This window comes from Eschscholzia californica, unplaced genomic scaffold (genome assembly GCF_041429995.1).
Source record: "Eschscholzia californica isolate CP2 unplaced genomic scaffold, dmEscCali1.0.p SCAF_4, whole genome shotgun sequence".
Lineage (NCBI taxonomy): Eukaryota > Viridiplantae > Streptophyta > Magnoliopsida > Ranunculales > Papaveraceae > Eschscholzia > Eschscholzia californica.
In genome coordinates, this window is record NW_028238461.1 from 14,120,266 (window position 1) to 14,181,213 (window position 60,948).

The following is a 60,948-nucleotide window of genomic DNA, read 5'->3' on the forward strand; positions in this document are numbered from 1 at the left end:
TAAGCATACTAGAATTTTTAGTCTTAATTAACCTAAATCTTTGTAGAAAATTATAAATTCGACTAGTTGGATAGTTAACTACAAGAACCATTTCAATTAGTTTGTTAAGTTTTATGCAAAAATGGCACTCAGAATAGGTGTATCTATTATAAATGTATCAAAAAAGAGTATATATTGTCTAGGAAAATAGTCCAAAACGAACTGAAATAAAACATGGTGTACCGAAATAAGTATACTCTTAGCGTACCCAATATTCACATGGTAGCGAACCGCGTACCGGTACCCGTACCACGTACAGTACCGAAGAAGTATACTCTTAGGACAAATATTAGTTTGAACTGAAGAACCAATAAAAAAAAAAGTAACAAAATTTTCCATAACCAACAGTAGAGCTTCTACTATAGGAGGACGGGTAGAGATGATATCTTTGGGTCATCCATTACCAAACTGCTCATGGTTTGGTTAGTGGTTAGTGAATTCTCAAACCGTTACCAAACCGCTCATTGTTTGATTAGTGAATTCTCAAACCGTTACCAAACCGCTCATTGTTTGATTCGGTTACCAACTAAATCGTCAAATGAGCGGTTCAGATACTACTGGATAACAAACCATTCATAGAAACAGTTTGTTCTCATGAAAATAGGTGAATCGAATTACTTTCTTCATACATTGACGTATAAAATCAAGACAATTTTCCATAAAAACCCGAAGAAATAATAAACTAACATAATACGTCGTAAAACACTTGAGACATGTGCAGGCCACCGATCGAAATTCTATATAGTAACTAGTAACATAAATGATACATAGGATCGTTTTAATCTAATACTAGCTAGTAACATTATATTGTAGTAGTATTGTTGTTTTGCATTCACAAGTAAGATAGATTTCCACCCAAATCAAAAAACAAAGACAGAGAACGAATACCTCCTAGACTTGTAGATAACTAAAGCAAGAAAAGGGTACAGGTATTCATAAGTTTGATATACACCCAGACCAAAAAAGAAAGACGACAGAGAACGAATACCTCCTAGACTTGTAGATAACTAATACAAAAAAGAATACTCTTGTAGGTACTCCTCCCAAATTTGTTGGACCGTTTTGGGTGTTTTTGAATTACCACTTCCACTTCCATCGCCCTCCTCTGTTGAACTACCACTTCCATCGCCCTCCTCTGTTGAACTACCACTTCCATCGCCCTCCTCTCTTTTTCTCTTCCTGTGACGGGAAGAAGTTATATGACCTTCCTCCAAGGCCTTCGACACACTTTCTCCAAGAGACACCAAATTTTCCAAATAAAACATGGAAGGATACCATTCTCTGTGAGGTGCGATGTCATTTATCAGGCAAATCCAACCCTGTCAAAAAGAGCAAATCATTAATAGTTGATCATTTTAAAAGATGATTTGAAGATAATAATATTCTGAGTTAATCGAAATCAACGAGCCAAAATACCTCGTAGTCCAAGGATACACCATCATTCGGTAATTTCTTTTGTCGTAACAAGTCAAATTCATCCAATCCGTACTTGAGAAAATAAAGACAATCCTTGTCAATCCTTTCTTCATTTCTTAACTTTTGCAGCATATCGGGAGTCTGGTGGTCATAACAAAGTCAGACAGACGGGGGATCAGAAAACAAATAAAGAGAAAGAGTCAATGCAAGAAAGTTAAGTTGAGATGCTAAACCTTTTCTAATTGAATAAGAATCTTCCAAAATAACTGCTGTTTTTCAAATATTAAGTCTGAAATCTCTTTGTATGCAGTGTGGAGGATATCAAATACTTCCTTGGAGATACAAATTACTGTTTGTAACTCTTCCAAGTCATGAGTAACAGCATAACGTGCAGAGTAAAAGTAAGTGTATACAGCTTGCTGTAAAGAGAGAATGGAGTATGCAATTTTCTTCTCTTCAACTGGCAAATTCTTCCAAGCAGTCAATTCATTTTCAACTTTAGCCCTAATTAAAACACCATTTCATTAATCATGCCCATTAAACATCATCCAAATCAAACAAAAACCCCAAATCAAACAAAAACCTAGATCAAATAAGTAAATAAGAAATCCAAACAAATAACATGATGATGATGATGATATCTAACATAACACAATCAAATAGTAAGAGATAATGATGATATGTACTATCAAAGAAACATACATGGATTGTTGATAAGAGAATAAAATTTTGCATAGATTTGAAACCCTAAACAAGCAAATCCACAAAAACAGGAAAACAAATCCTAATTAATAAGATAATCAAATTCCTCCATTCTCGGTAGAGATGATACCTTTGGGTTTTCAGATCGACGTAATGAATATCCTCCATTCTCGCTTTTCTTCTTTTCTTTTGCTTTTAGGGTTTACTGTCAATTTAAGGAGGGTTACAGATACTGTCGAAGTGATTAATCTTGGGTTAGGAACGAGGAAATCAAAATTCGAAATTAATTCGGGACTTTCTAAAATTAGGATTAGGGTTTTATAAATTAGGACAATTTGGAGATCTTTCAAAAGTTAGGGATGGGATCTTTTCAAATTTGGAATTAGGGTTTTCAGATTAGGTGGAGAGAGAGATGATTTTTCTTCCGGTTCTTGAGAGAGACTTGTTACGGATCTTTTGCATGTAATCGCGACTATTAATGGTGATATAAGGTCTGTGGGCCACACCCGAACAATATTATAAGTGGAATATTAAAACAAAATCGACAAAAAATAAAATAAAAAATACTAATTTTAAATTCTTTTATTCATTGTCGAATAGCTTCTGTTTTTTGTTTTTGAATTGTTTGCGTGCCTCGAACCCTTGACCTCTAAGTGGAAGACTGAACCTCTTAGAGCAACTCCAACCTTTGCCTGTCACAGCCGAAAAAATCACTTTTTCACCCAAAATTTTCAGCCTCAGCCTAAAAAAATCAACTCCAGATGACCGGAAATTTATGCATGTGGGAAACGCGTGCGTGATTTTTTTGTGGGTGTGTGAAAAGCATGTGTGGTCTTGTCTATGAGCGGAACATGTTCAAAATTTTCGAAATAATTTTTTTTCTAAAGTCGGAAAATTATACGGAGGCCGGCACGTTGTTAGGATGTATTTTAATTGTTAATGTGTAGAGTTTAAGAAATGTTTAAACTAATTAATATAAAAAATATATATAAAAAGAAAAAAAAATCTAGTCGTTGAATTTGATCTAACGATTAGGATAAATCCTAACATGACTATTGGGGAACTTCAGTCGAGCATAATTATAGAGTCGACTTAAGGGGTCGATTGGGGCTGAGCCCCAACCGAATGTGATTGGAGTGCTCGGTTGAGGACAAAAATTTGAATTTTTGACTTCAGTCGGGCACAGGTTGGACTTGTTCTTACTACTTCAACCTAGAGTTGTTGGCGAATAACATCTGGTTTGTGGAACTATTTCACCACCACCACTCTAAACTCTAAAGACTAGTTAGTTCACCCTCTTGCTCCATAGACACATCGTTGGAGCACTCGCAAAGTCTAAAGAAGCCCAAGATAAAATATAGAATTTTAGAATTTTCGTCTCTAAAGCCATTATTTGGGGCATTTGGAAAGATGGAAATAACAAAATCTTCAAAGAACCGAATAATTTTAGTCAAAGGTATCTTGTTCCACTGGATCGGAAACCTTACCTGCGCCAAAACAAATCAAACCCTGAGTTCGTCCACAATTAGAAGGCCCGGATGTCATAACATTTAACCAAGGTTCCCCTTTCCTCTCTTGTATAGTTTTCTCTTTTTCTTTTGTGGTGAAAATAATTTTCTAGTTTAATTCTATTCATCGGAAGTTTCAGAAAAATAGAAACTTGTTTTGTAAGATTTCCAATATATAAAAATTCCAAAGACAAAAATCCTAACTAAGACTTGGTGACAGCAAATGGAATAAAATTTAAATATCATTAGAACAACTCAAGATTTAGTACACATCTAACCAGGTGTCTGCAAACCTAAAATCAACTTTTTCCTATAGTAGAGATGGCCAAGACATACATGTTGATCGAACTAGGAGTACAAGAAAGTGTTGTTCATGCAAAAGCAAGAGAACTAACCGCCAAGAATGGACGCTGCCCTTGACTCAGCTAAATATCCGTCAATGAACTCAAGCCTTTTACATATCGGGAGTGCTACATGTACAAAATCTTTGACAAAATTCTCGACTTAATGACTCATTTTTATTAAAAGACAAAAGTTGATCTAAGTTTTTCAAAGTTTGACTTTAATCGGGACCGTTTTTAGAATTTTTGTCAAGAATCTTGTCAAAGATTCTTTGTACACTTAGCATTTACCTTTACATATACGTTCAAGCTTTTGTGACACAATATCTTTGTCCATTGCAGCATTTGACTTTTAAGTGGCATCCTCGAGCTTCATCTCTCTCTCTTCATTACCGGATGATTTCATTAAGATTGGCATTTGATGAAACGAACAAAATGGATAAGACTAACCAAAATCATTAGCAAAACAAATGACAACACAGTAATTAACCAAAGCACATCTTTAACTTGAACATAAGCATCATACAACTCGAACTTGAAGTGCGTGAGTGATACATCCTGAATGAGTTCAAACGTTGCTGAAGAAGATCGAGAGAGAAATATAACCATTTTGGCAAGGAAGAATTGAAATATTTACCACAAAGATCAAGAGTTACATGAGAGAAATATAAGAAAATTCAAATTTTGTTAGCCTTGGTACTTGTATCAATTTACTTAGAGGTCGTTTTTCTGGTCTAATAATTAACAAAAAGCAAAACTTTGAATTCAAGTCTAATTTTTTCTGTTTAACTTCCTAGGAATGGGATTTGATGATGAAGAAGTCTAGTAATCTACTATCGGTTAACTTAAACATAAGCAATTTATGCAAGAATGCACACCATAAGAAAGAAAAAAAAATCGGATTTCACATAGTCAACTCACAAACTCAATTGCAATTGAACTGAATAACCAAAAAAGATTCACATACCCATGTTTCTGAGAGATCAAGTATTCATAAACAACATTGATTTCCATCCCTATACAAACAAAAGCAATTGTTCACTCTTTGTCTACCACCATAGTTGTAGACACCTTGCAAACACCTTGCACTGTCTCGCAAAACACCTTGCTTGCAGACACCTTGCACTGCCTTGCAAAACACCTTGCACTGCCTTGCAAAGTCTTGCAAACATCTTGCACTATCTTGCAAACACCTAGTTAAGTTTAATTTATATTAGACAATCTTATAATATCTTTCTAAGGTTTATAACCTCTTGACTAACCATACAATTCTTTTGATGGACAGTATGGGTGAAGTAGAAACACACAAACAACAAAAGGGATAAAATGCTAAAGCGATCGCAGAAATAAAATTATCAATTCGGTCAAGCTTAAATGGATTACGCAACTGCATATCTGAACTGAAGGGTTCGAACTGAGTATCTTTAAATATTTTGTTATTATCTTTGAGTACAATTGATTTATATTCATATTTATTCTCATGTATACTAAGAAGTTATGTATCCATTAGCTTGCAAAGTGCTTGCAGAGCCTTGCAAAGTCTTTGCACTGCCTTGCAGACACTTTGCACTGCCTTGTAAAATCTTTGCAGAGCCTTTGCATCTAAGTGGCAAACAACTTTCACTAGAAACAATTAAATTGTAAAATGTTTTTTGAATTGATTTCATAGAGTTGGAAAAATAATGACAAAATACTTGCATGCTTCTTTTAATCTTTTTTAATAGTTTCCCAAGAGAACCGAAAGACTTCAATCAAAACTATCAAACTTTGATGATTCATCTGAAATGTTGATATTCCCAATCAATCATCCGAAGTCAAAGAATGAACTCGGTGGTTATCATTAGACGTTTTTGGTAGACATTGAATCCTTGGAAATGGTATCACTTGATGACGCGGCGGAAAACTAATAAAAGAGTCTTAGATTTTCGTCTAAAGACTATAGAACCGAAATTGATAACAAGAATACTAAAATACTGAATTTTATTGATTGAATGAATGACTGAAACAACTACTAAGCCATCTTTATATAGACCTAGGGTTTCCTAATCTTGGTCAAACTCTAATAGCAACTCCTAATAAAATAAAATACTAGAATAGTAGTAATCCTAAACTGATAACAATTCCAAAAATAGAAAAAAACTAGTAAAAGTCCGTTTTGAGGCTCTAAACGATGGAATTTGCCCCTCAAAGCGGGCCCGTTGTGGCAGAGCGACAACGAATGACTGGAACGCTATTTCGCACCATCCCTCAAAATTTCATCCAATTCCGACGCCCGTAGCTTCGGTTTGGCCGTTTTAGTCTGTCACCTTTGAATTTGACCGCTTCTATTTCATCCATGTATTTCTCGGCCAATTCCTCTATATCAGTCTCCTCCACTTGAAAAGAACTCGACCTCGAGTTATGGTTAGGATAAACTGGTACATCTGGGTAGAAGGTATAGATATCAGCAACATTGAAGGTATTTGAAATTCCCATGTCTTCAGGAAGATCCACCACATAAGCATTGTCATTGATTTTCTTCAGAATCTTGAATGGACCATACTTCTTAGGTTTCAACTTATTATACATGCCTGGGGGAACACGTTATTTTCGTAGGAAGATCATCACTTCCTCATATACCTTCTTTCGACGATGTTTATCGGCAGCTGCTTTGTTCTTGGCATTAGTCTCCCCGAGACGAAGTCTCACTTCGTCATGCATTGTTAGAATTTGTTCTGCCATGTTTTCTGCTGCTATACTAACTCATATTCCTTTAGGTAACCTCGCTAGATCCACAACGTGATTAGGAGCTTTCACATAAATGACAGAAAATGGAGTTCTTCCAGTAGCACTATGCACTGTGTTGTTGTAGGCAAATTCTGCTTGAGGTAATGCATGATCCCATTGCTTGGGTTTATCTCCACAGATACATCGAATCATGTTACCTAAAGTTCGATTTGTCACCTCCGTCTGTCCATCTGTTTGGGGATGAGCTGTGCTGTTGTAGTACTTCTATTTAAAGAAGTGCCAAACATCTTCCATAAAGTGACCCAAAAATGGCTAAAAAACTTTGAATCCCGATCAGAAGTAATCGATTTAGGTACTCCATGTAGCTTGACTACTTCACGAAAAAATAATTTTGCTATATGGGTAGCATCCGAAGTCTTCCAACACGGAATAAATAAAGTGAACCATCTTCGAAAACCTGTCAACAACCACAAAAACTGAGTCTACTCCCCTTTGTGTTCGAGGAAGTCCTAACACAAAGTCCATGGATAAATCCTCCCAAATAGTTGCTGGAATGGGGAGGGGCATGTAAAGACCCGTATTTTGCGCCTGTCCCTTTGAAACTTGACAGACATAGCACTTTTGAACGTAATTCTCCACATCTCTCTTCAACTTTGGCCAAAAATATCGACTGGATAAAGTAAGAACGGTTTTATCTCTTCCGAGATGTGCATCTAATCCACTAGCGTGTAACTCGCGGATCAAACTTTCCCATAAGGATATTTTGGGAATACATAAGTTGCTGCCCTTAAATAGATAGCCCTCTGAAATAAGGTAATCTGACATTGGTTGACCCTCCTTACACTTTGCCCAGATTTCTTTGAAGTCGTCATCGTCTTCGTACAATTCCTTTAGTACTTCAAAACCCACAACTTCTTGTGTTAACGTTACCAACAGTGTGGCACGCCTACTAAGGGCGTCAGCGACTCTATTCGTTGCTCTAGATTTGTGCCTAATAACAAAGTTGAATTTTTGAATAAAAGTGGCCCACCTGATGTGCATCTTGTCTACTTGCTCCTGACTGTTCATGAACTTTAGGGCCTGATGGTCTGAGTACAAGACAAACTCGTTTTGGAACAAATATACCTCCCAACGTTGTAATGCTCAAACTACTGCATAAAACTTTTGATCATAAGTACTCCACTTTTGTCGGGCTTCATTCAATTTCTCACTAAGGAAGGCTACAGGTCATTTTTCTTGTGATAAAACGGCTCCAATTCCCACCCCACTAGCATCACACTCAACTTCGAATGGTTTATCAAAGTGGGTAAAGCTAAGACCGGTGCATTGCATAATTTCTGCTTAATAATGGAAAAGGCTTTGTCAGCTTCAATCCCCCATTCAAACTTTCCTTTCTTCATGCACTCAGTGATGGGTGCCATGATAATGCTGAAATCCCGAATAAAGCGTCGATAAAAAGTAGCGCCATGAAAACTGCGAACTTCAGTGACTGTTTTAAGAGTCGGCCACTCCTGGATAGCTTGTACCTTCTCGTTGTCTACATGAATTCCTTCTGAACTTATTACAAAGCCCAGAAATATGAGACTAGGTGTGAGGAAGGTACACTTCTTCAGATTCAGGTGTAATTCATTCTCCTGCAGAACTATCAATACCTTTCGGAGGTGGACTAGGTGTTCCTCCTCAGTTTTACTAAAAATAAGGATATCATCGAAATAAACAACAACGAATTTTCCAGTAATACAAGGTTCTAGTACTTGGTTCATTACACGCATAGAGGTGCTGGGAGCATTGCTAAGGCCGAAGAGCATGCCCAACCATTCATATAACCCATCTTTACTTTTGAACGTCGTCTTTCATTCATCTCCTGGTCGGATTCTGATTTGATGATTTCCACTCCTCAAATCAATTTTAGAAAAGATTTAGGTCCTTCTAATTTATCCAACATATCATCTAGTCGCGGGATTGGAAAATGGTACTTGACAGTTATTTTGTTGATAGCTCGACTGTCCGCACCCATTCTCCAACTTCCATCTTTTTTTGGAATCAACAAAGCGGAGACAACACAAGGACTCATTCTTGGACGGATGAACCCTTTGTTGAGTAATTCTTCAATCTTCTCTTTTAAAAGCTCATCTTCCTTCGGACTCATACGGTAATGGCGCATGTTAGGTAAGCTTGCTCCCGGGACGAAATCGATATGATGTTGAACATTTCTAAGAGGTGGTAACTTTTCAGATAAATCTTCAGCAATGATTTCCTGAAACTCTCCTAATATTTTCTTTGTCGATTCTGGAATTTAGATTGGCGGTTTAGGGACTCCTTCTTCTACTGCTGCTTTAACGACTATGGCATAGACTCCTTGCGTCTCCTTTACATCAGCAAAGACATCGTCCTCTGACCTGCTCAAAGTAAGAAAAGTTTCTTTAGGTGGGGGAGGGGGGTAGGTGAAATACTTTTAACCTTACTTCCATGGGCACCATGAGTATTTTGTGTCCCTGCTTGTCGAATGTATAAGTGTTGGCTCGCTCTCTGAATGTACAATCGGTATCCCATTGCCATGGTCGTCCGAGGAGGATATTACTAGCATCCATATCTGTTACATCACATACGACTTCTTGTTTGTAGTACTTTCCGATAGAGATAGGAACTCAACACGATTTGACTATTTTCTTAACATGTCCGGGCTCTATCCAACCAATGTTATATGGTCTTGGGTTGTCCTCTACGGGTAACTGTAGATACTCAACAAGTTTTCTCGAAATAAAGTTCTCGAAACTTGCGGAGTCAATAATTAACGAACACACCTTCCCTTTGATGGTACATTCAGATCGGAAGATCTTTCTCCATTGACTACGATCTTCCTTCATTGGCGTGAGTAAAACAGGATGAATCATGCAAGCTACTCGTTCACCTTCTTCTTCTTCGGCATACTCATAACTCTTCACCACTCTCTCCGTCTTCTTCAACTACCTTTTCTTCCCCATTCTCGTCTATGACATTCACTGTCCTCTTATTCCGTCCTTGAGGGCAATTGCTAGATGTGTGACCAATTTCTTGACAAGAGTAACACTTAGTTCCACGGAATTTTGCATACGGATTTGGGTTGGTTCTTGTGTTCGTCGGGGGTCTCTGATTAGTATTACTGGGATTAGCCTTTGGTGCACTTCTTTGGAGTTCAGTGTTTTCCCCGAGAGTTCCTTTGCCTCGTTTAGTATTTAGTCGGGGTTGTTCTTCTCTACGAAAACCAGAATTCCAACGATCTTTCTCCCAAGCTTCAGCCTTCAGTGCTAGGTTGTATGCATTCTGAATAGTCCAAACAATAACTATTCCATTCTTTTCTCTAAGACTAAATTTTAGTCCGTTCAGAAAACGATCCACTAGCACATTATCTGATTCTGTCACGTTTTCCATGCTATTTCTCTGGGTCAATCTTGAAAACTCTTCGTAGTACTCACCCACCGAACGCAACCCTTGTCTACAATTCTGGTAGGTCCTAAACAAGTGTTCTTGATAATCAGGGGGTAAGAATCTCTCTCTCAGGATTTTTTTCATGGACGGCCAGTTATGGACGGGAACCATTCCTTGTCCCACTCTTTGATGTTGCAACTGATCCCACCAAACAACAGCACTACCCTTGAGTCTACATGCAATAATCTTCACCATCTGCTCGCTAGGAACAGTAAAAGAAATATCGACTTTTCGTTCAACCTCATGTAACCAATCAAGGAACTCTTCGATCAGTAAATAGCCATTAAAGATAATTTCTGCCTTGATTTTATATTCATCATAGTCTCTACGTGGGTATATGTGGTTTTGATAATTGTTGCCTTCGTCTCCTTGGTTATTAGCATATTGATGGATTGGTGGTGCTCTTCCTTCATGTCTATTAACAGCTTGGTTGTGGGCGAATCCCTCAACACGTTCTCTGTTAATAGGTTGCCTAGGGTGTGCATTGACATTAAGGTTGTTAATCATCTACACCAATTGGTCTAGTCGATGATTCAAACCGTCAATGGTTACCCAAATAGCATCAATACCTCGTTCTTCGTCGAGGTTGGTGTTTCTTGCATTGTCTTCTGCCATTAAGTCAGGAGAAACCTCGCTCTGATGCCAACTGACGCAGCAGAAAACTAATAAAAGAGTCTTAGATCTTCGTCTAAAGACTATAGAACCGAAATTGATAACAAGAATACTAAAATACTGAATTTTATTGATTGAATGAATGACTGAAACAACTTCTAAGCCCTCTTTATATAGACCTAGGGTTTCCTAATCTTGGTCAAACTCCAATAGCAACTCCTAATAAAATAAAATACTAGAATAGTAGTAATCCTAAACTGATAACAATTCCAAAAATAGAAAAAACTAGTAAAAGTTCGTTTTGAGGCCCTAAACGATGGAATTTGCCCCTCAAAGTGGGCCCGTTGTGGCGGAGCGACAACGAATGACCGGAATGCTATTTCGCATAATCCCTCAAAATTTCGTCCAATTCCGACACCCGTAACTTCGGTTTTGGCCGTTTTAGTCTGTCACCTTTGAATTTGGCCGCTTCTATTTCATCCATGTATTTCTCGGCCAATTCCTCTACATCAGTTGAACTCCATGATGCCAACAACGAGAATCTTAAGAGAAAGGCCGACAAATTCTTCACGTATGCAAAGGGAGTGGTAAATTTCAACCCTTGGTGGGTGTCTTCCTTTTGTTTTCATGTTTGTCATTACAATAGGTTTTAAATATATTGCACACTCATTGTCTTGCAATGTCCATGCAGAGCCTTGCAGAGTCTTTGCAAAGCCTTGCAAAGTGATTGCATAGACTTAAAACTCCCTGCAAATTAAGTATTTGTTTTATATTGTAGGTGTCTGTTTTATTTATGGTTACAATAGCTACAATTCGCGTCCAAAACCTCCTTCACGAATAACGAGAATTCAAGTAAACTGCCCACAATAATCAGAAACTTCGTAAGTATAAAATCATAATTTTTTTATTATAGCAAGTAACGCTTTTGGTTATTTATCAATTTAATGACTTGTCTTTTCTTTATAGGGTCGACTGTGCTTTATACGCGTGCCAGTTTATTTCAAATATTACGAAGGAGGGTGATATTGAAGGAATGCAGATCAAACCATCTGAGATGACAAAACTTAGAGGAAAGTTAGTCGTTGATATAATTTTTGATGAGATCGTAAAAAAAAAAGGGAAAAAAGTTTGAATTTGTCTCTTGGATATGAATATTTTGATGAATGAATAAATATTTTTGTTAATATTTTGTTGATTGGTTGGATATGATAATTACATTTTGAACAATGTTTGTGTATTCTTATTTTCATATCATATGTACATCTTTTGAATAGATTGCAAACTCCTTGCAGTGCCTTGCACAGTAATCGTAGTGCCTTGCGAACACCTTGTCCATGCAAACACCTTGCATAGCCATGCAAACACCTTGCATAGCCTTGCAAAGTACTTGCAATGTCTTACAAAGTTACATATTTTAAAGTTCCATATATTTTTTTTTGTATGATTTACTTTGAAAATTTCTTCGAAAAAACGGGGGTTCCGGCACCGAACTCCCGTAAAAAGAATGTCAACAACATTTGCAATATAAATGTCAAAATTTTAAAGTTACATTTTTATGCATTTTTTTAAATAAATTCTAAAGTTACGTATTTTTGTATGAATTTCTTTGAAAATTTCTTCAAAAAAACGGCCCGTAAAAAGAAGGTCAACAACAATTACAATATAAAGATACATCTAAATTTCTTTAAAAAAACGAGAGCTCCGTCTCCGAACCCCATAAAAAGAAGACGAACATGATGTGAATAAAGTTCTCAATCATGACAAAAGTTTTCAAAGTTTTGCTAGAACTTAGAAGGCTTTTGCAAACACCTTCCATAGCCTTGCAGACACCTTGCATACTCCTTGCAGAGCCTTGTAAACACCTTGCATATCCTTGCAAACACCTTGCAGAGCCTTGCACAAACCTTGCAAAGCCTTGCGCACACCTTGCTGAGCTCCAACACCATCCATTTATATTTCTTCGAAAAACTTCTAAAGCTTTCGTGAAATTCTCAATTTGAACATAACACCTATCATGATTGTCTAGTAAGAAACATTTCTCACGAGCATTTCATAAAAAAAACACATTTCTCACGGGCATTTCATCAAACAACTTTATAACTATTTCAACCAACTTAAATCTTGTATAACCAACTAACATTGCATTTCAAGCAACAACATCTCTTTCAAGCATTTTATCAAACACTTTCCTTGTATCAACTATACTTCCACAACTTCCATACAAATCCAACAAATAAGTTTGAACAAAACATCAAAACTAACAAAACATTAGAACTAACATACCAAAAAAAATTACTTCAACCCTAAAGATTCAAAAATTAGAAACTACAAATTTCTCTCTTTAAAATTCTTCACTAAGCACTTAACTTAAACCCCTCAAAATCATCTTCTAGCAAGAAATCGACTTCAACCGGCTCGGCGAAATCGACAAATAACCCACGGTCGTTTCTCTGTTTCAGTCGTTCATGTTTATTATAATTTGGGATTAGAGGGGTTTCTGGTATTTTTAGATAAACAAAGGGTATTTTTTTACCTTGAAAATGTGAGTGCCTACAAAATTGTCCTTTAAGAACATTTTAAAAGTTTATTTGGGGCCTAGCTCCTTAAAATGTAAGATGTCTTTTTAACTAGAAAAACATGGACCTGTAATTTAAAAAAGGAAGTCAAACCTTATCTTGGAAATAGGGATACGGACATGCGGTGGCCACCCATGTTGGGTTTTGAAGAGTTAAGTTAGTGGCCCATTTAATTAAACCAACAGGTGCTTTTAAATTTTTTCTGAACAGATTATACATAACTGAGTGTCCCCTAAAATTGGTGGCCCAAAGCAAGAAAGCCTCACTTTGGGCCAGGGCCAGCTCTGCTTACAGGGATGGTAGTGGTTTACGACATTGGGGGACATGAAAATGTCCCTCGACATCCATATTGTTAAGTGTAAATATTTTAAATGTCTTGAAATCTCTGTTCGTTCGGCCGGCCGTTCGGGACATTTCAAATATTCCGAAATGTCTCTATTATTCGTTTGAGACATTTCAAATGTCCTGAAGTATTATGTTATTCGTGTGAGACATTTTACATGTCTCTCAATGTGTGTGTTATTCGTTTGAGACATTTCAAATGTCTTCAATGTATGTGTCATTCTTTGAGACGCAAAACTATAGATATTTCAAGAGAAATTAGTTTCACAGACATTTGAGAATATTTTAGTGTATATTTAGAAAGAGAATGTTTCTGAAAATATGGAAGACACTTAAACTTCAGTAAGAAACATCAGTGGACTTCCACCGACAACGACTCTTAAACATTAGAGGGTTTCTGATGAAACCCTTACAGAGTTTTGTTAGTCGGCCGACCACGAAATGTATACGCGGACATTATATCCACCGCCGACGGCCCACTGGTGCAGTTTAGCAAACTATATCTGTATATAACCTTTTTTTTTTTTTTTTTTTTGTTAAGAGGTATATAACCTTTTCCTATCTGTATATAAAAAATACTACCAAAAGCACCACTTTATCCTTAACAAAAAAAAAAAAAAAAAAACCAAAAGCTTCACTACTTCTGTTGCACGTTCTAATACTAGAATTTTTTGTAAATAGAATGAAGAAGCAACATTATATCCCACCGGCGCAATTTAGCATCCATTGACAAAAATAGAAAACTTCCATTTTTACAGAGCTTCAAATCTACTAAATGGTTCCCCAAAATTTGCAGAGTTTTTAGAGAGAGAGAGAGAAAGTGTTTAGGGAGAGAAAGAGAGAGTTAGAGAGATGGGAGTTGATTACTACAACATTCTAAAGGTAAGTAGAAACGCAAATGATGAAAACCTAAAAAGAGCATATAGAAGGTTAGCAATGATATGGCATCCAGATAAAAATCCAACAAACAAGAAAGAAGCTGAATCAAAGTTTAAACAGATCTCTCAAGCTTATGATGTTCTTAGTGATCCTCAAAAACGTCAGATCTATGATCTTTATGGTGAAGAAGGTCTTTTATCTGGTGAAGTTCCTGTTCCTCCTCCCCCTTCTAATAATCATCATCATCATAATCCATCTTCTAGTTCTTATAATCATCAATCTTCTCATCGTTCTGATCCTTACCCAAACCCTCAAAATCAAAATCGAAATCATAATCGGAATCAAAATCAAACCTTTTATTCAAGAGACCCAGATGAGATTTTCAATGAATTTTTTGGAGGATCTGATGGTACTAGTAATAATAATAATAATAATCATACAAAGAATAATCAACCATCTCGTAAAGTTCCTGTTCGTGAGAACAATTTGCCATGTAAACTTGAAGATCTTTACTTGGGTGCAAGAAAGAAAATGAGGATCTTGAGAACTGTTTTAGATGCTTCTGGGTATGTACTTTCTTTGTACTTTTTTTATGATTGATTTTTTATTTATAATCTCTGGTTTGATTAGTTTCTAGACATTGATACAAAAACATAATTAGGGTTTAGAAGAAAAAGAGACTAATGTGTAGATGATGATTATAACGGTGAATGAGAGTAGTAGACATAATTGAGGTTTAAGATTGATAACATGAGATGAATTTGCCCTAAACCAATATGCTTATATCATTGTATGATTATTTGATACTTTTGGTGTAAATTGTTTTTTGTTTGATCAATTAACTTGAAAGGAAAATGAATCATTATAGGAGTGATATTAGAAATTTGAGAGCTCTTTCTTTGAGCTTAATTTGGGGGGAATTGAACAGAGAACGCAGAGTCTTGTGTTTAGTAGAATCAATTTGATGGTTGGAATCAGACCGTAGCTGCAACCAAAAATCCTCTTCCTAGTTCTTCTTCGCTTTGAGTGTAGCTGCAACCAAAAATGATAAACAAGCCGAGCCGAGGAGGCGAGGATTTTGGTTGGAATCAGACCGAGATGCCAAGGTTTACATGTTGCTCTCTCATCTTAGAGAGACAAACAGTCTGATAGACCTTTTGGTCTGATTTTGGCTGAAATCCTCAGACGGTCTATTAGGGTTGTAGCTGCAAGGAATCAGGTAGGAACATGAAACTCAAAGTATTTTTGGGTCATAGCCATTAAGACAGGATCAGTCATTAAACAGGAAAGTTATCTAGATATATCTAGCTACTTAAGATTACACCATTGGTTTACCTTAGTCTTCGAATAATTCAAAAAGTTTTTGGGAGGTCAAGAGAGTATATGCTACCTCGTTCAGTTGTGATAGCAGCATTACTGTGAAGACTAAACAAGACCACGTCGAGTCGGCTTGGGAGATCTTACGAAAATATTTAGAGTTTGATAGAACATTGGAATGACATGGCATTTGCGATAATCAAGATTTTTTTTTTCTTTGTTTGAGAATGACTTTGTATCCGTTGTTCTGTTTGATGAGTTTGCTTCACTATATTCGTCATTTTTCGTTCTCTTATTATATGTCGGAAACAAAATCTTTCTTTTATGTAGTAAACCAAAGAACGAAGAAGAAATATTGACTATCGATATTAAGCCTGGTTGGAAGAAGGGAACAAAGATAACTTTTCCAGAGAAAGGTAATCAAGAAGTTGGTGCTGCCCAAGGAGACATTATTTTCGTGATCGACGAGAAGCCCCATCCAGTTTACAAAAGAGATGGGAATGACCTGTTGATCAATCAAAGAATGTCATTGCTAGAGGCGCTCACAGGGAAGACCTTCAATGTGGCTACCTTAGATGGAAGGAGTCTGACAATTCAAGTGACAGATATTGTTAAACCTGGCTATGAAATGGTGATCCCGAACGAAGGAATGCCAATATCAAAAGAACCCGGAAAGAGTGGTAATTTAAGAATCAAGTTTGATGTCAAGTTTCCGTCAGTGCTCACTTCTGAACAGAAATCAAATCTAAAGAGAGTGTTGGGTCCAGAATCACTCTGACAACAATGACTGCTCAGTGCTCACTATCTCGCTCGGTTCAAAATCCATTAATGCAGGTAGAAGATGCAACTTTTCCAGGGTGTAAATATGTTATATAACCATATAACTAGAAAGTGAAAATGTGAATAGACAAGATTCGGAATTTTTTCGAGCAAAATGGTGTTTGTTCTGACTTCTGAAACACGGGTAGTGGAAGGTAGTTCATGATTGGTTGATCGTTAAGGGTAACGTGAACATTATGGAAGCAAATCGGAAATTGGCATTGAAACTGGATGAGATAATTTGCAGGTGAAGCTTAGTTTGCTAGGTAAGTTAGTAGATTCTTTTTTTTCTTTTTGTTCAGATCATAGCAAAGATCAAACTGGAGGTATTTTTTGGTACATTGAAAATGTGATTGATATTTTTTTCGTGTCCCTCGGGTCTGTTAGTCCTCTGTTTAGCTTTACAGTACTTTTAATCGAAGTTAGTGTTCGTTTTTCTTAATTACGTGCATCTATATATGTCACATAAGTTTTTTTTTTGTTGAGTAACATTTAACATAAGTTGGTTTGCCGTTCACGTTTTTAAATAAAAATGTCATTTGGCCGGAAAAGGTGGGGCGACTACATCCACGGATGGGTATGACTATCAGTTGTCTTGTTGATCTGTGGTCTGTCCATCTAGTCTGATTACATCAACCATCAGCCTACGATCGGCCTACTCTTATGGGTCAAGTATCATGGTTGTATAATTGTCACATTTAGATATATTTCATTGCTGAAAATTTAGAGTTAAAAAGTTTCCACGATTTCAGGTATATACATATCGATTTATTCAAATACGAGATGTCAAAATTCAATAATAATACACTTTATTCTTGAAGAGCGAATTCTAAAAATCACTTTATTCTTCACAAACAACCGTTTTATCGTTCTAAACAAGTAAAAGATGTAACATTATACTGATGTAATCAAAATTGTAGAAGTGGGATTCTGTTCTGTTGGATCTTCATCTGAAGAGCTTCTTTATTCACTCCCACAACTTTGTCTATTTGCTTACCATCTTTGATGATAAAAAATGCAGGTATTGCTGTCACACTAAAATCACTAGCCACCTCCTGGTTTCATCAAAATATGCTTCCAAGTTAATATGTTCAAGTTTTAACCCAAAGCTCTATAAAAAAAAATGACTCAGTTTTAGAATAGGGCGATGGACGATTAATACTTACTGGTAGAACGTCTACGTCAATTTTGACGAAGATAACGTCAGGGAAATTGGAAGCTAACTCAATGACTGTGGGCTCGAAGAATTTGCACGGCCCACACCATGTTGCAGTGAAATCTATCACCATCTTCATCGTCCACCATCACAACAACAAATACCGTTACATTATTAGTCTTCACATTTATGTGTTGCAAATATTTAACGAACAATCAGAGCGACAAGAGAGGGGAGACAAAAAAGTAGAGATACGACATATATGGACTATCCATTGGGGGACCAGAGCTCAAATCTTATTGCTTAAAAAAATAGTGAAAGAGCGGCCTTACCAGTTGTGTGTAACTCTTCTGCAAGTAAAGCTTCCATTCATTTTTAGTGCGAATTTCTTGTATTCGAGATTGGTTGGTTAATCGAGGAACATGCCCGAGTGCCATTGAAGATTGCTGAACTCCCATTTTTGATCTTATTCTTTTGACTTGAGTTAAGGAAATGGGTGTTTTGATGGATTGGAAATGGTAGGAAGTAAGAGACAATTTATAGCTGAATTGAGTTCTCTAAAAGCATTAAGAATTGTGTTTCTTTGGGAATTTGATTCTTTGATGTAACAACTGCTCTTATTTCCATGGTTGAAAAGGAATTTCATTTCAAGACTTCTTTTCTTTATACATTTTAAATTTTTGGAGGGTAAATCGAATATCTTTTCTCAAATTTTGAGATTTGTTAAATGTGATAGTGGAGCAAAAACTCACAGTGATCCTTACAAAAAGTAAGAATTAGTGGTATAAGTTAACCATTGCTAGCCCATAGCTAAAAAGAATTCTAGAAGTAAAGACTTTTCGATTACGTTTATCCAAATACAGATGGATTTCACAAAATATGTCTACTCGAAATTTAGAATGGAAGGATTATATGTGCACAATGACCACAGTCCAACTTTTTAGTATTCTTGAACATATAAGGTTACGAAAATCGAATATGAGCAAAGAATAAGAACTTGATTCCATTTCCAATTGAAGATATACCTATCTCACTCCAGTACAGAGGTATCACAATGTCATTTTCATCTCTTTGAGTTATTTCATGTGCAATTTCTCTAACCTGTTGAGAAAGACATTTTTTATGTGCCCTAGGTACAAATTCATGTATTCTTTACAAAAGTACTCTCAATCCCAACTATCAACTAATCAAAATCATTAACAAAAACAAGATAAAAAAAATTGGAAGTTAAAATTAGAAATTCAACATGAGAAGTTTAAATAACAAATTAGCCATTATTTGGGAATACCCTTTGAACGAAGACTAAAATGAAAACCAACTATTCAAATGGGATGGCCAGAAAATGAAAACAAACATCATATAATGAAGCTACAAGATATATAGGCAACCGTCAAGTAATCTCACCAAAACTTGCCCTGGAAAGAAAAAGTTGCAGAACAATTAATGATGAGCGTGATGATCGCCATCGTCGTGACCATCAGGAGATCCACCTGGACAAACCAAAACATTGAAAGAATAAAATCACGTATTCAACCTATCTGATGTGAACCGAAAGGTTTATGCAGTCTCCATATTTCAAGATCGTGGTGCCTAACAATGTGGACGGTATTCAGGACGAGTGTTAAAAACATAACTGTTTTTGGAAAGGGTAGGTTTCAGACGGGGTCTCTCTAGTGGAAAGACATACATCATTTTACTTACTCTCATATTCTCCTTCGAGTTATTTCGTCTAATGAGTTTGAGAAGAGCGTTAAGTAGCTTCATCATTTTTATATCCTAATGAACCTTGTAATGGGGAAGCTTGAGAATTTGTAAATTAGTAATCAAGTTTTAAACTCCACTTACCACAAATTATTGAGAACAGACGGAGTCAAGGACATTCGTGTGAGTTTCCTTTCCCCAGCCAAACCCAAACAACATCATGCTCATCTTCTGCAAATATATTAAGTATCAATGTCATCCGTATGCTTTTCAGTAAGATTATTAAAATAGTTTCACGTGAAGACAATTAAAAATAGAAGAAAGCCAAATACAACTGAAAATGAATATTTGGATAATGGAAATAATTTGGTTAAGGAAGATGTGAATAATGAGATTACCATTTCGTGTAGTTTTCAAAGAAATATACATGTCTACAGGATTTATCTCTACAATGTCTGTTGGAGCTACGGCGGCTTTTGAATTGTCATGAAGAATTGTTCACCAAGTGATCTGCTCAAGACTGCGCCAAATTTCGAATCCTGGTAAGGATGTGGAACTGCAATTCTAGATGGAACAACAGTTGAATCTACAATATCTTCAGCCTGTTACATGAAAAACTAATTCAACTTTTTTGGTTTTAAGCAGAAATTTGAACTTTATTTCTTGAATATGCAGTCAACGTTCGTATAGAATGTTAGCAACTTAGTTGAAATTAAGTGTTAGCAGCTTAGTTAAATTAGCTTTCAGTGGAAAGGGACTAAATTTCACAATTCCTTTTAGAAAATTCAGAGGCTATCACATCCCCAAAGGAATGCTGCAGATGCAAATTCAACCATCAAAGATCGATAAGCCTAACAGCAGCAGCAGCATCTATTAGTGATGAGCGTGACGATTGTCATCGTCGTGACCATCAGAAGACCTACCTGGACCAACCACTTCCAGCCAAGAAAACATCGGAAAAATAAAATCAAGTATTCAACCTATTCGATGTGAACCAAAAGGTTCATGTGCAATGTCCATTTCAAGACAATGGTGCCTAACGATGTAGACGATATTCAAGACAAGATTTATAAACATCACTGTTTTTGGAAAGGGTAGGTTTCAGGCGGTAATCTGCGTTATTTCATCTAATATGAGTTTGAGAAGAGTATTAGGTAGCCTGATCATTTTTATATCCTAACGAAACTTGTAAGGGAAACCTTGAGAGGTTGTAAATTGCTAATCGAGTTTTATACTCCATTTACCACGAAATATTGAGAACAGACGGGACATTCACGTGCTTTCTCCAGCCAAAACCAAATAACATCATGCTCATCTTCTACAAGTATACTAAGTATCAATGTCATCTGTAATTCTGTATGCTTTTCAGCAAGATAACTGAAATCGTTTCACATAAAAGCAATAAAAATAGAACAAAACAAAGAAATTACCATCTTCACCGCCACGGCATCCAACAATACTTTTTGTCAAGGTAGACTCTATAACTGCAGGTGCTCCCTACAAGATAATATCAATTTAAAATATCAAGATAATATCATGATAGGCTGATGTTCTCACTAGCATAAATGCAATAAGAAGCAGATGGAAAGGAGTTTTGAGCATGCAATCAAATGGGCTCTTTGCATTAATGTCTATGGCAGGTACCCACAATTTGTTAAGCTTGAAGGACCCAGAATATTTCATGGAAAAGTTAATCACTATACTGTCATTTGATTTACCTTTTGTTTGGGCTGACAAAATTCGGTTGGAATCTGGAGGTTACAAACATATCAAGAGTCCGATCATCAGGATTAATACCTCTATTTAGCATCTCATCGTACAATCTATAAGCTTCTGGCAAATTATCCTCCTTGAAATAACCGTTAATCAATGTATTATATATAAGAACGTTAGGAGTTATGTTTTTCGTATCCATATCTTCCAAAACTTTTCGCGCATTGTCTAGTTGACTTTGATTGCAAAGACCATTTATAAGAACACTATAGGTGATTGAATCAGGCACAATTCCCTTTCCTAACATTTCTGTGTAAAGCTCTGACGCCATTAATATGTTACTGTCTTTAAGCAAGCCGTCGATTAATGTAGTGTAAGTTGACAAATCAGATTGAATACCCTCTTCAGACATTCTCTTAAACAAGGATAGTGCAGCTTCCATATTATTACGGTTCCGAAAACCACTGATCAAGCTATTATAAATCATTGTATCTGGAGATAAACCAACCTGAAAGATCTCAAAGAAAAGCTCTTGAGCACCTATCATATTTCCGTTTTTGCATAACCCATCAATAAGAGCATTATAAGCAGCAATATCTAAAGGAAGACCCTGATTTCTAATCTCATTCACCACCTTAAGAGCCTTATCAGTGTTCCTATTTTTGCAGAATCCGTCGATCAAAGTAGTATAAGTAACAACATTTGGGGATACTCCAGTATCACACATTTCCTGATAGATTGCTTCTGCTGAGGCTATGGAACCCTCTTTTATGAATCCATTAATTATGCTATTATAAGTCATGCAGCTTGGCATAAAACCTTTCTTCATGAACATTTTCAACGTATCACTTGCTTTATGTGTTTGTCCAGCTTTACATAGACCGTTTACGATTGTGTTAAATGTAAAGTCGTTCGGGACTATGTTTAAGCTCAACATTTGGTTATGTACATCAAAGGCTTCTTCGATCTTACCGTTCTTGAAGTACCCGTCCATCAAGGTAGAATAGGTTATCACATTACCTCTGATACCCTTCTCAACCATTTCAAGGAACATGTTTGAAGCTAAATTCATATCTCCTTTTCTGCAATGTCCTAGTATTAGGTTGTTGTAAGAAACCACATTGGGTAATACTCCATCATTAACCATCCTATCCCATAACTTAATAGCTTCAGTCATCCTTCCTTCTTTACAAAGCCAGTTTAAGAGAGTGTTATATGTGAAAACATTAGCAACCCCATACTTCACTGCCTCATCAAAAATTTCAAATACCCTTTTCCAAGAATGAGATTTCAAGAAACCCTGAATCAAAGAGTTATACATGAACACATCGGGGATTATCCCTGCAACTTTCATCTTGGCATAAACCTCATATGCTTTCTCAATATTTTTGTTCTTACAACAACCCTCAATCAGAACAGAAAATGTAACCTTATTCGGAGTGGTTCCACCCTCAATCATTTCCGAGAACATATCCAAAGCACCATCTAAATTATCTTGAAGGCAATATCCCTTAATCAGACTTGTACCCACAACCAAATTCATCGGATATCCATTGCTAACCATTTCATTCTTTAATCTTAAGGCTCCTAAAAGATTTCCTTGCTTCACACAAGCTCCAATAACAGTTGTATATGTACATTCAGAAGGAACCCACCCATTATCCTTGATCTCTTTCAGCAATTCACAGGCTAGAACTGAATCGGGTTTCTTGCAAACTGCCTGAATTACAGTATTATACACTACTTGATCGATTTCAAAACCTCTAGATTTCATTTGTCTAAAGTAACCTTCTGCTTCATCAGGCTTCCTGTCTTTCAAACAAGCACGCATTATCACATCTAAAGTATACTTATCACCATAAATTCCTCTCTCTATCATTTCATTATACAAATACCGTGTTCTACCTATCAAGTTTGCTCTAACAAGACCAGTCACAACAAGATTTATATGAGTACTTGGAGGAATAATATCGGATTTGATCATCCTAAGGAAACATTCATATGCATCTTCAATACGTCCAATCTTTATATAACTAGATAATAGGTAATTAAACAAGCGTGGATCTGACTCACAAGTTTTCAAGGTCTCAATTAGGTGATCAGTAAGAACAATGGCGCTAGGGCTAGCATCACCAGAAACACATTGATTCAGTAAGTTTCTAGCAATCCAATTGTATTTCGAACTCACAAGAATATGAAGTAAAATACATAAAGCATCAATTCCACGAACAAAACCTCTTTGTTTTTCAGCCCAATTAAAGTATTTCAAAGCCAACTTTGGATTATTTTGATTTTTCAGAAGAACATCTATTACATAATCCTGAGTTAGTTCTTTGTCAGCTGAAAGTTTAAAAATTTCTTGTTCTGAAGAAGGATTTAAATGCAAATCATCATACCTAGATTCTTCTGAAACTGATGATTGATCTGATAATCCAATTTTCAAATCGATTTGAGATGGAACCACAGTTTCTAAATCAGACAATGATGATTCTGATAATGGTTGATTCTCAGGAGAACTGATTTCTGAAATTGGTGAGTGAGAAACATTTGATTCTGAATTAAATTTCTCTTTCACTATAGAGTCTTGGCAACTCAATGTAGGAGCTGACGATAAGGATTTAGGGTTTCTACATGAGCGGAGGCGTATCAGCCATGACGAGATCGAAGAAGAAGAAGATACTGGCATTTTTTCTCTTGGTGCAGAAAACGCCCCAAAACCCTAGTATCCAACACTTACAAGGATATTTGAAGTTTTTGATGTGAAGAAATATTTTTAGATGTGAAGAATACTTTGAAGATTAGAGCATCTCCAATGCAATACTCTATCTTAGAAATTCTGAGTGTCACATGGGATTTTTAGAGTTTTTTCTTAAAACTCCTCTCCAATGCAACACTCTATTTGGATCTCTAAGATGACGTGTCGAGGGTGGAATAGAGATATCTCAAGATGACACTCTAGAGAAAAAAATAGAGACAAAAAACTATGCCACATAATTAAATAAGATATTTGATTTTCGATCAATAGAAATCGAGTCTTTTATATTTTCTAAAATAACTAATTATTTATTGACAAAAATAACTATGCCACATAAGTAAATAAAATAAGATCCTCAACAAAAAAAAAAAAAACATAAGTAAATAAGATAAGTTTAGAGTTTTGCATTGGAGATAAAAAAAAAATGGAGGATCTCTGTTAAGGCCACTTAGAGCATCTCCAATGCAACACTCAATCTTAGAAACTCCGAGTGCCACTTAGGATTTTTAGAGTTTTTTCTTAAAAACCATCTTCAATGCAACTCTCTATTTGGATCTCTAAAATAAGTTTCGAGTTTTGCATTGGAGATACAAAAAATTTGATGATCTCTATTGACGCCACCTAGAAGTGAGAATCTCAATTTGAACTTGACACATAGGATGAATAGTGATTTTTTTGAGTTTTTCATTGGAGATGTTCTTAGGAGTGAGAATCTTAATTGGAACTTGACACATAGGATGAATAGAGATTTTTGTGAGTTTTGCATTGGAGATGCTCTTAGCTAATGATGATTAATTTCCTAAATTAAAAAGAGTAGCGTAATTGGTTTGACATTTCGACAAAGGCCAGCTCTTTGGGGAAAGTTAAATAGCTTCCGGAGTATGTAAAATTTTGAAAATTTTCTGGGGCAATATATTTATGGGGAAATTTTCCACCTCACCTCTCTCTCTTTTCCGACAAGGTCGTCGGTCGAACATAAAAAAAAAAAAAATTATTTTTTATTTCATCTCACCTCTCTCTAAAAAAAATAAGTCTTTTTTCATCTCCTCTCTCTCTAAACTCCGGCGAAGGGAGTTTTCCTTCGCCGGAGGTCGTCCGGCAGACCTTGAAGGTCTGCTCGAAGCATACCTTATAGATCTGCACTGAGCAGACCTTGAAGGTCTTTTTCGGCAGACCTTCATGGTATGTCTCCGGCAGACCTTAAGGTTTGTTCGAGCGGACCTTCAAGGTCTGCCGGACGACCTCTGGCAAAGGGAAACCCCCTTCGCCGGAGTTTAGAGAGAGGAGATGAAAAAAAAAAATTAAAGAGAGATGAGAGATGAAATAAAAAAAAAACTTTTTTTTTTAATGTTTGAAGGTCGTCGAGCAGAAAATTGGCCGGTCGGCAACCTTTGTCGGTGAAGATGATGAAGTGGCAAGAAGATGAGGTGGCAGAGAGAAGAGATGAGATGGAGGAGAGAGAGAAGAGGTGAGGTGGTGAGAGAGAGGTGAGGTGGAGAGAGTGAGTTGAGGTGGAGGTTTTTATTTCCCCATAACAACCTACAAAATAAAATTGTCAAACAAAATAGACCAATTTTTGACCAAGTCTTCACACCCTAGAAACTATTTAGCTTTCCCCAAAGCGCTAGCTTCGACAAAATTCCCCACGATTTCAAGATGCAAAACGTACCATTTCGTGACCTAGCTGAATCAATGAAGGTGATCCTAGCTGAATCAATGAAGGTGATACTTAATTTACCTTGTGCTATAGTATATAAGAGAAGTTATGCTGACACATAAGACAGTCGAATTGTAGCAAGAGTATGAGTGAGGTTATGACTTAGAGAGAAAATACCCCGACAATAAATCGACTAGGATATTTGTCGGGTATGCTCACCTTCCTTTTTTCTTAAATTCTAAAGCTCGAATTTCATGTTTAGTAATATTGGGTACTCCGGCGAGTTATTATAAAAGGACATCTAACCGTCATCTTTTAAGATATCTTATCCCAATTGAGGTCGTTGCTCGGGACTAGACAACTTCTTTTTCTTTTTCATGGACATCCCAATGATGTATCAACTCGGCAACTTCTTGGGTCACTAAATAGGTTTGGGGATAGGAAATACGTAAAATAGGAATGATACATAATAAGGACATGAGATACGAAACACACAGATATTGTGTAGTTTGCACATGTAAAGCTGAAATTTCATACTCAGTAATGTTGGGCACTCTGGCTACTAGGACATTTAGCAATCCTCTTTCAAGGTCCCTTATCCTAATTTAAGTCTGTTGCTCGCAAGTAGACAATTTTTTTTCTTTTTCAAGGACATTTCAAGGATGTATCAACTCGGCAAGGTCACTAATTAGGTTTAGGGTTCGGCAACAATGTAAAGTGCCAATTATACATAAAAAGAACATAAGATATGAGATACATAGTTACTTTGTAGTTTGTACACGTAAAGCCTTGTATCCCGAAATGGGCACGAGCACATACCATTTCGATTTACAAAGACTATGCCGTTATTTAGTTTCGTCCGTAAATTGCCAGAACCTGCTTGTGTCCATAGTAGAGACATAGGGGCATTTCAATACTAGTTTGGTTCTTGATGCCAACACAAATTGGCTCAATCAGTACAAGCAAAAGGCAGTTAGATGATGAATCCAGCAGTAAGCCTAAAGAATCATTAAATCGTGTTGCCATAAGTTGAATACTATAATAGAGAAAAGAAAAATCTTGGGAGTTTATAAATCCAAGATACAAGCCATAAAAGGTCAATCAACCAATTTTATTTTTCTGCAAAGGTCGGCGTGATACTAGAATGCTACTCTCCTCTATCAAAAGGAAAACATGATACCACATAACCAAGTTGGGTTTCTCAACCTAGTTCAGATTGGTTCATCCTAATACCATAGTGTAGTTTTCAGGTTTTACAACATATACTAAAGTCCAAATTGAAAGACATTTGTGTGCCCTAGGTACAAATTCATGTACTCTTTAGAAAAATATTCTCAATCTTAACTATCAACTAACCAAAATCATACTTCATCAGAAAAAAAAACTAACCAAAATCATTAACTAAAACTTTTAAGATTACAAGTCTTAAATGGTTTGTGGTTTCGTTGTTTTAGAAATAATGATTTTCACTTTACAACATCAATCAGAATTATGCTAATCCAATATCTACTTTTCACAACAAATTGGCAAACCCAACAGATTTTTTTTGCCAATGCTTCCTGTTTACCTGCAGAATTCATGAAGTTGTTGTATTGTGTCAAGGTTTCTCTTAGTTTTGACCAAATCCTTGATGCAAGGGGGAGGCTGAGGCCGAGGCCAGCAGTCCCGAAAAAAGCAGTATATGCGTCTTGAGATGAAATTGTGCCTTAGTGCACAGTTCTTCACTATGATTTCGACTTCTTGACACTGATCACGGTTCTATTTCTTTAGGAATGATGGCTTTTCCGCAGTAAACGTACTGCATTTCCTCTTTCCATGTCTGCAAAAAATTTGTTGAATCATTAAATGGGGATCGGGTTGTTCCTTGTACAGTATATAGCACGATTTGTAAAACGATGAAATGATAAGTTGTGGAGCGGAGGAATCAACCCAATTTTGACATGGTTATAAGTGTTGCCCCAAAAGTTGGCCGTAAAGATGTTTTTAATTCCTCGATTCTAAATTTTCATTTGGGTCTGCTTCATATTATGCGATTTGGGTCTGCAAAAGTTATGCATTGGTGTTCAAATTCTAAAATGCAGAAATATTAAAACCACGTTGTAGTTAGTCCACATGATTTTAGCAAAAGTCTCTACAAATACGGCATCTTTAAAACTACAATATTTTAACTCTATATTGTCAAATTCGTGTGGACAAACTCTAAAATGGTTCATATGATAGCGCTCGACTAAGACATAAATGAGGATGTGAATATTTGCAAAATTCTCAGGATTTGTTTCAGCAAGATTTTACTCATGATACTCGATGTGAGAAGTGAAAGCTCGGAAATTTACCTCATGTCGAAAGGCGATCCTCAAATTTGGTACATTTGTTTTGTGAATATCATTCCCTTCGGGGCCCCTCAAGAAATATTTGTCCCCAAGCCAATGCAACTATGGCAGTAAAGAGATGTAAAAACACAGAAATTTGCTGATGGCTAGCCGGATATGTTAAAATGAGAAATAAATTAAATGGTACCTTGTCGGCATGGGAAAACCCAGATTGATAAACTGAATATCTTGCTATTTCACAAATATCACAAGCGGTGAGCTTCCAAACCTGAAAAGTATTAAGTGGTTCAGGTAAGAGTCATTAAAGAGGTTGACTTTGTCTGATAAAAGAACTTAGAATTATTTTATCGAACCTGTGCAGCAACACTATATTCTTCGACTAGTGGTTCTTTGGTTAACTGAATTTGCAGCGGATCGTCGGTCGAAAGTGAAACATTTAGGCCCCGGTTGAAGAACATCGGGAATGGGTTTTTTCGATAGTCTAAAAATAGAGAGTTGTTGCTCAATGGTGACATAGCCAATCCAACCTGAAAAACAATTAGAAAGCAAACTTCTTCAAAACAATAACAAAAATTGGTATTGACGTTGATATTCAGTGATCTAGCTATAAAGTCCTAACAAGAAGACCAAAATTATTTAATGGGTACTGTTTTCTTTAGAGTTATATCGGATATGGAAAGCATCAAATGGTGTACCTGAGAGAGGTAGTACAAATATTGCAGGACGGGAGATTTCCTGAGATTAATTCCATGTGCAATATTATGGCATAGCAGGAAAGCAGCAGCCAAGTGATCTGTATCTCCTGCCTGTCAAAATATATAGAGGAATTGAGAAACATGAACAGTAAATTTGTAAATGAATCACAATAAAATGGACGACTTGGGTTTTAAGAGAACCTCTCCACAATGAGGTCGGAGTGTGAATGTTTGCAGTCCTTTGGATTCGCGAAGCTGCAAACAGCAAAGGTAAAATTAAGTAGGTACATAAGCATTTGTGGTCAATTAATCAAAACGACGGAGAACGCGAACCTTGTTGAGAGTATACAAATTTGCATAGCAATAATATGTGTAATATGCATATGCAGGATTAAATTCATTTGTCCACTCAGTTGGCGTTGGCATGTGTTTAGTTGGACGCCTCTCAGGTTTACTTTCATCATCTACAAGGTCAAAACCTACTACCTGCAAGAACAAATTAAGAACACAATTAGTACGTTCAGTAGCAACATCAGTAGAATGGCAAAAGACTGGAGGATCATATGCTCTCTCTCTAGTCTCTTCCTTCCAGAAAAAAAACTGCATATATCATTACAGCGCTCACAGCATGAGTTGGTTCACCTAATATCGTTGTCAGACTCTTTCATCTTTGATGCTCTTAGTGTCACTTAAGAAATTATAATTCCAGATAACAAAACTAACCGTACCAAGAAGGTATCGCACAAAGAAAAGCTATCAGAAAAGTTTAAGAGGCTAAAGAAAATGTAGCATCAGTAGAGAAAAACAGAACCTGCGTTAGGAACACATGTAGCTGAGGATGAGAATTTGGATTGACTGTGACTTCAAAAAGTGGAATAAACACATTGTCTAAAATATTCTGAAAGGATGTAGCCGTTCCCATCTTCCGGTAAATGTTGTACAACCGTGGTAGCTGGAATGAAACGAGGAGCAGAGAAAAAAAGATGAGTTACAAATTAACGACAGTAATTTGGTGGAATCTTTTAAGAATGTGAAGACAAGAAGAAAAAGAAGAAGAAGAAATCAATGCTCTTATTATATATAGAGTTGATCATATAAACTCGTAAAATTATGAGATCAGAAAAGTTGTTCACCTGAGACAACAAGACCCAAGTTTCAGTTAATAGACCAAGACTTTAAATATATAACTTGAAAGCTAGTTTACTTTAATACTGCTTCTCAGTATTTTTTGCCTTGTCGATTACCTGGACCTATGACTCTTGTCAGAAACTTGGTACTATGTTCAATACACGCAGTCACTGATTTGTATAAGTGCCATTTTTTTGAATCATTTGAATTAATAATGAAGCGGAAAAGCCCCGACGGGATACAATTGGTAGGAGATTATATTACATAATCTCGGTTAACATAGTGTTAGGACTTAGGACCTTACACTCTAGGTTAACATGTTTTACTATAATAGTAATAGTATAATGTAACAATGGTTGTTGTGAAAGTAGAAAGTAAATGCCCTAATAAAGAAGACAAGAAAATAAATGTCAACAGCTATATTCCCATGTTAGCCTTTTCTCAACTCACTGCATCAGATCTCCTACCGCGGATATTGATACTCATAACGTTGCACGAGTTACATATCCTGACAGAGAGAGAGAGAGAAGCTTCCTTCACAATCTAAATTTTTTTCGTAACTTCATGAAGAATAATTATCATTCAACACTCAAAGCCTATAGCACTAGGCCCTACTTCAAGTTTTACTTGATATGATCCTCTTACGTGTTTGGTAAAGAAATTTTGATATGTGATAACATCTACTCATTTATAAGAGACATGTAACACAAAAGAGCAACTCTTTCAACAGATGGGTGGATAAATTACCAACCTGAATTAGCCAAACAGCATTTTCACTATGAAGCTCATTGTTAATAAACCAGCTTGCCAACTGGTCCCATTCACTTTGTTTCCTTCCATAGATTGAGACCCGGTACTCAGCCATCTGAAATACAGACAGTAGCTTGAATTTGATGTGTGACTAACTATTAATTAAGTCATCTTATATGTCAAAATCAGTGAACAGAAAATAGTCACTTGAATTTGATATGTACTTGACAGATTAAGGATCGAGGTCAGCTAACTATTCAAGTACATCTCCTTTCATTATAGTTATTTCAAGCATGCAGCTACAGTGATTGAAGGTGCTGGATCTGCAATTGTTTCTTCGTACATTTCCGGACAAGAGACTTAACTGCCATATCTCGCAGAAGCTTCCTCTGTTCCCCATATTTATGAAGGTAACTAAGATACCTTGTTAAGCTTGCACTACCCAAGTGCAAGTATTACCCACTTAATAGTAAAATTTTCTGAAAGTATCAGCTTAGTTAACACAATAGGTAAAATTTATTTGCACAAACCTGGTACTTGCTTGCTTCCAGATCATTCAAGACTTCCCTTGTTACTTCGGCCAGAAAGCGCCCTGAACAGAAGCAGATAGAAGCCTTAGGAGGATAAGTAGAATCTAGTATGAATTTAATTCCACGATAAACCTATTTAACGTGGATACCCATTTCTAAAAAATTAAGCGCGGTCAGATATTGGTTGACACTTGACAGTTCATAAGTGGCAAACATACATCACTTTCAGGCAAATGTAAAAGGGCAAACCAAGTAAATGATTGCTGCAAGTATAGTTTGTATTGATTCATTTTAAAAAAAAAAAAAAATATTCTGTTTCCAATGCTCTATGCCCCAAACCTTGGATAAGATTATCTTGCTTTAGGAAGATCTCTCTGAGTCTGCTCTGACCACAAGGGTTATACTTCAGATTAAATTTGTCAAAACGATGAAATGTGTTTTTATCAGCATGTACATCCAACAAATCAACATTGAGGTCATTTCTGCATGTTCAATGGGAAAATATTAAGTATGAGCACACAGTAATCCTTAAAAGCATTCTAAACGGAGCAGTTAAAAAGTATACCCAGTCAAATCCAAACTTTCAAAGACTTCTTTCAGAGTAAGATATTTTCCATCTCGGAAAATGACAACCTGCATTATCAATATAATGGCATGTGATACTCAAAAATTAAAGATGCTAAAACTATATAAATTATTATGCCATTAACACATTAATCAAAGGGAACAGCTCACTGACTTGATAAAGAAGTCAAGGAAGAAGAGCGTGGTCTACCTCGTCAGGTTCTTTTTTTAGTTTTGACTTGATGAAGCGTAGGAGATGCTTCTGGTTCATGCAAGCAGAATGGTGTACATGCGTATCAACCTTTCTGACATTGTAAAAATCACGATGGGGTGCACTCTTTTGAGCCAGGAATTCTCGATCGGCATTTACTAGCATATGAAGACGGAACTTCTGCAGAGAGTAAATTAGTCCACAAGTAATTAAGACGGCCTTTTTCTACAAAAGAACTAACAGTATAAATTTGTGTGGGACTTCATACTGTATACCTCCTCAAGAAGATGCAGCCGATGATGGCATACTGTGCGGACATTTCCAATAGATATAACTTTTAGTATGTAATGCATATCAGTGAAGAATCTTGTCGCACTTGCAACTGGATACAGCTCTTCAGTTGCTGAAAAAACAATAACTGACACTTCAGCAATCTACAGTAAGGTCACATTAATGCATTAATGCAAAAAAATTTACATTTACAACTCTTACCATCTTTGTTTGCATAGACATGGACGACCCCATCCTCCATCTTAAAGTAATGCTGTTTCCCAATAAAAAGAACAGAAATAAGGATAACATCTTATAAAATAAAATAGGTCAGTCGGTTTGATAAAGATCATATCCAAGATCCAACGGATATAAATCCCTCTTTATGTAAATAGACTCAAAACATAAGGGTATTAGTGTCAATAATTAAGTTTTTTGTAGTATACCAAAATATCTCCAATCACTACTACGGTACTACCCCACATATCTTAACCTCCCATCTACGAGTACCTAATTAGAGAGTTAAATTTAATCACACGGTTAGTTTTAATCACATGGTCAATTTATCTCATGGTTGGCTGACTAAATGCCCTCACCCTTCATTCTCTCCACTCACCCTCGATTTTCTCCACTCTCACTTTTAATATATACTATATCTTTTACACTTTTTAACTTAAATCCTAAATAAAGTAAATGAATCTATTGCCCTCTGTTTGTCTCTTATTTGATTTTCAATTCATCTCTCTCTCCATTTAAAGGTCTAATAAAATTTTATGTTCAATCTCTCACTCCCTCTCTCTGTGTTCAACGTTCTCTTAACATTAGGTTTGATTTTAATTGTATATTTCGAATTTGATTCAATCTCTCTCTCTGCATTTCTTATGGTTCGATTCAATCTACCCCTCTCACTATCTCTTTGCACGCGGTGGAAACCTAGTTATTCAAATGCTTGATCCTTAGACAACTTAAACATGCGAATATTCACTAAATTCCAGGTATAGTGGAACTCTGACTTCAGAAATTCACCTCAAAGATGACTTAAAGCTTACCTCAGTTGGATCAACGGGTTCAAAATGTAACGGGTCTTTGTTCACTGGTTGAGCACTAGATTCTGTATTTGTCTCTTTCGCCCATGGGGCAACACTTTCCCTGTATACATATTTCTCCCGCAACTCTAAACACTCACGAATCATCATACATACTTCTTCCTCTTCTCCTCTTGGTGCCTCTAATTTAATAATCATGGAAAATAAATTGTATCAGGAACTTCAAGACAGTAATCAAACCGAAAAGCAACCAAAGAGTAGCAAAAAGATGTTCACATAGCTTAGATACTCTAATACTAACAGTTGTAACAAAATTGCATTACCGGAGGATCAAATAATAGGAAATACCCAGACAAAGGAAAAAATGAGCGGGACAAAAAACAGCTGTCGTTTGACTTATCACTTGTGAGGTGTGAAAACTGAAACTCAAGTAATGCTTAGTGTCGTAAACGGTGACTAAGAGGAAGGACGAAAACATGTCAGAATTCAAAAAGAACAAAGCAAAATCTAGAACTCGGAAACCATTTCATTAAATAGGAAAAATAATGAGAACTCTCATGTTAGTTATATTGTCCCATGCTTGTTTCTCAAGCACAAGGAAAACTTGAGTTTTTGTACGGAAACAAAGATGATCCCCAACTCCGGGCATATAAAATCTCAACCGGCCACTTGTAAAGAAATGGAGAATATTTGGATCTTTATGTTACTTTATGAAGACAAAATAGTCACCCCTACACCTAAGGATACTAAAGAGAATGTCAAGTTATGATATTTCATATAGATAAATCTCTTGGTAAGTGATGCGGACTAACATGGGTTTTTAGAATCGTAATGTTAAACCTTGCAGTAGAAGTAAAGGCAAGTTTACTCACTTATAGAAAAGAAGAACTTCACTCTTAAATAAACTCAGTCAAGCCTAATATTTTACTAGGGGCTCCATAGTCCTTATAACTCTGCCCAAAGGACTCCAAAGTCCAAAACCTATAATAACCCTAAAATTTCCTTCATATGACATATAATAACAGTAGGGCTCCTTCGTATAGACATAAAGCCAATAAACCATATGAGATCTCCGCATGTACAAGACTATAAAAACATTCTATTTTGGTGCTTTTCGATCTTAGATGAAATACAACTGCAAATGAAAAATTGAAAATTAGGAGAATGGAAATAATTGGGTTAAAGATTACCATTTGGTGTATTTTTCAAAGAAATATAGTTGTCTATAGGGTTTATCTCTACAATGTTTGTTGGAGCTATGACAGCCTTCGAATTGTCATGAAGAATTGTTTTACCAAGTGATCTGTTCAAGACTACCCCAAATTTTGGATCCTGGTAAGGATGCGGAACTGCAACTTCAGATAGAACAACAGTTGAATCTACAATATCTTCATCCTGTGACATGAAAAACTAATTCAACTTTTTTGGTTTCAATAAAAAATTTGAACTTTATTTCTTGAATATGTAGTCAACATTCATATAGAATGTCAGCAACTTAGTTAAATTAAGTTTTAGCAGCTTAGTTGAATTAGCTTATAGTGGAAGAGACTAAATTTCGGAATTCCTTTTAGTTCCAGAGGCTGTCACATAACCAATAGCATGCTGCAGATGCAAATTCAACCATAAAACATTGCTAAGCCCAACAACAGCATCTTCATTCTTCTCAAGGCAAGAAAGTATAGATAGCCTGCTTTTGGGTAACTGAAACATCGACTCCTTCGGTTTCTAAGACTAATAGTAATATATACACAACAGGTGTATCACTTAAGGAATTAAGTTTCGAATATTTCGGTCGAAATGTCCAAAATATTTCCATTTCCATGCCTACCGAAATTTAACTAAGTTTCTTGTAACAATGCCTTGTCAAGGAAATAAATTTCAAAATATTTTGGCCAAAATGACCGAAATATACCATTTCCATGCCTATCGAAATTTACACTGAAACCGAAACTTCATTCCTTGGTCGCTATGGGTACATTTTTTCATAACTCAGTTACAACCTCATGGTTTAGTGTTAAAATAGATTTGGACTAAGTTACTAGCTCACAAGTCAGTCGTACCATCTATAAACGTCTGATACATGGCAGCATGCACTGCATACAAATGGTCACATGGGCACCATCAAAAGGAAAACCCTTGGAATTGACTTTAAACGGAATAAAAAGCTATCATTTACACCTAATTGAAGCAGAACCTACATTATCATAACCGAGACCTTCATCTTCTTCATTTGAAAGTAGAGTGTCTTCATCATCAGACTCCTCTAGACTTTCAAATACAGTACCAGCTGCTGATTTTGGAGTGGATGGTATACCTAAAGATGCCAACCGTGTTCTGGAACCAGATTGCTTAAAAGACCGAGTGATTCCTGCAAGCGTAAAAAAGGATAAACAAAGTCTTGATCACACCAAATGTGAGTAATTGAGGTTAAGTATCTGTTCAAGATTACTACACAAGTACACAGTTAAGTGATTCAACGAATACACTTTGGCCCTCAGTAAGTTATTTATAACTACAACTAATACACAAAATACTAAAAACTGCGCTAAGAACTTCTCTCACCAAAGTACATAAATTGAAGGCAAAGCACAATAATAGATTTTACAACTATAAAACAGAATTTCAAAACCAAGGAATGAGGATGAAGAGTTGAAAGTAGTCAAAAGGCACTTAGTGGGATTTGTCTGCCCTGTTATTTTCGTACTTTTCCAAAACTCTATTTTTAGTTCAAACTATCATAATCCTATTAGATATTATATTCTACTGTTTTCCTCCAAATCGATTTAGATTTCAGAGTACAGGGTCTCAATTTTATAAAATTTACTAGGTTACTCTTGGCCATGTTTGGTGCGTGGGAACTGAATGTTATACCCGGAATCACATTTCATAATGGTGTTGATGCACGGGAATGCCTCAAAAATCACATTACATTGTGGAATGCTATTCCTCCTCAAGGGGGAATCCAACCTCAGAGGGTTGGGTGGGTTTGTGTTTTTAATGGACAAAATTAATCTCTACCAATTCTAATCTTCACCAAAACAAACAATAGGGTTAGGCTATTACCAGGAATCAAAACACTGAATTGCTATTCGTGGTAATCGCATTCATTTCCCGCGTGCCAAACATGGCCTTAAGTACTAACAATCAGTGAACTTTTCAAGACTCATCTTTTCAGATTGAACAATTCCCTTAAGTACTAACAATCAGTGAACTTTTCAAGACTCATCTTTTCAGATTGAACAATTCCCTTAAGTACTAACAATCAGTGAACTTTTCAAGACTCATCTTTTCAGATTGAACAATTCCCTTAAGTACTAACAATCAGTGAACTTTTCAAGACTCATCTTTTCAGATTGAACAATTCATTAAAGAAACAAACTTTAAAATAATAAGAAATCATACCATCAGTTTGAAGAGGCGGAAGTCCAACAGGAATATAATGAAGATTACTGAAAGACGAAGAGTAATTAGAGGATCGTATCGGTTTATCGACTTTCACCTCCTCGCCAACAGAACTTTTATCTAGTAAAGCCACATTAGGTAAAGAAGATGACATTCTGTTGTAACGAATAGTTCTAATCTTATCTTCGTCTGAATCAACACCTTCTTCTTCCTCTTCAGCTCTATCTTCTTCTTCTTCTCCAATTTCATCTACGTAGTCGACTTCTTCGTATTCATTATCACTGTAAATTACTAACTTAGATCGTTTTTTTGGAGGAGACTTGCGAAGTTCAATTAATCGATCAAGAATCTGATCAACACTTCGTTTGTGAATATAAATAGCAGAAATAGCCATTAATGAAGCTCCAATAAAAGCAGCCATAGCTAGGTGAAGAGACGATGCTGATGACTCCATTCTGACTGATACTGATGATGATGACGACGATGATGGTGATTCTCTCTCTCTCTAGAAGTCTCTCTCTCTCTCTCTCTAAGATCTCAGGTTTTTAGACAGAAGAGGGAGAAGAGAACTGGAGAAGAGAAAGGAACAACAAATGGTAAATGGAAGTGAAAAATGGCGCAGCTTTTGACTTTATATATAGATGGATTTTCTCATCTTTTGGGCTTCAAGTGATGGGCTTTTCTCCTATTAAGCCCATGATGAAAGTGAAAACCGAGAGATCAGACGGTTGAGAAATCATCAAATGGTATATGTCAGAGCAAAATACAATCACTCAGAGTTTGACTCAAAATCAGAGTGATGGACTTTTCTCCTATAAGCGCACAGTGATGGTGAAACATTCGGATGGTGTGGGAATTATCAAATGTTATCTATTAGAGGACAATACTACAAGAAATGACAGCTCCATTTGTATAGTATTTGATTTCAAATCATTGAAATCTTAATAAAACAGATAATGAAAGTATATAATCAGAAAGATATCGCACGAGTTTTTGGGTCAAACTGAAATATAGCTTTTTTTTTTGGTTGATGTTCTTGTGGAAGTGGATTTGGTAGTAAAGGCCTCACCATCAAACCTAGCCTTGGTTCCTTGGGGTGTAAGTTGAAACTACTAAGGGACAATAACAGTGTGAGTGTGGCATCTAGGTAAAGCTACTAACATGGGTTGATTAGGATTTGCATTTGGAAAAATGAAAATGCTATTTTAAGCCACAAAATTAAGCACCCATATCTTTTGAGTGATTATTGGCCTTTGCCAACTTTATGCTTACTGATTTTGCACTATCTCTATAACACAAAGAAGCATATTTTGGGGGTTATAATGGTATTAAATTGTTTATACTTCCATGTGACTGTGTGAATATAGGTTTAGAAGTTAAAAGATGTTTAGAAGAGGAGATTTTTGAAGGAGATTCTCTAATGATAATCGAATTCCCAACTTAAAAAGAGTAGTTAACTTGGTTGAACATTTTGACATATTCTCCATGACTTCTTGAAATATTCCTAATGATTTTAAGATGGAAGATTCTACGTGCATATGTTCCAGTGAAATGTCTTACTTCGTGTCTCAGTTGAATCAGTAACCGTGATATTTGATTTACGTTTGAAATTTCTTAAATCCTAAGGCTACAAATTCATGCTTAGTAATGTTGGACACTCTGTTGGGCTATTATACTTGACATCAAGCAAGTCATCTTTCAAAATACCATATCCCGATTTAGGTTGTGGCTCGCAATCAGACAATTTCTTTCTCTGTATCATCTTGGCAAGCCTTCGGGTCACTACTTAGGCCCAGGGTTCCAAAATACGAATTATACATAAAAGGACACGAGAACTGAAATACATAGTTACTTTGTAGTTTGTACATGTAACACCGTGTGTCCCAAATATGGGTGTGAGCACGTACCAGTTCGATTTACAGAGACTTTGTTGGTTGTTAGTCTCGTCTGTAAATTGTCGTGACAATCTTGTGCCCATATTTCGGACATGGGGCATTTCGGTACAAGTTTGTTTCTTGATGCCAAAATAAATTGGCTCAATGAGTACAAGTATAAGGTAGTTAGAGAGTATGCTAACCCCATCAGCAAGCCTAAAGAACCATTAAGGAAGCTTCTACAGGTTAGGTCATATATCAGAATTGGATCCTCAAACTAGTACAGTTGAAGATGGGAAGAAAAAAAGCAGCAGCAAATGATATCTTCATCCTCAAGCATAGACATTCTACACGAAGACTTCAGGAGCTACTTATCTTCGTTATCGAGCTTCCTGGACTTCATGGAAACAAACTTTTCATCGTCGGGTATCCGTTTTCTAGTGCCAGTTCTACAAGCTTGAAAGATGGATGATACCATTTCAGCTCTTTGAGAGCTGTTCATTTTCGATAAAGAAGAGTGTGATTCGCCGATTTCATTTGGATAAGTAGTAGACTCATGTATTTCAACTCGGTTGAGTACAGCATTGTCCTGTTAACATTCGAACAAATTAAAGAGGGAAATCATTAAAAAGTATAACAAATAATCGAATGATATTAGTATCTGAAGCACCTTAAGTTGATGAGCGTAGCATAGTTTTTAGGTTATCCGACCCATTTACATTTTGTTGCGTTAGTCTATGAGGGTGGTTTTCAATCATGTATTTCAACTCGGTTGAGTACAGCATTGTCCTGTTATTACAGAACTGCGGTCTCTAAGTTATCTAATCATGGACGGGTTCCGGGCACGAAGCTGCGACTGAAATTTTGACCCAACAAATTTACGTCATCCGACCCATTTACATTTTGTTGCGTTAGTCTATAAGGGTGGTTTTCAATATTTTGACGAAGAACAAGCAAACCAAGAGATTCACGTGGTTCGGTGGTGAGACCTACTCCACAGCGAGCTATGGCGCGATGATTTTCACCACGAAAGAAGAACAAGATTACAAACATTTCTCAAGAGTTTCATTGTTTGTAGCTCACTGAAACCCTAGGACTCAGCTGCCTCTAACTCTATCCCCAACACCTGTAAATAGGATACACCCTTGACACTGATAACAACTCCTTATAAGACTAGGGCAAACATAAATAAATAGGTTTCGGACAATGTATTGGTTTATCGGGTTGCAAACCGGGTTAGACATTGACCCATATTAAAGGCACTTTCAACAATTAATGTATGGGGAGGAGTTCTCGTTTTTCGGGTTCAGGATAGATCATGAAAGCGCAGAGTGCTAGATTTCGTGCGTACTATACTCAAATGCTCTTGAGAAATCTCTGTAACCTAGTTCTCTATACATAGTCAAACCATTGTGTCATTTTTCATCAGGTCGTGCAAATGTTCACTCCGCACTAGGTTTTATACCCAAACCACGTAATTGCTTTTGTTTGTGGTGCTTTTGTTTGTGGGGGATAGTTTATTTCAATTACTGGTTTTCTTCTTTCAACAAAAAAAAATTACTGGTTTTCTTGTTCTTTATTATAACAATCCTAATACTTATTTCTAATCATTTACGCCAACTAAAGATCATTGATTAGTAAAGAAATGACTACTCAACCCAACTAAGTTCATTTGGAAAAAACTACATGAGCTCTAATATTCTATATTTTTCGATGCTATGTCGGTCCTATTTATCACACAAACCCATCATGTGTAAGCCAAGATTTTAGTTGTTTAAGCCTTACAGAAGTATAAGTAAGGTGGGACAGCAAGAAAACTTATAGCATAATCTTCGAAAAATAATGCATCTGTCCTAACTATATGAAAGTCTTCGTAAGTTCAAAATTTCGCCCATTTCTTCACTTGTGCACAAAACGCAGAGGGTTTCGTTGGATGAAACTCAATATCTATGTACTCGATCGTGTATTCCCAGAAACCCGTCTATCTATTATGGGTTTTTTCCAAACAATATACTGAATTAGTACCAAAGTTATGTGTCTATTATGGTTGAATACTATCTTTACGTGTTACTACACCAAAGCTTAAGAACGTATAGATTATCAACACACAACCTTCGCAATTCAACACAATTGGCATACTCTAATTTGCAGCAAGGAATGAAATTCCTGTTTTGGTGGAGATTTCGGTAGGCATGGGAATGTAAATATTTCCTTGATCGGGCATTGTTAAGAAAAAGTAGTTAAATTTCGGTAGGCATCGAAATGGAAATATTTTGAAATTTAATTCATTGAAATGCAAGAATTGAAAAACAAATTGAAGAATGAAGACGATAGTAAGATCTCGTACCCTGAAGATTCTACCAGCACCATTACCATCACCATTATTATAACTCTCATGACAAGTGATTCCTGTTAAAGTATAAAAACAAACAACATTTAGTTAATCCCAAATTAACTTTATGCAATTAAGATAACAAAATAAAGAATTAACATAACCTCCAATTGTTGAAGATGAGTTGATTCCATGAGAAAGTCTATTATACTTAATCCATTGTTCATCAGAAAAATGATCATCTTTATGAAATTGCTTTTCATCTTCTTCACCAAAAGCTTTCAAAGATGGGTTCATAAAGCATTCACTCTTCTTTGATGTAGACCAATATCGAAAAAATGGTGAAACTGGATTTCTTTGTTGATCATCATCACAAACCTTCTTCTTCTCTTGAAGATAACCCAGATTCTTATTCTCATTAGAAATCAGAACTTCATCATTTAATCTAGGTTTCTGGTCCAGGTTCTTATAAAACCAGTTTTCTTGAAAGGAATTTTTCTTCATATCTTGTTCTTCTCCTTTCTGAGCTTTCTCTTTCAAACTTTGAGAAGAAGAATTTGAATATCCATTATAATTCAATTTCCAATTTGAATCTTGACCCAGATCTCCAATTCCAGAATTCCTTTTTCCCACTTGAGAATCTGAATTATCATCATGATCATCAACATCATTATCACCATTTCCCAAGCTTGGGACTTTATCAGGATTAACAAGATTTTTACCAGTTCTAATCTGAAATGGCCCAAACCCAGGAAAGGAAAAGCTTTTCTGATCTGTTTCTGAAGTGGGTTTTTCTTTATGGGTCTTAAGAAGTTGACGAAAGAAGAGAGCTGAACCACCATCACTAATTGGTGTTAGGGTTTTAGATTCATCAGTAGAGATAGTGTTAGAAGTAGAATTCACAGTAGTTATTGGCATAATTGAAGATTGATCATCCTTGTTTATAACAGTTTGAGAAATGGGTCTTAAATTTAAGCGACGAATCCATGAAGATCTAAGAACTTCAGCAATTTCATCATTATCTTGGTAAGATTGAAGCTGGTAATTATCATTATAACCAGTACTACTCTTACTTCCCACTGAGCTTTTTGAAGATTCCATTATTGTACAAATTTGTAGAAACAAAATTATATAATAAGATGAAGTGTTTGTAAAAATTCCTCAAAGAAAGAGAAGAAGAAAAAGATGGATAGTTACAATTGTGTTGGGAGAATAATAAGGTAACAATAATGGAGAAGATAGTGGGACATGGTCAATGGGGGATCCAAGATATACATTTCTAGGGAGAGTGAAGTTATATACTCAAACCAAATAAATTTGTAAGCATAACAATTTACTAAAGAAAAGTTTATCGATACGTTGTAAAGTATTATAGATGTATATTAAATCAAGAGCGAGGCGAGAATTTTATTTCAAAACAGGCGATCACAAGTTAAAATGGTAGGAACGAAAATATCGATTCACATTATTAATTCTGGAGGAGGCAATTTCTGGTGTGAAATAATTTTTTAAATTACAGGAAATGGGGCCGAATACCCAATTAAAAAAAAAAATTTGTTCGAAAAACAAGTTATAGTTTTATTTTGTTAAAAACTCAAATTTTGAATTTTTTTGTTAAAACTTAAATATTTTTATTTTGTTTGGTTAAGAACCCAATATTTTTTTACAAAGATGTCGCATGGGGTTGCAAAGATGTTGTAAGGTGTTGCAAGACGCTCCAAAACGGTTGCAAAGCAGTTGTTGCAAGGCGTTGCAAAGCTGTCGCAAGATGTTGCAAATTAAAAAATACTCAGGGAGCTGAAGATTACGAAAAGTTGATTGATTCTTTTTAACCAAAGTCTAAAACTTTTAGGGGAGTTTAACCAAATTTTTCATTACAGTATGATAACTAATTGATATCGGTTGAAAATATGATAACTATTAAAGTTAGACAAATTACAATGATAATTTATAGATAAGACGATATATTTAGAAACAAACAAGTGAAAATAAATAGATAAGAAAATGAGAGAGGATTAAAGAAGAAGAACTATGTGAAGAGGGTAATAACAATGGACATTAGTTGGGTAAGTGTCCACCACTCTTTTCTTTAGTGGTTGGACAACCCCTCGTTTTTTTTTGAACTTAGACAACCCCTCTTAAGCTCATGAGATCGTGAAATCGAGTCTTGCTGAAAGCAGTTTCTCATAAAATTTATCTCATGTAATTTAGTCAATAGATATAATAAACAATGTGATAAATTTATCGGGGTTTAGACCTCTTTCGTTAATAGTTTAAATTAGACGGTTATTGTATTTATCACATCTTCATAATGTATCAATGCCTTATAACGATTAATGTAGATCGTAGTCGAAAGATTTGATTGTAGGACCTTTTCCACTTCAACCAAACTAAAACACAACCCCACTACTCTCAAACAAAAAAAAACAAACGATCCAAGTACAACTCTAACTAGAAAATACCATGCATATACCTATATAATTATTTTTAATTTCTACTACTATTAAAAGAAAATGGGGATGCCCTTAAACATGGTGTTTCTTATCTCATTGATAGTAAGTTCCTTAGTTTTTTTTTTATGAAAGAAGTTCCCTAATTAGTTCAACAAAAAAAAATAAGTTCCTTAGTTTTTGGCTTTGAATTTAGTAATCAGAAACATGAATGGATCATAGTTTAATTGCGATAGTATTGATTTCAATATTCTTTTTATTATAAAAAGAAAATACCATTTATATCTTAACACATGTTTAGAGGTGCGTGACAGAAAAACTCCTTAGTGTTATTTGTAAAAATCCAACACCTATCAAGGTATGAAGGAGATGGTTACTATTGTGCAAGATCATGTTTTGGACCAATGCTCCGCGAACGGGGCCGGCCCTGGGCCTCGGCGACTCAGGCAGTCGTCTAGGGTCCCCAAATTTAGGGGGCTCCCAATTATATAACGTTATATAGACATAGATAATATTATTATATGTATTTTTATGTATAAAAATATATCAAAATTGTTTGAGTAGTAGAGTTGGTAGAGTAGTTGATTAGTGAGCCTAAGGTTAAGGGTTTGACTCCTACGACTAACATTATTGTTTTGTTAAATGTTTTCTTTTAAAAAGAGGCACTAAAGGAAAAATATGTAGATACCAGATAACAAAGTTTGTGCAAAAATCTACTTTAAACAACCTAATTAATAGGAAATTTAAGAGACTAAGTCATAACATTATTTTTTCGACTTCAAGTGTAGGGATCCCTTTGATACCTTCGCGTAGGGCCCCCCAAAAGTCAGGGCCGGTACTGTCCGCGAATACAAAATCTCTTTTACATGTATTAAGCTCGAGGTCGTTTATATAACTCACACTATAGTTATTCTCTTGAGCGACACCAGACTCTACAATATTATTCTTTTAAGATCGATATATCTTAATAGTATGTCATTTGCAGGTTTCATAATATGATATTCTTATCATGCTCTATTACTAGTGGCAGATCTAGAATTTACATCCAAGTTAGGCTAAAATCAATGGTTTTTAGAAGGAAGAACAAGAAAAAATAAAAATAAAATTGGGCGACGGTCGTAGGTTGTCGCTCGACCAACGACTTTTTACCAGAAAAGAAGCGTGAGATGGTGAGAGAGAGAGATGAAGTGGAAGTGATGAAATGGAAGAGAATGAGAATTGGTTTGGTGAAAATAGATGTTTTAAGATTTTTAAAATTAATTCAATCTGGTCTGAAAAATTATTTCTAGAGTATAAATAATTTTTTTTGTTGATGTCAAAAAGTGATTATCTATGTTATCAGTCAGTCAGGAAATAGAGACTTCGACTTCAATTCCAATGAACTACAAACCCCAAAACTCACTTCAATTTCAATGGGACAAACCTTCCCAAAACTATCCTTAAAAAAGAAAACCCTCCCAAAACTCAGACTTACAATTCCTATGGGACAAACCTTGATTTTTAGGTTAGAAGATTGGCTCATTGGCCATGTGTGGCTTTTAAGTCTGTGGAACAAAGTTTGGCAGGGTAAGGTGATGGACAAACCTTAGATTTTTAGGTTAGAAGATTGGCTCATTGGCCATGTGTGGCTTTTAATTCTGTGGAACAAAATTTGGTAGGGTAAGGTGATGGTGAACAAAACAACAATGACAAAAGGAAGAACCTAGAAAATGGCATTAGGTGTGGGGTTGTTGCCCAAGTTCCTGTGGCAATGTAGTTATTGAGGAGTGACAAAAGTGATGAAGTGAGAGACCACTGGTCCCTAGACAGAGAATAGCATTTGTCACAAAGAAAAATGGCATTTGTACCACTTATTCATCATAAATATACTACAATATTCCAATTAAAAACACTAGTACTGTTTCTTTTTAGGAGTTTGAAGTGCACATGTACATTTGCATTTTTGGTTGTAATTTTTTAATAAAATTGTAAAAGCATTAGTATAATTTATCATTAATGTTAAGTTAGAGCAATGCAAGAAGACTATAAAAGTCAAAATCTGTTTCTGACTTGAATGAAATAACCAGTTTTCATTTTCATGTCAAATTTCTCTCTTTTTTTTTTTAATGGCATTCTTCAATTTCTATTTAGGTTTAGGTAGGTGTGCATTTGTAGCTTCTTCTCTCATTTACAATTAAGCTAACAAATTTCTTGACAAACTATACAAATCTATATAACTGTCTGTTAGAATAACATTCGGTAGAGATACATATCTTCAAAGCGTCCCATTTACGCATGAACCATATATCTCTCAAATTTTTTAGTTGTGGCAGGAGAATAGAGCAGTAACCTAAGCGCCTATAGAACAATCCAACTGATAATGGTACTGGTGTGGAGAAGATTTTGGTGTCAGAGTGATGGGTTGGAAATGGACTTACTAAGTGAACTCACCCCCTCTGACTCTTGGAGTCTGGAATCTGGATAGGGAAGTATCATCTGTGAGTGGAGGAGGATGGAAGAACATAGATGATTGACTTAGGACCATTCCAAGCTTCAACAAGAATATGGGATATTTTTTATTTTTCGGTGCTCGGGATGCCCAACTTTTAGGGCGAATATGGTGTGAATTCTGATTAGATGGTCGGATTTCACTCATGCTCATCAAGAGATAGAAAATGACATGAAATCTGTCATTCTGAATTTCTGATCTAATTTCACACCAAAAAATTTAGCTCTAAGACATTAGAAGACTACATATGACCACTCACTAGGACGGTGTCTTTCGACATAAGATTATCATAGAATTAAATGATTGTCTGCCTGACTATTGGTTAAATTTTGTTTTACTGGTAGGACGTAGAGAGTCCAGAAGTAGAGAGAAAAACTCAAATTGTTTATGGCTCTATCCTTACCGCCACAGAGCACTTCCAATGCAAAATTTGTGACAGATGCTTTTCTTATATTTCTGTGTAAACATGTATGTGGAAATTAATGGAAGAACAATTATTACTCCAAAATATTTAGTTTCATTTTAGTACTTCTATTATTTGCAATTTTGCTTTCTTGAGCAAGTACAAAATTTGGTGTTTTAGAGCATATTAGAAGTGGCTAAGTAAAAGTCTACTGCATACCTAAATGAAATCAAACAATCTCCATTTTCGAATTATTTCTCTCTCTTGATAGATTTTTTAACTCCCGATAGAAGGTTTATTCTTATTTAGGTCAGTGGTAAGTCTACTTTTATATCTTTCTCTATCATTTATCATATTAATATACAATATATACTATACACGATTTCATCTAATTTATATACTTTTATTGAGTGATGAAATTACATGCAAATTTTCCATATCACCTATATGAAGCAAAAAAGAAACTACTAAACATTCTCAATTGCACTTGAGTAATAACCTAATCTCAAAAAAGAATTTTCTCATCATCTCCTTTCTTTGTTTCCATCACCATCTCAATAGTATCACCACCACCATTAGTGGTGGTACCTTTATATCTATACCATTTAGCACAAACTAAGAAATACCCAAAGTTCAAAACTCCTAACCCAGCAATCATATAATAAAAATAATCTAATCTTCCTTTGTTAAGATCCTCTGCTAACCAATTTCCTGTCGACGAACCTTCGGTTGTATGATGAACAATGGAGATAAGAAACCCACTTAGATAATTACCTCCAGCAATAGTTAAAAAGAAGAATGATCCAGCAATACTTCTCATATTTTCAGGAAACTGTTTATAATAAAACTCAACTTGTCCTATTGAGTTAAAAGCTTCAACTAAACCAGTAAGAAGAAGTTGAGGTATAAGCCAAAACCCTGATAAAGAAGAGATTAATCCACCACTTGGTGCCCGTCCAAGTGTCGGTTTTGTAAGCGCGAAAATTCTTCGGTGTTCTTCAATTAAACCAGCAACTATCATTGTTATAATGGAGAGAACTAACCCAATACCCATTCTTTGAAGTAGTGAAATTCCACCATCTTTTTTTGTTATTTTTCGAAGTCTAGGAACAATGATTTGATCATAAATGGGTATCCATAATGTAAGACCTAACATTCCAAATACAATATAAGAAGCTGCAGGGATTTGGAAGTTGGTTTTGGGAAGACGTCGATCCGATTGAAGAGCTTGAAGAACTGCATAAGTGTGAGCTTGAACTACGACTACGTAGTATATTATACCTGAAGCCCATACGGGTAGTATTCTAATTACACATTTTACTTCTTCTATCTGTTGAATTCCACAAAGTCTCCATGGATTTGCAGGTGATCCATCTGGTTTGATCTTGTCATCTTCGGTTACTATTGCTGCTTTGTCAAGAAACCTGCATTATTTCATGTCATTTAGCTAGGCAACTATGGCAATAAGGTCTCAATTCTTCAACCTCGTTGGACTTCTATTTAAAGCCTAAGTTTGTAGACATCCAACACAAAACCAATTCGCAAAACGAGGCAAAAGACTTAGATATTTTATTTTTTTGGTTCTTGGAGCATCCTTTGTCCATGTGGGACTATACTCATAGAGGCTGACTCTGAACATATGATTTGGGCTAGCTGGCCTGACCCGTTAGTAGACTGATTGTGAGGCGCACCATTCTGACACGTCTCTAAATACAAACATCTCACATGAAAGGTAAATGTTAAGTTTGTGGTCATCCAACTCAAAACCAATTGGCAATGAGTGGAGAGGACCTTGACCATATATTCTTGGTTGCTAGATATCCATTCTCTCATGTTGGATTATTCTCACACGCCCCCTCACGTGTGGCGTTCTTTGAGCCTAACAAGTGTATTTCTTTGGGAGACGTGAAGCACGTGTGGCTTTTAAGCCTATCACGTGTGGGCCTAGCTCTGATACCATGTTAAGTTTGTGGGCATCCAACTCAAAACCAATTGGCAATGAGTGGAGAGGATCTTGACCTTATATTCTTGGTTGCTAGATACCCATTCTTTCTCGTGAGTTTGTGGCAAAACCATTCTGACACGAAACGCCAACCATGCCTCTCAAATGAGGTTCGTACGCGCACAAATTGCTAATGGGAATATCTAGTAAATTGAACGTATATTTAGAAACACAAACAAAACTACTAGGTTTTCTAGTTACCTGAATTGATCAGAGAAAGGAAGTCTAGAATTGATAGACTTTGGAGGATGATAATTGAAGAGCGAGAATTCGGTGTTCTCTGGTAGCTTCAATCGTCGCTTCTTGGTTGCAGCAACTAGGACTTGGGCAATACCCGTTAACGGGCTTCCTTCGGGCTTTACTATAACATACATTCTCGTACCGACGAAGAAGACAGTGAATGATAAAAACATAAGAAATGTAGGAATGGCAAGTCCTATAGCCCAACTAATACTTGTTTGCACATACACAATGAATGTCACTGAGACCATCATAGCAAAAGTGAAGGTGAAATAATACCAATTGAAGAAACTTTGTATCCCTCTCTTCCCTGATTCGGTTTCTGGGTTGAATTGATCCGCTCCGAATGCTAGATTACAAGGCCGAATCCCACCCGCACCGATGATTAAGAACCCGAACCCGAATAACAGAAAAGCAAATTGCCATGGTGTAGGTTCAACACAGACTGAGGTGTCTTTGGTTCCACATTGTGGAGGATGTAATTTGGAGATGGCTGCTGTTAGAGTTAGCACCAACATTCCCTGAAAATAAGAAATTTTAAAGGCACCAACTTCGGTCATGTTATATGAAAATGAGGAACATATTTTAAAAAGATTCAGAAAAACATACTTTAGGTAATCCTTTAAATCTTCCACATAAAATAGTTTAAGGTATCCCAAACCCACTGGAGCTAGATTTTAGAATGTTCTTTTGTCTCACTCTTTTGGAATGATGGGTTCAAATTGATTCAATCAAAACCTAACTTTTTCTGAACACACCTGACTCGTCTAGCGATAAAATAGACAACAAAGTCATTTATTTACATTTGAGTTGAATCCTATTTTCTGTAAATTCAAATATGGCCCATTTTTTTGAAGTAAATGTCTTAACTGACCTTTCTATATTTACTTTTTCAAAATAAAAAAGAAAACTTCAATTCCACATCATTTCCCTCTCTCCACAAATATCTCTCCACGTCACCTCTCTCTCTCTCTCCAACTCACCTCTCTCTCTCTCTCCAACTCATCTCTCTTCTCCGACGAAGGTAGCCGGCCGGAAAATACGGCCAGAAAATTTTCCGACCGGCGACCTTCATAAAAAAAAAACACTCATCTCTCTCCCTCTATAGAACAGACCAGATCCGGTCTCTTGAAGAACATACCAGATCTCCGACGAAGGATGACCCCTTCGTCGGAGTTTCTAGGGAGAGAGATGAGTGTTTTTTTTTTATGAAGGCCGTCAGCCGGAAAATTTTCAGGCCGGCGACCTTCGTCGGAGAAGAGAGGTTAGTTGGAGAGAGAGAGAGAGGGGTGAGCTGGAGAGAGAGGTGACGTGGAGAGATATGTGTCGGGGAGAGGGAAATGAGGTGGAATTGAAGTTTTCTTTTTGATGTTATTTTGAAAAAAATAAATATAGAAAGAGCAGTTAGGACATTTACTTCAAAAAATGGGTCATATTTGAATTTACAGAAAATAAGGGGTCATAAAAGAAGCTGGCTACAAAGTAGGGGGCTAAATAAAAATTAAGTCTTTACATTTTAGTCTATACATAAAATAAGTGATTGTTACAGGCTAAAACGGATATTAGTGTAGTCTTTTTCTTGGAATTGATCATAATAAAAGTAAATGAAAAGGATATTTTTTCACATATAACTCATTTATATTAGTAAAATTTTATCAGAAATGCTACAAGAGTTTACAAGTTAAAGCATACTCCAAACTTGACACGAAATTAACGATCTCCATTCTCGAGTCAAGGCACTTTTTTTTTCTCTTGATGAACTTTTTCACTCTTGATAGACGATTGGTTCCCATTTAAATATGAAATGAGTCTACTTTTGTAGTCTCTTTTATCATTTTTCAATTTTTTTTATTTGTAAAAATAAAATGTTAAACAAAATCTAAAAATCTTGGATCATTGATCTATTACTTGACTCCAGGGAGATGCATTTTTTTTCCAACATCAATAATTTCCTAGTCCAACTGAAATGATATGAAATTTTTGGACTTTTATCAATTATTGAGAGTTCCCTTGTCCTTTTGTATGTGAAAAATATATAAAAGATCTATTGGATCATACAGACACATTACTTTGTAACAACCACATGCACTTCCATCACCCAATCTAAAGCAAAATAGGATGGGAAGTTTTAAAGACGCCCCATCTTATATATTTGGGAAAAGTTTGAAAGTCTATTTTTATTAGAAGTTTGATATCGATCGCATGCCACGGTTGTTATATAAAATCTTCTTCGTGTAGATTGATTCAAAACAAAAGGGTATTAGTGTCAAAAATTGGTTATGATATGCTTAAAATAACTACACTTAGAAGCTCATGTGACATTTATTTTGATAATAATTTTTTATGAGAAATGTTATTTGGTCTAAAATTTGAGACCGATTACAAGACGAATGTTGATGTGGTCAGCTCCTATAGGTTGGCTACGTAGAGTGAGAAATGAACTGACCAATTAGAGTTGAGCACAGACCGAAGCAAATTTTGAATGAGAAATGTTATTTGTTTGAAATTTTGGATCGGATCACAGGCCGATTGTTGATATGTCTAACCCCTAGTGGTTGGCTATGTAGAGAGAGACGCATGACTTGACCAATAGGAGCCAACCACATCGACCTTCGGCACGTGGTTAATTTTATCCTTCGAATCAAATATAATTTTTTATTCTTTTATACTGTTTTTTTAAAATCTCAATATGAGTGAAGGTGTAGAAGATAGAGAGGGAAAGAGAGGAGATTACCAGAAAGGAGGAGATGGAAGCAACACCTAAAGTGATGTAACGACCAAAGAAGGCATCAGAGAGAAAAGCTCCAAAGAGAGGAGCAAGATTAGTAGTGCCAGTGAAGACATTCATAAGAGTGGCAGCTGAAACACTCTTCATGTTGAAGACTGTTGTCAGATAAACTAGTAAATTTGATGAAGTCCCTATTGTCCCAAGCTTCTCAAAAGTTTCATTACCTATATATTCACATCATTAACAACTTTTAATTAAATAATTCTCTCTTTCTATCTCTCTAAAAGATGCACAATAGTAGTACTACTTACCAAGTATAAAGGGCATGACTTTAACACCTCTATAGTTGATTTTCTTTGGCTCTTCAAAATTTGCTTCCATTTCTTCACCTTTGTGGTTCTCTACTTCCTTCTTCTCCATCTTGGGTGGGGCTTGTACTCTAGCTACCCTTTCTCTCTCTCTCTCTCTCTCAATGATACTTGCCTTATCTTTGTTTCACTGTTAATTTAGTGTGTGTGGTATATATAGATATGTGTGTGTGTGTTTGTGTGAGAGAGAGAGAGAGATCACTAAAATCACAAGTTGTAAAGAGAGTTAGGAAGCAAATAATTGAGTTAGTAGCAAAGTGAAACAAGTACACCAATGAGGAGAAATTTCATTCCAAGATGGAGACATGAAGATGCACTAGCTACTAGCCATTTACTCCATTATATGTAAAAGAATAATTTACGGGTCAAAGTGAGACCGACGATACACCGATATGCAGTTTGAAAGATCAGAAATGCTCAACTTTTATATATTGGTTTAGTTAACGTATGGGTTACGTTATACTCGAGAAAGAACAAACTCCTAAGTTATTGAATTGTATGGGTAGGGAATCATACTATTGTCATGATTCTCAAAACAAAATTACAAAACAACAAACCCTCAAGGTACAAAAGAAATTTGTTTGAATAAGAAGATAAAGGTAGCCTACCTCAAAACTTGACATATGATCAAATGAGGTGAGGTCAGATTATAACTAATCAATGGGTAAAAAAGCACCTAAGGTATCCCATGTATTTGAGCTCATCTAGATGAAGATACGAAATACCCATTCATGCATATTAAAAATGCACATATAAAATACACAATTTTTTGCCAAAAGTAAAGTCGAATTCACAAACACATAACATTGGTATATACACAGCTTGATAGGTCAGAAATGCTCAAAGTACTTAGTTCTATCTTGTCTCGCAAACATGTCGAGTAAAGATCAATAACCTTCTAAAAGATAATCCCATTTGAGTTGCCTAACGGGTTATAAAGGATCAGGGCAAACTAATCTCGTTCAATCTATTCATTAAGTAGTGAACAGAATGTAGACCCTTATCTGCCGAGCCAACTAATAGTTAGTTTTGACCAAGTCAAGAAGTCAACAGAGCGACTGAGAAACAAGAGGGTTGATCCGAATTTAAGTCGCTAGGGAGGCGAATCTGCCACCTAAGTCCAAAACTGAGGTTAGTATGAGTTTCTTATGCGTCTTGCTTCAAGGCATGGGAAGGTGGAATCGACTCTAGATTTCCCAACCTAAGCACTGACCTGGACTAAGGTCTAGAAAAGAGAAAGAACAACCAACTCAACAAGCACGGTCCTCCCGAACTCTAAAGAAAGCTTAAACAAAGCCAAATGACGTGGAAAGCTAACACACGCCAAGAGCCCTCTTTCTATACAAGATCCACAAATCGTCTGAGGATCTGTCAGTGTCACAAGATACACAATCATACAATATTATGATTCTAACGACCATCAACTCGTGACTCCATCTAATCCATTGTCTTACCACCTATTGTTTGATTTTCTAGGTCAGTTTTGTGCCTTAGAAAACTTTTATATGTAAGTGAAGATATAAGACTGCCACTTTCTGTCCATTAATTTTGATGACTTAGATGAACCCAAAAGATTATCATGATTTGTACTAGTAGTAGTAGTGCATGTTCATAAAGTTGAACTTGAACCACACACACCAAAACAAAAACATTAGATTTCTATACCGACATGGGGACATTGATAAGTACTGGTCCATTACACAGCCTAGCTAGGGTTTTCTGTCCTAGTAGATTTTATGGGTTTTAGCATTTTGTGAGGAGTATTAATGGTTGAGGGTCCCTCTTTCTCAATGGTGCATATATAAGCTTTTGCTGTTTAAATGTTTGGTTGGATTTAGGCACATCTTTTTCATTTTTGGAAAAAAGATACAACTTCTTTTTTTCGTGGATACCATTTTCTATTGCATCGATATAAAAAGAAGCGATGTCAGTAAGTTGTCAACTTCGAATACAAAAACGTAAAAAATTTAGTGGTACTTTACATAGATGTGTGTTATATGATGACGACGGTGAGATGATAATACATTTTAGGTCCTAACAATAATCCTGATTTGCACACGATAAGTAAGAATTTTTAGAAAAACAATAATGAAGAGGACTTTAAGAGACATGAATCGCGTTCCGATTTGAGGAAACAACTGGGTACGAATGGACTATGTGCGTCATATTATTTGATTATACCCTATCTGACTAAATCCGATTGTTGGACATGTACTTCTTTTTTCTATTCGGCTGACCAAACAAAGCTCTATTCTCAATTTACCTATGAGCACCTGACCCTAGTCCGACCCAATATGTTACTAGACGAGGGTATAACCCATGCCCGTCAGGCACGGACAGTTCTATCAGATGCGTTACGTGAGGTTGGGTTTAAGATAATTGTGGTTGATCTAACGCGCCCCACATTGCAGCTATAGACACCCTCAAAGGCTAAAGTTTAAGGGATCTATATGTAAATAGGGTGCCTACAATAATAATATGGATATTCTTAAAAAAAAAATGAGATATTTGAAAAGATGCACTGTCTTATAATCTCAACCCTTGAATGAATTTTAATCAAATCTGAACCCTCAAACTTTAAGAAAGTGAATCCCAACTATTAGAGATAAACATGAGAGATTAAATCTTGGTCATTGGGAGGGGGAAAGATACCCTCTACCCTTATTATATAGATTCTATACTTTTCTTGACGTACACGTTGTCCTTTTATGGTGGGTTCGCGATCCCATACTCTAAATTGAGCTTACCAAACTTTTCAAGTTTAATTAATCTAAAATCTTTGTGAAAATCTATAAACTCCTTTAGTTGAGTCGTTAACGATATACATAAGTTTTTAGTTAACTAGTTAAAACATTAAGTTTTATAGAAATAGAAAACTATATGTTTTTCTTCAAGACAACAACAAAACTCATAGAACCAAAAGCATGGAAATATTACAATGTGCATGAGAAAAGAAAAATGTAAATCCATAAACACCACAAACAAAGGATATGATCCAAAGTTTTCTTTGTCAATTCTCTTTTGAGTAACCTAATTTCAAGCCAAATATTTCTCATCATATAATTACTTTTGTATCAATGGCCATATCTATTGTATCACTTTCACTTATACTACCTTTATACTTAAACCAACTAGCACAAACTAAGAAATACCCCAAATTTAATATTCTTAATCCAGCAATCATATAATAAAAATAATCTAATCTCCCCTTGTTAAGATCCCCTGCTAACCAATTTCCTGTCGACGAACCTTTGGTTCTTCGGTGAACAATGGAAGGTTAAATTGACATATAAGGAGAAATAAGCAGTATTTTCCAACCCAAATCAGCCATCGGTGTGTCACGTCCCTCCTTTTTACTCTTGGGCCTCCCTTCATTCTTCGGTTAGGAGTAGTCTGAAGGCACACAGACTGGGCCTAATCTCTGCTGGGCTTGGATATCACGGACTCATGCCAGTCCAAGTGCCCTTGATTTGTCCACGGAGAGTGCCAAGAGAAGGGAAGGATAAGAACAAAATGTTGGGGCGCCTTTAGAGGCACCCATGAGACATAAGACTGGCAAAAGAGAATTGTTGTATAAGTGTGATTATACCACTTATTTTGTTCTTTAAAAAACAAAAATCATAAGGGAAATGCTACGTGTACAAAGAACTTTGACAAGACTATTGACAAAATTCTAAAAGAACGGTCCAGATCAAAGTCAAATTTTGAAAAATTTTGATCGACTTTTTTCTTTTAATGAAAATGAGTTATTAAGTCGAGAATTTTGTCAAAGATTTTGTACATGAACCCAAAGCTACCAAAATACTATGATATTGTAGTTAAAGAGTAAACGAAACATGTAATTATGTAAATTTTTCATAACAACTCCAAATAAAATATACAACATTGTTAATCCTCTTGTAAGTAAACCTAATTTCAAGCTAGATGTTCCTCATCACACTTATCTAATTTCTTTGGCTCAAATGACATCTCTGTAGTATCACTTTCACTTATACTTTCTTTATACTTGTACCAACTAGCACAAATTAAGAAATACCCAAAGTTCAAAACTCCTAATCCAGCAATCATATAATAAAAATAATCCAATCTTCCTTTGTTAAGATCCTCTGCTAACCAATTTCCTGTCGACGAACCTTCGGTTGTTCGATGAACAATGGAGTTTAGAAACCCACTTAGATAATTAGCTCCAGCAATGGTTAAATAGAAGAAAGATCCAGCAATACTTCTCATATTTTCAGGAAATTGTTTATAATAAAATTCAACTTGTCCTATTGAGCCAAAAGCTTCAATAACACCTGAAAGAATTAATTGAGGAACTAACCAAAATGCAGAAAAAGAAGAGATAGCTCCTCCACTTGGTGCTAGTCCAAGGGCCGGTTTGGTAAGGGCGAATTCTCTCCGTTTTCCTTCAACTATACCTGCGATTATCATCGTTATAAACGAGAGAACTAATCCAATACCCACTCTTTGAAGTAATGTGATACCACCTTCTTTTCTCGTGATTTTTCGAATCTTAGGAACGATGAGTCGATCGTACATTGCTATCCATAATGAAAGACCTAACATTCCAAATACAATATAAGTTGCTGCTGGGATTTGGAACTTGGTTTTACCAACGTGACGATCGGATTGAAGAGCTTGAATTACTGCATAAGTATGGGCTTGGACTATGACTACATAGTATATGATACCAGAGGCCCATATGGGGAGTACTCTTATGATACATTTTACTTCTTCTATTTGTTGAACTCCAGCAAGTCTCCATGGATTTTCCGGTGATCCATCTGGTTTTATCTTGTCATGTTCTGTTATTATTGCTGCCTTGTCAAGGAAACTGCATGGTTTGAGTCATACACATGGTTAATATAAAGAAAAATGGGACTCTGTCAGGCCACTAACCGACTTAATCCCGGCTAGGGTATGTGGTCCGAAAGAATTTAGAAAGCGATAGCACAACATTTCCTCTCTCTAAATCCTGTCCTGCCACATACTATGGCCTACATTGAGCCAGAATAGTTGCCAACATTGAATATGTCGGATGAATATTTTAAACAATTTACCTGAATTGAGAAGTGAATGGAAGCTTAGAATTGATGGACTTAGGTGGATAGTAACTGAAGAGCGAAAATTCAGGATTTTCAGGTAGCTTCAATCCTCGCTTTTTGGTGGCAGCAACTAGAACTTGAATGATACCCGTTATCGGGCTTCCTTGAGGTTTGACTCTGACATACAATTTTGTACCAGCCAAGAATAGCACAAATGATAAGAGCATAAGAAGTGCAGGAATACCAAGGCCCACGGCCCATCCCACTGATGTTTGCGCATACACAATGAGTGTTACTGCAGTCATCATAGCAAAAGTGAAAGTGAAATAGTACCAATTGAAGAAACTCTGTATCCCTCTCTTCCCTGATTCTGTTTCCGGGTTAAATTGATCCGCTCCGAATGCTAAGTTACAGGGTCGGATTCCACCCGCACCGATGATTAAAAACCCGAATCCAACTATTAAAAAGGTGAATTGCCAAGGTGTAGGTTCTATGCAAGCTGAAGTTTCTTTAGTTGCAGTTGAGCAATGTGGAGGGTGCAATTTAGAGATGGCTGCTGTCAGTGTTATCACTAGCATCCCCTGAAATAAAATATAATCCTTTAATTTCACAATCTCATATTATTAGACCTAATTTTTAGCTAAACTCTATTGAGAAAAAGAAAAAAAAAATCGCTGAAAGCTAAAGTTAAGAGTTTAGATAGAGAAAATTACGAGGAAAGAAGAGATGGTAGCACCCAACAGAGTCTTGTAACGGCCAAAGTAGGTATCAGACAGAAAAGCCCCGAGCAAAGGAGCAACATTTGAAGTACCACTATAAACATTTACAAGGTTCGCAGCATTGACACTTTGTAAGTTGAAAACCGTTGTCAAATACACCATTAAGTTTGATGTAGTCCCTATTGTTCCAAGCTTCTCAAATGTCTCGTTCCCTACATTATCCCCAAATAATACTTAATATAGCAATTGTTTGTCAAATTACAAGCTAATCTCAACTTTCAAAATCTTTTTGTCTAGACAATATTTTATTCTCTTTAAAACAAAAACAAATCTAAACGCGTTAGGTTCACATTAGCGGGTAGTAATTTGAAATAATAAGATGTAGCTAAGCTATAATGGACTGGTCTACACATAGTTCCGTCCACAGTTATTTGTTTACCCAAGTTTCACTTACCAAGGATGAAAGGCATGGCTTTAACACCTCTATATTTGATAATCTTCTTAGGTTCTTCGTCAAGATCTTCTCCCATTTCTACAATTTTCTGGTTCTTTACTTCTTTCTCCATCTTTTAGATGTGGGTTCTCTCTCTCTCTCTCTCTCTCTCACCAACTTTCTTTCTCTCTCTCTAGATCTCTCCTCTTCTTTGTAATTCACTAATACCTTATCCTTGTTTATATAAAGAGGAAAAAGGTGAAAGGAGAAAAAGGTGAACAAAAGTTACCCAATAATTGAATTGGAGCCAGTGAAAATGATGCCTGCCCACTCATTAGAATCTCATAACATTCTTGTGTAACTTTGATAAGAGAGAATTTACACCCAATAAAAATGTGATTGGATTGACATGACTTTTAACATGTAGATATATTAGAGATTATAAATCAATTTTAGGATGCTGTGATATTATTTTACCAATTTAAGAGATATGTAGAGAAAGGAATAAAGGGTGGCATTTATAATTGGAAGCCACAAGATTAAGCATTTAATATAAGTTGAACCAGATAACTAATAGAGATTTTGTAGGAAGAAATAGAATGATATCTAGAATGCTATTTAGTTTTTCTTTCAAAAGATAATCATTCATGAATAAAGTTTTCATTTTCTAATTACAGATGAATAATAACCTAAAGTTGGATAACTTGCTCCATTTTTTTATATCATTCTTCTATCTAGATTTAAATAAAACTTAATGACAAATTTGATAGTTATATTATTTTTTTCACTCTAAAAATCTTAATGATATTGTTACCTTATCTTTTTATGGAACAAAACTAAATAATTGTTAAGAAGAGAGAGCATTCTCTCTTTCTTCTGTAATAAGAGAGGTGTGACACTACTGAGAGAGAGTGAGTCACCCTACTCTCTCTTCCTCTTGTCAAAATATAAAGGTCAAAGTTCATCAAAAATAAAAATAAAAATACGAAGGTCAAATAAAAGATTAGTGTTCCAAGTTAGGACCAGATCCTCAACAAAAGAAAAAAGTTAAGGACCAGATTAGATTATCTCCTATTCAACACTTAAACTCAAAATTTTAGAGCGCCACATAAATTTTTTAGTGTTCCTCTTCAAAATCCATCTCCAATGCAGCACTTAGCTTGGATCTCTAAAATAAGGTGGCAGTAGTTGTTCTAGAGATCGTCAAGAGGACACTCTAAATTTAGAATGTCCTCTTGAGGATCTCTAAATAAGTGTCATATGAGCAAATCAATTAATTTTAGAGAAATGCAACATTTACAACTGTAAATTTGGAAAAGGTAATCCAGATCTAGTTGGCGTCTTAAGTTGATTCCTTTTTAAAATTTCAATTGTTTTCTGCATAACAAACTAGGAGGGAAATTAATTATGGAAAAAACAATTAATAGTAAGTGACTTTTAGTTAGAATTTTTTGGTATATGGCCCAAAAAACAGTCCCTAAAAACACTTTTAATCCTCTCTAATCCCATAAAGGGTTTAAAAACCAAATTATTAATACAAATAGACATCTAGTCCATTTGGATACATCTAAAGAGAAAACACAAATCCCCTAGAATACTTGATAAATCTTAATACCTAAACTAACCTTCCTTAAATATAACAACACATTTATCTTCTAATTCAGCAAATATCTTTTCCGTTTTTATATCCCAATTTCTCTCTCCAATCACGTTTCTAAACAAAGAAACCATGATCTTCATTATAAATCTGTAACCGAAACCAAAATAATGGTTTTTTTTCTCTTTCTACATCTTAATCTTCTGGAAATCCTCCATTAAATCAGAAACATTATTTCATATTCATTATAGCTGCTGAAATCATCTTCTTCATCGTTTCATATTCATTAGAGCTGCCGAAATCATCTTCTTCATAAAAAAAATCAAGCTGCTGAAATCATCTTCTTCATCGTTAATCAGGTAAATCACATTATTGAAGTCAATTTTCTCCTGTTTTATAAGTTTTTATATTCTGTTTTAGTTTATAATAACAGATTCTCTCTCCCTAAAGTTGATCATATATGATTTTGAGTAAAAGTTTCAAAGATTTGTTTACTAAGTCATTATTTTTCGAATGTTTGATGTTTATTTTATTTTCTGAATCCTTCAAATCGAGTATGTTATTATTGCAATCAATCATCATATCATATATCTTTAGATTGTTGTTTAAGCTTAATGATATTCACATTTGTTCTTCAGATCTCATTTTCAATCCATACAGATTTATGAAACCGGCGTTTTTCCGTACGGTTCCTCATAAAAGAAACTACATTACATGTCGTTTCTGGTAAATTCTAATAATTTATAGTAAATTACTCACACATCTTCCGTATGATGATTTTATAACAGAAAACATAATATATGTATTTTGTAACAAATTATCCATACTTTATCAGGAATCAAAAATATTATATTAATGTTTATAAATTATGGGTAATTTATTGAAAATTACGCGTACTTTAAACCCAAAATAGTACTCATTTCATTAGTAGAACAACTTCGCTTCACTACCAAATCTCAGTACTCATTTCATTAGTAGAACAACTTCGCTTCACTACCAAATCTCATGTAATTTGAAATAAATTATAGGTAATTTACAGTAAATTTGCATACTTTCTAGTACATTACGCAAACATCTTCCTTACCATGCTTTTATAAGAGAGTGTAAAATACGCGTAATTTGTTATACATTATATATAATTTGTAATAAATTATAAAACATTGTATAAGTGCACATAAATTATGTAGATTTATTTACCATTACGCGTACTTTTCACCCAAAACAGTAGTCTTGTTAAGCTTACCAAACCACTCAAACCCTTCAAATATTGTTAAAATTTGACAAACATTGTACATAATTTACGGAACTGTACATGTAATTTATAATACAATATATGATTTTTTGTTTAACGTATGTGTATTTATGTGTGTAGATTTGATATAACAGATGGAATTTCAAACAGAATCATCAAATCAAAGTAAGTCAACGAAAATAAAATCGGATGGCTGGGATAAAATATTTACTAAAGTTGGTCAGTTGTTTCCTGGTGGTGCAAAAGCATTTGGATTAGCTCTTCGACATATAGTGTAACTGTTGTGTGTCCTAATCAAGACTATAAATGGAGAGTACATGGATGGACACCATTTTTGAACCAGAGAAGATTTTGTATTTTTTT

The 60,948-nt window shown here is 35.6% G+C and overlaps 7 protein-coding genes across 10 annotated transcripts; 1 reads left to right on the forward strand and 6 right to left on the reverse strand.

The window, feature by feature from the left end:
* Positions 1 to 815: 815 nt before the first annotated feature.
* On the reverse strand, positions 816 to 2,606 carry LOC147542961 (uncharacterized). Its single transcript, XM_086638486.1, has 4 exons — positions 2,288 to 2,606; positions 1,689 to 1,959; positions 1,456 to 1,596; positions 816 to 1,358 (listed from the first exon to the last, which is right to left on the reverse strand). The coding sequence occupies exons 1-4, from the start codon at positions 2,323 to 2,325 to the stop codon at positions 1,047 to 1,049; spliced, it is 762 nt and encodes a 253-aa protein (XP_086494612.1). The 5' UTR covers positions 2,326 to 2,606; the 3' UTR covers positions 816 to 1,046.
* An 11,702-nt stretch (positions 2,607 to 14,308) lies between these two features.
* Positions 14,309 to 17,188, forward strand: LOC147542962 (uncharacterized). Its single transcript, XM_086632955.1, has 2 exons — positions 14,309 to 15,176; positions 16,258 to 17,188. Exons 1-2 carry the CDS (start codon positions 14,584 to 14,586, stop codon positions 16,703 to 16,705), a joined length of 1,041 nt encoding a protein of 346 aa, XP_086489081.1. The 5' UTR covers positions 14,309 to 14,583; the 3' UTR covers positions 16,706 to 17,188.
* Positions 17,189 to 19,113: 1,925 nt separating this feature from the next.
* Positions 19,114 to 24,622, reverse strand: LOC147542963 (Pentatricopeptide repeat (PPR) superfamily protein). 2 transcript variants are annotated; one of them, XM_086632952.1, is made up of 6 exons: positions 24,543 to 24,622; positions 21,322 to 24,138; positions 21,034 to 21,100; positions 20,002 to 20,205; positions 19,748 to 19,834; positions 19,114 to 19,392 (listed from the first exon to the last, which is right to left on the reverse strand). In XM_086632952.1, exons 2-3 carry the CDS (start codon positions 24,000 to 24,002, stop codon positions 21,082 to 21,084), a joined length of 2,700 nt encoding a protein of 899 aa, XP_086489078.1. In that variant the 5' UTR covers positions 24,003 to 24,138; positions 24,543 to 24,622; the 3' UTR covers positions 19,114 to 19,392; positions 19,748 to 19,834; positions 20,002 to 20,205; positions 21,034 to 21,081. The 2 variants fall into 2 exon arrangements, with proteins under 2 accessions (XP_086489078.1, XP_086489079.1); XM_086632953.1 differs by lacking the exon at positions 24,543 to 24,622 and adding an exon at positions 20,848 to 20,921 and having other exon boundaries at positions 21,322 to 24,265.
* Positions 24,623 to 27,059: 2,437 nt separating this feature from the next.
* LOC147542964 (putative AMP deaminase) lies at positions 27,060 to 37,747 on the reverse strand. Its single transcript, XM_086673628.1, has 19 exons — positions 36,655 to 37,747; positions 35,451 to 35,620; positions 34,443 to 34,647; positions 33,256 to 33,434; positions 32,429 to 32,480; positions 32,212 to 32,339; positions 31,937 to 32,116; positions 31,727 to 31,794; positions 31,501 to 31,643; positions 31,162 to 31,223; positions 30,633 to 30,746; positions 29,565 to 29,705; positions 29,087 to 29,239; positions 28,955 to 29,008; positions 28,754 to 28,864; positions 28,412 to 28,585; positions 28,246 to 28,326; positions 28,062 to 28,160; positions 27,060 to 27,547 (listed from the first exon to the last, which is right to left on the reverse strand). Exons 1-19 carry the CDS (start codon positions 37,106 to 37,108, stop codon positions 27,479 to 27,481), a joined length of 2,637 nt encoding a protein of 878 aa, XP_086529754.1. The 5' UTR covers positions 37,109 to 37,747; the 3' UTR covers positions 27,060 to 27,478.
* A 705-nt stretch (positions 37,748 to 38,452) lies between these two features.
* On the reverse strand, positions 38,453 to 42,158 carry LOC147542965 (uncharacterized). 2 transcript variants are annotated; one of them, XM_086673629.1, is made up of 3 exons: positions 41,025 to 42,158; positions 40,876 to 40,937; positions 38,453 to 39,117 (listed from the first exon to the last, which is right to left on the reverse strand). In XM_086673629.1, the coding sequence occupies exons 1-3, from the start codon at positions 41,959 to 41,961 to the stop codon at positions 38,896 to 38,898; spliced, it is 1,221 nt and encodes a 406-aa protein (XP_086529755.1). In that variant the 5' UTR covers positions 41,962 to 42,158; the 3' UTR covers positions 38,453 to 38,895. The 2 variants fall into 2 exon arrangements, with proteins under 2 accessions (XP_086529755.1, XP_086529756.1); XM_086673630.1 differs by lacking the exon at positions 38,453 to 39,117 and adding an exon at positions 39,239 to 39,317.
* Positions 42,159 to 46,583: 4,425 nt separating this feature from the next.
* LOC147542966 (protein NRT1/ PTR FAMILY 2.11-like) lies at positions 46,584 to 53,101 on the reverse strand. Of its 2 annotated transcripts, none has more exons than XM_086632956.1 (4): positions 51,483 to 53,101; positions 51,178 to 51,395; positions 48,405 to 48,964; positions 46,584 to 47,625 (listed from the first exon to the last, which is right to left on the reverse strand). In XM_086632956.1, exons 1-4 carry the CDS (start codon positions 51,589 to 51,591, stop codon positions 46,707 to 46,709), a joined length of 1,806 nt encoding a protein of 601 aa, XP_086489082.1. In that variant the 5' UTR covers positions 51,592 to 53,101; the 3' UTR covers positions 46,584 to 46,706. The 2 variants fall into 2 exon arrangements, with proteins under 2 accessions (XP_086489082.1, XP_086489083.1); XM_086632957.1 differs by having other exon boundaries at positions 48,405 to 49,353; positions 49,861 to 51,395; positions 51,483 to 51,668.
* Positions 53,102 to 55,357: 2,256 nt separating this feature from the next.
* On the reverse strand, positions 55,358 to 58,090 carry LOC147542967 (protein NRT1/ PTR FAMILY 2.11-like). Its single transcript, XM_086632958.1, has 4 exons — positions 57,758 to 58,090; positions 57,298 to 57,515; positions 56,600 to 57,165; positions 55,358 to 56,373 (listed from the first exon to the last, which is right to left on the reverse strand). Exons 1-4 carry the CDS (start codon positions 57,867 to 57,869, stop codon positions 55,455 to 55,457), a joined length of 1,815 nt encoding a protein of 604 aa, XP_086489084.1. The 5' UTR covers positions 57,870 to 58,090; the 3' UTR covers positions 55,358 to 55,454.
* Positions 58,091 to 60,948: the final 2,858 nt, after the last annotated feature.

Bases quoted from the DNA above. Each gene is read 5' to 3' on its own strand.
- LOC147542963 (XM_086632952.1), bottom strand. From the start codon at position 24,002: ATGCCAGTATCTTCTTCTTCTTCGATCTCGTCATGGCTGATACGCCTC.
- LOC147542965 (XM_086673629.1), bottom strand. From the start codon at position 41,961: ATGGAATCTTCAAAAAGCTCAGTGGGAAGTAAGAGTAGTACTGGTTAT. The intron at 40,938-41,024 runs GTTATGTTAATT...ATACTTTAACAG, and splicing joins CTCATCTTCAACAATTGGAG to GAATCACTTGTCATGAGAGT. The intron at 39,118-40,875 runs GTACGAGATCTT...GAATGTTAACAG, and splicing joins GTGCTGGTAGAATCTTCAGG to GACAATGCTGTACTCAACCG.
- LOC147542962 (XM_086632955.1), top strand. From the start codon at position 14,584: ATGGGAGTTGATTACTACAACATTCTAAAGGTAAGTAGAAACGCAAAT. The intron at 15,177-16,257 runs GTATGTACTTTC...TCTTTTATGTAG, and splicing joins ACTGTTTTAGATGCTTCTGG to TAAACCAAAGAACGAAGAAG.
- LOC147542961 (XM_086638486.1), bottom strand. From the start codon at position 2,325: ATGGAGGATATTCATTACGTCGATCTGAAAACCCAAAG. The intron at 1,960-2,287 runs GTATCATCTCTA...TGTTTTAATTAG, and splicing joins GTCGATCTGAAAACCCAAAG to GGCTAAAGTTGAAAATGAAT. The intron at 1,359-1,455 runs GTATTTTGGCTC...TCTTTTTGACAG, and splicing joins GTGTATCCTTGGACTACGAG to GGTTGGATTTGCCTGATAAA.
- LOC147542967 (XM_086632958.1), bottom strand. From the start codon at position 57,869: ATGGAGAAAGAAGTAAAGAACCAGAAAATTGTAGAAATGGGAGAAGAT. The intron at 57,516-57,757 runs GTAAGTGAAACT...GGGATAATGTAG, and splicing joins AGCCATGCCTTTCATCCTTG to GGAACGAGACATTTGAGAAG. The intron at 56,374-56,599 runs GTAAATTGTTTA...CAAACCATGCAG, and splicing joins CCATTCACTTCTCAATTCAG to TTTCCTTGACAAGGCAGCAA.
- LOC147542964 (XM_086673628.1), bottom strand. From the start codon at position 37,108: ATGGAGTCATCAGCATCGTCTCTTCACCTAGCTATGGCTGCTTTTATT. The intron at 33,435-34,442 runs GTAATCTTTAAC...TTATTAAATTAG, and splicing joins TTTGAAAAATACACCAAATG to AGGCACCAAGAGGAGAAGAG. The intron at 27,548-28,061 runs GTAAATTTCCGA...AATTTTTTGCAG, and splicing joins GGATCGCCTTTCGACATGAG to ACATGGAAAGAGGAAATGCA.
- LOC147542966 (XM_086632956.1), bottom strand. From the start codon at position 51,591: ATGGAGAAGAAGGAAGTAGAGAACCACAAAGGTGAAGAAATGGAAGCA. The intron at 51,396-51,482 runs GTAAGTAGTACT...GTGAATATATAG, and splicing joins AGTCATGCCCTTTATACTTG to GTAATGAAACTTTTGAGAAG. The intron at 47,626-48,404 runs GTAACTAGAAAA...GAAATAATGCAG, and splicing joins CCTTTCTCTGATCAATTCAG to GTTTCTTGACAAAGCAGCAA.